Raw genomic sequence first — 72,089 nt, 5'->3', positions numbered from 1 at the left:
GGAAAAAGAAAGGGAGGGAAAAAAAAATAAATGTTGTTTCAAAACCAGAGGTAAAATTGTTCAGATTTTTTAAAATCAAAACTGCATTATAACCTAGAAGTTTACATTGGAAAAAATAGTTTCAAAACCTGCTCAGTTCCAGATGAGATAAGAATAGTTTGTTGATAAATTAAAAATAATGTTTCAGTGGTACAATTTTAAAATAAATAATTTTATTATTTCAATGAAAACAAGTTTACAGTGAATCAGGAAATTTTTCCACAATGCAGTATCAGTACAGCTTGTACAGTACAAACAAAGAGAGCTGATTGGGTTGTAGTTCTGTCCTGCAAGCGTGACTTTTTATACTTTTTATATTTTGAACTAATCCTAAGATTAGGAAGCTGCCTTTTGAACCAGGTCTTACAGGTGGGAGAAAGGTCACTTTTGCCTTGCAAAAACGTTGTGTTAATTAGTCCTGATAGTTAGGTCTAGTATTTTCACAGTGCAGTTAAGTGTATTCCCATACTATACCAAGCTGTGTAGAGATACTGAAATAATGCTTCTGAAATAAAATAAACTCAACATAATTGTGAGAACCTGAACAAGTTAATGTCTCAAAGACTGTGGTGGGGCAAGTTCTGCTTAATGGTGCACTCTGTATAACACTGAACCCTGCATAGCAGCAGACCACAGGTGGGTGAGAAGTCATGGAGGGCATGCAGTGCAGTGCTGCACCATGCCGTGCTGTGCTGTGCTGTGCTGGAGGGTGCGCAGCTCCCTGTTCTAATACGCTGAGCAGGGCAGCTCACCGTGTATGGCCAAAAGTCAAAGAACAGTCGTATCTGCAGGGAGGGAGAAGTTACTCCCCAAACGACCCCCAAGGCCACTGACCCATTTTGTGAAGGTTCTGGAAGCACAAACCACACGTGACACCTAATTAGCTGGTGAATTTGAGTGCCTGTCTGAAGGAGGGGCAAGGGGATTATAAAAGGACATGAACTGAAGCCCCACATGCACGCGCCCTCTGGAACTGGACCTCTAGGCTGGCTGGACTAACGCTGGACCCAGGACTAGTGAAATCTTTCTCTTTTCTCTCTCTGTCTCTGTCTTTTTTTTTTTTTTTTTTCTGTGATCCCTACACCTTATCCATTTAGACATAAACCATTGACCATGTCTGGGACTAGGAGTGGATCCAGCCACCCCTGGGCTCCTCACTGAGATGGAGTCTAGAAAGCAAGGGGGTCCACTCAAAACCTCGTGACTCAACAGGAAGGCTCCCCTTATTTTCTTCCCTGAACTGATCCTTAAATAGGCAAGGCTTGTAGTATGCGTTTGGTGACATACAGTTAGCACGTGTTACACAGTTTACTGATGTAGTTTCATACCAATTTTTGTTGTGGAGCAACTAAAAGTTCAGTTTTGTGAGTTAAAGGATCCCTGCTGTCATTTCACCTTAATCCTGACCTGGGAATCAGCTAACCTGAGTCATTGTCCTGAGAAACTGGGATATGACAATTGTATACAGTGCTAATATTAGCATATTATTTTCTGTACTTGTCTTTCCTGATGTCATTCATTGAGATTGTATGATTTATTTTTCCTATGTCATCCTTTTCCAGTGAACACTCTTGTGATCAGAATATCTTGATTTGATTTAGTCTGTAGCCTTCAAATTACAGAAAAATATCCTTACAGGAGAATCGGAACCCTAAAGATACATGTCAGAGAAGCCATAGATACCGCTTGGTGCTGTAATTTCAGTACCAAATGAATTTTCAGTTAAGATTTTTCCACCAAGTGTAAATTGGAAGGCAGGAAAAGAAGGAGAAAAGAGAGAAAACACAGAAGACTAGCCAAAGAAGTATTGTCTTGAAACAGAATCTATTTGAAAATGTCAGGTGAAGGAGGCTGTGAATTAATACTGTAGTAGTGGGACTTTCCTAGTGTGATTAAAGTCAGGAAGAAGAAAAGTAAGGAAAGATTTACTGGGAATAAATAAACTCTTGAGTAGTTGATGTGGATGAGCAGTGGCTGGAAATGGATAGATATATCAAGCTTGTAAAATCTTTTGTGAGAGAATTGTATGGAGACTTACTAGACTGGTGAGTAACAGAATTTTCAGATACTGATTGCTGCCAAACTCTTTAGCAAGCATTATAAGTTATACTGATGGAGAACTGATCTGTTGTTTACAATGGGGTAAACATAATTATGATTTATTTATGGTAAACAAGTGATATTTATAGACACATTATTGGAAGTTTCAGAAAGTCACCTGTATGTTAAATTTCCCAAAGATAGTAGCACTAAACTTCTGTAGTCCAATGTTTAATTTAGCAAAGGGCAGATCGATTGGCACAGTTAAAAAAACAAACAAACAAACAACTGGTAAGCCTTCTTTGCTTAATATGTAGACTTTCATACATTTAATGAATTGATATTTATGATTTTAGATGGCAGAGACTCATTTTCATTAAATTTGTTTACCATAATTATGGAAGGACTGTCACAATAACCATTAAGTTTGATCCATTTGTGTGCATTCCCACTCTCTCTGCCTCCCAGAATTTTCATTCCAGCCACGAGTGCTGGTGTTCCTTAGTTGTACATCTGGTACAGTGTTTCTGACAGCAAGATCGCTCCACAGGGACTGAATGTGCCATCTGTATGACACTCTCAGTATCTAATGGTTTAAGAGCTAGAGACTCATAACTGCCTGAAAAACTACATTTTCCAGGATTCTATGTTGTTGTCCTCTGATCCACATTTTACCAACAAAGTATGTATTACCCATTGTTAAAGCTCTGCATTTCTTTCTTTGTCAGTGTGAGAAAGGAGAGGAGGCACCTCTGACTTAGCATCTAGGATGCCCGTATTATGTTTAGCTGCAGGCAAAAGTAAAGGAAAGATTAAAAAACCCCTCACCAAATAGGACCCCAAGAAGTACTAATCTCCTCAGCAGAAGAGCTGATTCTAATAGAAATGTAGCGTGAAATCATCTTGTGAAAGGAAGAGTGTACAAACAGATGTTTAGCACTGTCTATAAAACATGCAAGTGTTGCCTTAAGCTACAGTAGTTAAAGGGATGAACCAGCATTTGCCAAATAAAAACCATTAGATTCCAAATAAAAGTATCAATAAAATATGCATTAGTAGAAATCTCTTACTCCTACAGTCAAGATTTCTGCAAGACTTTTGCACTTGCCTGAACTTCAGTGTGATTATGAAGTAGTGAAGATGTAGAACCCCATGTCAGACTGAGTCTGGTGAAACTGCATGGGAAAGATTTTCCTCATAAATCTAACTTCTTTTTTGTAGGACAAGGACAAAATTTCATTTATGATGCTGTAGTCTGATAGGGGGGAAAATGTTAGTTAGCAGACCACTTGAATTCTAGCCAAGAGAGAAAAGTGTTGCTGGAAGGTAGGAAGTTTTCAGGTGGCCTCTCAGGTTTTTTGCTTGTTTTTCTTCTCTTGAATTCCTGCGGTTCATTAAGAACCTGTTTCTATTCGTTGCTTGCATTAAGGTTATAGATAAATAATTGCTCCAGAAAAAAACATACACTCAAAGTGACCATTATTTATGACTTTTTCTTAACATTCAAGATGAAATCTTTTAAATTTAGTAATGCAGTTGACATAGACACAGTCCTGCACTATTTTATTTTTCTAATGACCCTGCCTGTGGCTTATTTTCTTCTTCAGCCTTTTTAGGCAATAAAACAAAGAATGTTTCTTTTAAAAATGTATGGTTCAGATGTTTGTGACTTTGTTCCATGGAGAGCAATTTACAAATAGTAATAGAACTGACTGACAAATGTATTTCTTTACAGAAAATGCCAGCTAGTGGAAAAGTTGAGTTGCTAGTCAATATTGTTATTATGGCACAGGTATTCCTAATGTAAAAAAAAAAAAAGAGAGAAAAAGAAAAATGTAATTAAGTTGAGCTATTCAATGTCAAAATTGTCAATCTAGGTTTTCAATATTGTAATTCAGTATAAAAATGAGGAGTTTTAGAGCTTATCCTAGATTTTGCTTACACCAAAGTAAGTCCATTTAGGGAGCTACATACTGTAACATTTGTGTAGGTAAACAAATTTGAAAATCACTACTGATGCTAGGTCTTCATTAAAATTTTGTATTAGCATAACAAGTGTAGTTACCATTCGCCAAGCTCATTTGTTTTGTTTTGCAACCTTTGTGTCAGATCACTTTTACTCCCTGGTATATCAGTTCTCTGGTATAACGATGAAATGGGTTTTCAAAATCAGTCAGTGATTCTGAGTGTCTTGCTTTTTTTGGGAACACAATTTAACACATCTTGAAGGGAGAAGAAGTTCAGTGTTCAATGTTTAGTCTGCAAATAAAGGATCATTTAAAATTTTTTATATTGTACACCTGAAAATAAATCACTGTGGCTTATGAATCAGATTTGAGAATCCTTTCTTTCTTGGTTTTGTATACACTTGGAAAACAATGAGCTCTCCAGAAGGACTACTAGAAACAAAATCATAACTAATAATCACATCAGTTTATTCTTCCTCATTTAGCAGAAACCTTGTAAAGGTGAATGCTTGAAACAGACATGTATATATGGTAAGCTGTTAGATTAGTTTCTTCATTGGCAAACATTCATATTGATGCTGTGATTCCACCTTTTTTTCTTCTTGCTCTTTTTTTTTTTCCTGTAAAATAAAGGACAAATGTGTGTTAAGCTGGTGTGGAGGGTAAATCTTTCCTACTTGGAATGAGCTAATGTTCTCATTAGAACTTTATTGTTGCTCTTCTATGTCATTTGCACTTGGACTGTCATCTGAAGGAACTGGAGACATAGAAGTATAACTGTTACCAAAGAAATGAAATTGCTGCGTTGGCTAAGCAAAGACAGACCTGTTCATTCACCCTCTTAATGTGAAGGACATCCTAGAAGTCATGGTCTGGCTGTCTTTCTGCTGCATATATAAAGTGTCAGTATGTCATAGAGCTTTTTTGCAAATGCAGAAAGGCTGGCTTTTGTAATGGCAGGAGTAGAAGGAAAATGACTTACCTTGTAATTTGATGAGGTTAATAGTAGCATGAATGCACTTTGATTAGTCTAGAATAGGATAAAATATGAAGTTATCTGACTACACACATTTTTTTTTTAAGCCTTCTAATGCAGGGTAGCCAATAGTAATGAAGTGACAGAAAGATGTGAAAGTCATGGTATAGATTGCTTCTGATCCCTGACATCATCTCAGCATCTAAAGAGAGCTTTTTCTTCAAAACAACAACAGTGATTTTGATGCAGAAGGATTACACATTATTTATCAGGGTAATAGTGCACTGTATGGCATTCTCCAGTGTAGCAGGTGGTCTAGTACTGACTGTGTTGATCGCACACCAGAAACAATATAGAAAAGGCAATGCATGCCTGAATTGGGAGAAGACCTTCAAGTGCAATGCTGTCACACTGAAGGTAAAGTGCCTCCAAGGCCTGATCCAGCACTGTTCAGAGCCAGTGAATTTTTCTATGTATGTACATTTTCTTTCTTGGATTCAGCTGTGTCATCTCTGATTCGATCCTTTGTCACTGTGCCATAGACACACCCAAGGGAATATTCGGATTGTAAAACATCAGAAAAAATCAGGATCTTTAGAAGATGATTCCAGCCATCTTGACTCACTTTGTAAGCGTGTCTTGACTTGCACTGGGAAAATAAGCTTAGAACATTTTCTATCTATGACATGTGTGGAACAGAGGTGAGGAAGTAAGTGTTTACTGTGTTTCTATGCCATTATCTTAGTGCAGAAAGTAAAAAAAATTATAGCAAATTCTAGCTGATGTTTTTATGGTCGTAATTTAGGTGCGGCTTCTAGAGGTTGGATGCTAAACAGTGAGGAAAAATCCACTATTAGATAACAGTCTCTGCAGCCTGTCCTCTCGAGTGGTTGACCAACCTAGAAGGAAGAGTAAAGGATCTCAGATGTCTGTTATTTAACATGTAAATTCTGGTTGCTTATGGGAGATGTGGGACATGACAGAAAAGTGGACTTAGCATGACTGTGTAAGAGAAACCACAAGCAACATTTTATTTCCTTGCTACTACAGACATATCCCAATTCAGATTCATCCTACTCTTTCAGTGATGCATTTTCTATGTCATTTTATCAGTCTGTCACAAAAATGGAAAGGATTCTCTATGAAATTGTTCCCCTATTTCTCCATATCGCCAGTGTTTTCTGGGATCTGTTGAAATAGCTTCCAGCAAAATTTTTGCCTCATGTTACTTGACACTGGCACTCCAGGACTTTGTTGTCAGTTAATCAAGAGTCTTCAAATGGTATTTAATGTTCAGGACCTAAGGCTCATAATAAATCCTTCTGGAACAAATATTTTAGTGCCAGCTGCCAGGTAGAAACTTCATCCTGGACTTCTTAACTTAGAAATTATTCAACATCAACTTACAAACATTATAAGTATCATGTGTATAAACAATGCCCAAGATAGAAACAAAAAGGGATACTCAAGGTCGGAGAGAACAAGTAAGAAAAAATCTGGACATTCATTCTTTGATTTCAGTATGCAATTAGTCTTATCTTGGTGGATCTGAATGTTGGTATTTTTGTTTGTTTGTCTTTTTATAGATAGGAGTCAGACTTCTTGAATTAAAAATGCACTGGTATATTTAATCTATTGGGTTTTAGTGAGTTGTTTATATATGTCTCTAAATTCAACTCCTATGTCCAATGAAGTTAATCCCAAAACTCTCATGTGGAATTGATTTCACATACATGGGTGCATGGGAGAAGGTCATACATAAAGTTTTCAGAATGAAGCCTTTATGTTTGGCTTGCTCTCTATCTCAAGCAGGCAGACCTTGGGGGACAAAATGTTTATGATCAGTGAGATCATCACTGATTTGATTTGAGATTCAATCCAAAAAAATGGAGAACGAAGAGGAACTCTTGTGCAGGTTGTACAATAGCCTGATCTGAAAGTCCAGCCTAGAACCAAATGTTGTTACGTTTGCAAAGTTTATATTTAGGGGTGGTGCATTCCTTGGTTAGTTTTTTCTATGGTAATGATGACACTATGGGAAAACACAGCCTGTACAAATTGCTGGATGTATACTAAGAACAAGTTTGGTTCTCCTCAAATTTTGTTCCTGAAGTTTTCTTCTTGTCTTGTCAATATGTAAGGTCTAGTCAAAACAACACTGAAACACACAAGGTTTCAATCAAACACTACTTCTGTGTAAGCCAGTGTGTGCCTTTGAGTATATTGTCTAGCCTACAATACGCTCTGACACCAAGAAATTGAAGAATCTGTTCTTCTAGAATTAATTCTAATCAGCACTCTTCTATACATATATACCAGCAATAGACAGTGATTTCTCTGAAAATCAATGGATCATTATTTATGTAACATTATTCTCAGAATTGCCTTACATTGTCTTATTAGGAGAAAATGACTCACAACTTTGGTTGTAGTTCTCCAGCGTGTTCTATGTCAGTTGCTGAAGTTCTTATGATGTGGTTGCTTAGCCTTACAATGGCATAAGAAGGTAGTAGGAAACAACCCCAGGCTGAGCCTTTATGAGTGGTTCCTCCTAAAGGGTGGGAGTAAGAGGTGGGAGTAAGGGTGGCCAATATGTATCTTAAAAAAGAAAGCAAGAAATGAACTCAGAGGAATTTGTAGTAGGGTTATAGAGGCAAAATATCTTTCCCTTGCTGGTTAATTTTTCTGCTCCATATAGGACTGTTGGTGTTTAACATCCAACATCCCAGTCAGACCAGGCCAGAGAGTGTTCTGAGAACAACTCCTTAGTTACTCCTGAGAAAAACCCTCTGCCAGTCTCCAGAAGTGGACACTTTCAAGAGGCCTTCCAGTGCTCTGATAAAAGAAAATGCATTAGGTAGTGTACACATCAATGTATCTAGACTAATTTTCCATTAAGTGGGAATAAATGTTGAGCTCCTACTTCCTTCAGGTTTTTATTAATAGGAATCCTAGAATCAAAGGGAGTGTTATTCTTGTAAGTGTTCATCCTCTAATGCTATTTCGCATTTGGAGTCATCTTTTAGTTGTGACATTACTATATTCTTCTACAGTAATCAGAGGTAAGGATTTCAGGTGAAGATGTACTTACATACTTAACTTCTCAGTAAAAAAACCCCTCCCAAAATGAACATACAAAAACACCCCAAACACTCTTAGGACAGAAAAAAAGGACATTGTTAGCTGTCCTTTCCATTTGCTCCCTTCTGAACTAATTTATTTTTCCCTTAAAATACTGACTAATGATGGGACATACTGAAAGTTGAAAAGTTACAACAGTTTGGAAAAAGGTGGGCTCACTAACAAGCTAGAGTAACTTTTCATTTTGTTGTTATTAAAACTATAAGTATGTGCATTAGTAAATATCATTCAATGAAATATCTGACACTGTCACTGAATTAATCTGCCAGGGAAAGATTTAAAAATCTTTTATGTTTGACTGTGGTGTGTACATATGTGAATTCTCTTTACGTGCTACTACAAACTGCAGGTGACTCAGAGGATGATTTGTTTGGGAGAATAGAGCCTAAATTTTTTATAAATTTGTTGCTGGGAAATTCACAACAAGGCTACCCCAGTTATTTCTATCCCCAGATTTGCCCCTTATGGAACAGTTTGTTTTATAATAGAAAAAGACAGATATCAAGATGACCTATCAAATTGTCATCTTGTGTGCCTGTCCCAATACTTACAGTAACATGGCCCAAAATGAAACTACAAACACAAGGTTAGCGTGTCAGAAAAGATAGCATGAAGAACAGGACTTCCCTTGTGACTGAAAAGCCAGATAGCTAATTAATTTGCTGCCTATTAACGATTATATTTTGGACACTTAGCCATGGTATGTTCTCTAAAAATATTTGAACATCTAACTGCAATGGCAAATAGTTGGAAACTACCTTTTACCTTTACAGTTCAATGTACAGAGAATTGCTCTGTGAAGTGCAGTCCCTACCAACACAGTGTGCTATATATTTAGCTTTAATTCCTAAAGCATTTTTTACTCAAGCTTTCCACAGGAATGTTGATTACCTATAAATGATCACCAGAGCATAGAAAAACCTGGCTCAACAGTGCTACAGTTGTATATAATGCAAGCAATTCAGGTTAATGAGTTTCATTTTCTTATTACTTTGTTTTTATTGGCTTGCTTTATGAAATTTTGTAAATAATAATAAAAATAAAATCAATGAAGAAAATTTCTTTCCAATGTCCAATAGTTTTTGTACAGCATTTCAGTTTTTGAAAAAAAAAAATTACTTAGACCTCATTTTAAACACTCTTTCTTTTTTCATGTCTAGGCCAATAAATTAATCTTTGCTATTGTTTTGTGGCTCTTAAGGATAATTGGAATGACAGTGTACAGTACAAAGAGGTCTGTCAGACCTGTATTGAAACAGACTTTTACAATGGCATATGGAAGAAGAAGACAATGAACAAAGAATCCTTTCCTTAAACAAGAACAATTTTAATACTGGGTTAACAACTCTTCAGTGGCAAGGCATTTTTTATTTTATTTTACCAGAACAGAAAATTCTTATTGTATTTAATTTAGAAAAGAAATTAACACTTTACTGTTCCTACTCTTGGGTTTCTGAATGAGAATACATCTGCAGTACCAGTTGCAACAAAGAACAAGAGGCAAGCTAATATACTTAGATAAGATCCATGGCATAATTAATTTCACTGATAATATCATATCGCAAATAACAGCACATAACCACAGACTACTGCCTATAACAGAATATGCACAAAATGATTGACACTGTTGTGTCCCAGATCCTCTGCTTGTAATAGCTTTATATCATAATTTTCATGCAGTTTTGTAGAGAAAATAGAGTTGAGGTTTGTCTAATAGCCACATGTATTTTCATCCTCTTTCATCTTATAAAAGACCTGTTAGTCCAATGCTGTTTGGTGTGGATGCAAGTTTGCAGCACGGAGTCAGTATACTTTGGAGGACTGTGATGCAGCTGTGATTCATCAGAAACATAACAAGTGATCTAGGGAAGAGGAACAGCAAGATGCAGTGTCTGTCATACCTTCCCTGTATCAATGGGGAGTTTCTATTTGTCAATGAAAAACAGAGGTGTCTAGTCAAGATAGTTTGGCTTTTTGGTGTTCAGTCAGGTCTTCACAAAGCCTGTTCTAGAGGCCTGCACATCTGGAAGTGAAGGCATCCCAAGCTTTGCACTGTTCTCCTACTTCAGCATTAGTCGTTAGGTCACTGAAATGAGGCAGAGAAGCAGAGAATGGAAAACAGTGATCTTGGTCTTGAGAACACTGATGTTTTATGTCAAGATTTCAGTTTAAGTACATATGTTAACTTCAATGGACAGGATGCTTACATAAACACATGCAGGCTGGTAGGGTGGTGGTCTTTCTTGGAGATTAAAATTATAGTGCTTATTTTTATTAAATCCAATGAAAAATCAAATGCATATTAAATTGTTTAATTAAAGGAAGTCAAAATGGTCTTGTACTTGTCCAATGTTCCCACAATTCCAGTTGCTAATCTATCAATAACAGAAGCTGTCAGTAGTGGGGTACTTACAGTACATAAAACAACAAGAAAACAGAAAAACTGTATTATAAAACCAGAAAAACAGAGGAAAAAGAGTTAGAAAGAACAAACTTTTTTTTTTTGTGGAAAGGGCAGATGTAAACAAAATTAATATCAGATATTAACAGCCATGTTTTTGGTAGTGAACAGCAACCTTAAATGCAGAGGGTGATTTCTTTTTGGTCCTTTAGAAGGTCATGTTGGTCACCTACACAACAGGAGGGGCAAGGCAGGAGGGAAATGAACTCCAAGTGCCTCTCTGAGATAGTGTCAGGTAGGAAAACAGCATTCAGCAATAATCACAGCATGGTTCCCCCTTTTCCTGTGGTGAACCTGTTCCCCTTCTATGCTGGAGCTCCAGAGGTGGCAAGCAGGTGAAATTCTGGAATTGCCTTCTGCTGCTGATGCTACTGTCAGTCATCTGTGGTCCCTAACGAATTTGTTGCCTGGAGAAGCCTTGTTTATCCTATGCTTTTTCAGGTGTTCATGCTGAAGACTTCTTGTAGCATCTCTACTTGCATGTTGTGGCTGTGTATGTGGGGATATGGATGGATACGTGGAGGTTTGTTACATGCTTATAATTTATATACCAACACTTTTGTTGTTAATAAAACATCAACCAACAGCTATGAATGTGTCAAGAAGTCTAAGAGATACATATTTGCTTATCCCTTTTATAAATAGATAAGGCATGGTAATGCAAAATGTGATCCATCACAGACACCTATCTAAACTTACAGGTCAGAAATAGACTACTATAAAATTGCAGTGATAGCAATAACGTGATGTTTATTGAAAAATATCTGTTGATGATACACAGTGGACATAGGACTTTGCTAGTATTCTGCTGTGGAAGAGTTGACTTTATTTCTGAAATTAAAATAAACAAATGAAATGACTAAAGCAGGATTAAAAAAATAATATTCATGTTATCATACCAGCTTTACAAAGGTAGAAATCATATCAAGTTCAGAAATTATCTTGAATAAGAATTTTTCATGTTTGCTTAATCATCTTTCAAAACAAAGCCATTCTGAACAGCATGACCTACTAACAGTGAGTTACAGCTCTAGGGCTTCATTTTCAGAAATGAACCTTCACCTGGCTGTAATGCCAAATAAAAGGCAAATTTTGTTTGTGTATGACTTTTTTAAACTAAGCTGAATGTACAGCTTCCTCTGTAGATTTGCACACTGAAAACAAAAGCAGGACAGGAAAGGAGACATTTACCCTAGAGGCACTGTTACAGTGAGAGATTTTAGAGTAATAGAAAAAACACAGCTCTTCAGAACATCTATGTCCTGTTCAAAAGGACAGTATTACATTAATGTTTGGTTGAATACCATGTGAGCAAGTGTTTGGGGATAAAGCAGCTAACCAAGCTAATAGTGAACAGATGTACACAATTCTCTGGTGATAGCTGACTGCTTAAAGCAAAAGGTGAAAACAACTTTTGCACAACAGATTCAGAATGCATGAAAGTGCTTGACTTTTGATTTTGCTCATTCTCTAACTCCATTTATTCCATGGCTTCGATCTATCGGTATTCACTTTGGGAACATGAAAGGAATCAATGTTAGTTCCCTTGAAGTTAGCATTTTCATTTGGAGCAGTAGTGCAGTTTGAAGTGAACCTCTCAATCATTTCCAGTTACTGAGAGTCAGTTCAATTCACAGAACTTTGGTGTGGGTGAAGTAGTTTTCTTTTTTAAAAAAATGAAACTGCAGACTTCACTCCAGGTGTGCACCAGATGTGTTCCAATTTTTAACTGGAATTTGAGTGTTAGGCTGTTTTTTTGGACAACATTGCTACACTTATATGGTGTGCTGTACCAGGAGGCCAGACTAAATGTGTCTGAAGAAAAGGCCCTGAGCTGCAAATAATGTAGTTGTGGGGCCAAGCACCAGCTGCTTCAACCTACTGATCAGCTCCTATTTCACTGAATTAATGTAGACATAACATAGACATACCCTAGCATTACTCAGGATGGTTCTAGGCAATCAAACAAACCAGGAAATGAACTGTAGGTTGAGGTACAGTTAAAATTTCTGCTGTCAATAATATCCAAAGTATTCTGGTATTTGAGACTATATGTCTAGGATGGGCAGATTTGATCCTTGTAATTGCAAAATGAATTTGGAGATGACAGATCAGAAATATACGAATGGAATAAAGTCTCAGTGAGTGTCTGGAGAATATGTTTAAAATGTAAGCATCATTACTTCATAGATTACTCTATGATATATTCACCATCACTTTTTAGGTAGTATTTCAGTTTTAGAGTTGTGGTCCTGGAGAATAAAAGACTATTTTCACCACCAAAAGCCTCAGTTTAGCGAGTGATTTTGCAAGCTTCCAATGGACAATCCATGCCTGAATTTGGTACTTTCAGGAGTGAGAAGTTAATTTGGTTGTTTAAATAGTCAAGATTTGGCTCTTTTGTCATCCTGTGACAAATGCAGTTATGTTTTGTGGAGTGGATTAGCGTCTCCTGAAAAGAGAACTGAGACCACCAATCCGTTTTATGTCAAATGGGAAGCAGTCATCAGGTGGTAACAATTTTGACAACTGCCAATGAATATGAAAAGATTTCTGTGTGCTAAACTGTCTGATATTATTCATCTTTTGAGCAATTCAGTCTCAGAAGTGGCTTCATTTTAGTTTTAACAATAATAGTTCTGCACCAAGCTAGAGATCTGTATTTTTGTTAGCTTAGATCATCTACATTTAATTTTCATTTGAATGGTCCTTTTTTTTAAAAAACGGGTTGAAGTACAACTATGAAAGAAACAGTGTCATGAAAAAGAATAGATTATTTTCCTAAATGCAAGAGTTAACATCCTTCTAATAGGTGTGATGAAGGATATTATTATTTTCTGTGTAAATTTTTTCTATGTTTTCAAGATATGGCTTTAAGTTAGGGATAGAGGCTGGGAGGACTGAGAGGTCTACCTTATGAACTCGTTATCAACAGCAGAAATAATAGTTGAGTCTTTCTGAAATCAAAAATGTTGTACTTTGTTCACAGTAATGGGGAGAATTGTAAGATATGATTATGACACAGTCTTCACAGATTTAATTAGTGACAGGTTAATGGACAGAAAAAGAAATGAATTGTGGGAATCATGAACCCATGACAGCTATGTCATCCTTTTTGGGAAACTCACAAATGAAGTCTCCCTATGAGACTAGAATAAGAGTGTGATTAGCTCAGCATTGCTTTTTTCTCCTACTCTAGACTTCAGTTTTAATAATAATTAAAGAATAATGCCTGAATCCCATCTGAATGGCTTTTAAGGTTTAACTTGCTGAAGCTATTCACAGAGCTGCACTTGTAAAGGAGACTGAACAGATCTGCACAACTGATTGTGGAGTATTACACTGATACTTCTCCTAAATCAATACCAATTAAGTCTGCTCAGAGTACATCCCATATAATTTTAATAGGGACAGAATTTTTAATCTGGTCAGGTGTTTCTCTGTGTGTATGAATGCACTTTTTCCAGTAAGACTTAGAGGTTTGTTCAGGATCCTGACTGACAAAGATTTCCACAGATGTTGTTTAGCCATGAGAACACTGAATATTCTGTTCTTTGCTAGAGTGATTTTGTTTCATTAGCATAAAAAAACCCTAAGCATAATAAGATGATGTTGCTTAATGTGTGTGTATAGAAATACTATTATAGGCATCTGCCAATTGGTGGGAGATGGTGAGAAAAGAACAGTGAATGACAGCTGTGTAGATAAGTATCAGATTCCTTTTTTTGATGGGAGCTTCAGTGAAGCCAATTTTCCCACTGTGGCTTAGTACTTTGCATTCTAGATCTAAGGAGATTTTTTACACACTACTCTTCAGACCAGTGCCCAAACAAGTATCAGGATATTTTTTGTACTTTTATTTAGATGCTGGCAAGACAAAAAATTTGTTCATCTAAAGGTGAAAGAAAATGCCTACTGTAGGGACTTTGGAAGTAGACGTGTAAGATATGGGACTGAAATACTCTATGTTTGCAAATTCTAACCAACTAGCCCCCCAATATTCTTGGATAATTTCAGTTAACTGCTGAAATGCTGCAAGGTTACTGCACTGTTTTAGCATTTGCCATTCCTACCACATAGAGACACTAACACAGCTGAGAGAAAGATATGCTCTCTGCATCAAGTTCATTTTTGTATCCCATCGTGATATGGCCAATAAGGCTGACAAAGAGTGTCAAGATTTTATGCTTTTATTTGAAGTTGTTGCTTGTCTAGTAGGAGCTGGAGAGAAAATAATTCAAACTTTAGAGTGTTCCCTGCACATCTGCAGCAGAAAGCAGTGAAATTGTCCTCAATATCCAGAATTCACACACAGCCAAAGTATTAATTAATAGTAATTTTTGTACCTGCACCATCTACAAATAATGTTAGCCTATGTTATTAGATAACCTGTTTTGCATGACACTTCATTATTCTGATGGCAACAGTGATGGAAACTGACTGATATGTGGCAGTATGTCATGCTGACTCTTCTCAGAACACTGGACATGCATGATTTTTAAAGCATATATTGTTTTCATAAAGAACAAATCTTTATTTGTGTGGTAGAAATTCTAAATTTTCCTTCCAATCAGAGGTGGAAATTCTTTAGAACTAGGTTATTACAGACTGCATAATTGTATTGTATATAAAAGTAGCAGGTATGTTTTATTTGATGACTTTTACAAACAATGCTGAAAACTTCTGGTGAGTCTCAATTAAAGCCCACTAGCAGCTGAGCCCCAGGTTTTAGAAATCTTGCTGTGTTTAGAAATTAAAGCCTGTGTTGTATTTTTAGAGAACAGTGCTCATCAGCAGTGGTAACATGTTAATATTAGCTTGAACTAACTCTGCATTAATAATAATGTAAAAGTATTTTTGTAATTGCTGTGAAGTTTTATCTAGTTATTAGGCAATGTTCCACTTAGAAAATCTTTAGATAATTTACAAATTATGCTCAAACAGTATTCTGACAAAGAATTGACTGTTCAAACCATCCTAGATGTTGTAGTATGAAATTTTGGACCACCTTAAACATTCAAGATAGTCGAAGCACTTAAATTGTTTTATGACGGAGTAAGTGTTTAAATTGCCTAAAATCCTCAGAGTAGTGTATGGTTTTAAGGCACATTAAGTCCTCTGGTGCCATAATCGCCTAAACCACCTCAGATTTTTCAAATGACATAAAGTTTCAAATAATCTTACATAATATTTGGGGTGGCATAAGGGCTTCAACTGCTCTATGGAGGTATAAATGCTGAAATTACTAGTAGACTACTTTGAAAAGTGTTTGCTTTTGAATTTATGTATTTTCTTAGAGACTGCTTGGTCATGAAGAGAATGCTAAGGTTCTAATCCTGATAATGCATTATATATAGTGCTGCCTTCAGATCTCACCTAGAAATTCTTTGGTCATATTGCAAGATGCTGCAGACACTTGCTGAATTGCATCCCTAAAAAAACATCCTACAGAAATGCACATTATATGTCCCGTGTTTGCCTCTTACTGCAGCTGCCACTCTTCACTGAACAGCTAAAATCAAATAAAGTCATGATGCCTGACCTTATGCATGACCATATCTGTTTCTCCTGCTGTAAGATCACTTTCTGTTCCCATGTGCAGGGAAGAAAACCTTACACGTGCTCCCAGAACCCACAGGTTAGCGCAGAGATGAGCAGAGGTTTGTGGCAAATGAAGAAAGAAGGGTGATGGATCTTGTGCTCCCTTTCCACAAGGTGTCAGGTAGGCTTCCCACTTCTCTGCTAGTTCGTGTGAGTTATGGGTGGTGCCATGGCTCCTCAAAATGTGGCTGCAGTGGTGTTAGCTGCTAATCCTCCCTTGACTTGGCAAGACTCCATGACTGCTCTTGTGTTCTCTCATTGCAGAAGAGTTGTACACAAAGGGAAATGAACCCCTGATGCCCTCTTTCTTCTCTCAGCAATTTTTCTTGTAACAAAGCACAGCTTGTCAGAAGCAGTCTCTAAGTGCTGTAATAAAAATAATGAATATGCATGTTCTTTGCAAGAGTGCGCTGTGAAAGACCTAATAAGTCAACAGGACATACCTGTTTAGTTTGTCTGCAGGGTTTCTTCCATTCCATGATTTTGGGCTCAACTATGAGCTCGTAAACGAGCAATCAGACCTTTTGTCTTTAAACAGGGACAAAGAAACCATTTATAGTAATAGCTTTAAACTTTATAAATATCAATCCACAGTATAAACTCCAACATGACTTCGAGTAAAAACACTTAGCCTAAGTCTAGAAAAGGTTACCGGAATCAGCCTAAGAGAATGATCCTAAGACTCCCATGTAACCCTTAAATCAACTGAGGTTTCTGCTGCAAAGTACCAGAATAATTTACTCTTTCCTAAGTCAGAATCTTTCCATGGCTGGCCTTGCCAGCACCGAACGTGCACCTAAGTTTGATCAAGTTTTAAAGTAAGCCTTTTTCTACCTTCCATGTCCAATCTAAGAGGCCACTGTGGAAAAGTTTAGCCACCCGGGAAGCCATATGCAAATCCTAGTGGTTGTCCCACATACATTCTAAACCAGGCAAGAGATAGGATCTTGCATATAAACACAACTGTTTCATAAAAGTGGGCACAGCACTAGTTTTATCAGTGTTGTTTGAAGGAAACAGATTAGAAAGACAAGTTCAATTGGAAGTACAAGGCATGAACCCAAATTCACTGAAAGAATACAGGTTATGATCCTTCCTTCCTAAAGATCTCTGTTAAGATCTTATAAAAAAAAAGAATTCAAACAGCTCTATTCTCTGTGATGCAATTTTGAGGTGTCACTCTCTGTTATTTCTGAAACCTAGATTTGGACCAAAAGGCAGCTACCCAGAAGTAAGACATTGTGATCTGGAGGATTGCTCTACCTATATCTCCTTTTGGATGTTATCTCTCTAGGCATCTGTTCTGCCCTGCTGGGTCAGGTTTTAACCTATGTCTCAAGCATCTTTTCCTTAATGATCCCTACTTCCTGCTATTAGCTGTATTCTAGCTCCAGTTTGCCAGAGGTTAGTTCCAGGCAGAAAACTGGGGTTTGCAGGAAATGAAATAAAGCAGGACAAAAAATGACAGAACTCAAAATACATCCTACAGATATTTTAGGGTGGCTGGCTGAACCATACTCAGATAAAGCTGACCAAGATGACATAGGAAATATACCTCTATTCATGTAAAATGGAGCTAGTGATGTCTTCCTGCCTCAGAGAAATATAAAGACAGAAACAGGGAATAGTCTAGATTTTGATACTACAGTGTGTGGGGAGCTCCTATATGTACTGTCATATATATACAGATGGAGCTTTTTCTTATTAAAGAGCACTTACTTCCATATGAGCTGAGTAACAAAGCAACTTCCACTGGCATCATGTATGCTAGTGCACAGTTTCTAAATACGTGTTTATATACTAGCAACTGTATTTTGTATGTGTGTAACTTTGAAGCTGGTAGAATTAAGAGCCTACGTCAGGGAATCAGACCGATTATGACTTAAACAGTTCCTTGATTTTTAACAGCAGTTGCTCTGGGTCATTTGTTACATTTGCCTTTGTTGAAGGATTCAGGACTTCATTATTTGTCCTTGGTTCTGTTACCAAATGCAAATGATTTTGAAGTAAGTGAGATGTCCTTGGTTATGATTGTTACAGCACACCACTAGGTATTAAAGTTCCTTTCCTGCACATATGCCACATGGATGACTTTGTCTCCAAAATGATAAGCTTGATTCAGTAAAGTAACAATCCCAGCCGTTGCTAATCAGCATGTTTAATCTGGAGGTGACTTTTAACTTCTGTAAAAAAAGCCTGAAAACTTATTTGGATTCCAAGCTCTTATCTGGGGCTGGATTCTGCTAGGCTGTATTGTTACTGATAGTGAAGTAGGATGAAAGTATCTTGGCTCATAAAGAGGTACTACTTTTAAGCTGTATTTTGATCATTTCATAAAATGTAAACTTATAGCAGTATGAAGCTGTATAAAGACCAGTTGATTTCTATTTTGTGAACAACTAGGGTTATTCTAAGTGAGTGTGGCACAGGTCTGAGGAAGTAGTGGCCCTTAATTGCTCCTCTTCAGGAGCAGCTTGGATAGGTATTGCAACTCAGAACAACCAAACTGTACTAGTATCTAATGATTACCAGCCCCTGCCAGCTCATTACAAGCCAGTTCTGGTTGGTAAATGGAAGTTGAAAGGCAAAGTAGTGAGGCTATCACATGTAGTTGGCAAAACAACCATGTTCCTTTTTCAGTCCTATTACTGGTCTGCTGTCTATAGATTTGGGAGAGGAGGAATATTTTTCTCCAGGTACTTACATCACTTTTGGATTTTTCTTCTTCTTCATTTTAGGTTTTCAAATTGGTATCTTGGCAGACCACCTTAGCGTTACACTGACTTAGTAACAGCCAATGTAATTCTATAAATACATTATTATGGATTAATCACGAACCTGCACTACAGCATTAGCTGTACCAGAAACTTGCAGATATAACAGTGAATACACCAGTTAGATAACAGTGCTGTTCAGATTTTCCTCATGTATTATTTTACTTTGTTTGTTCTATTAGAAAAAACATGTGAAAAAGTATATAGGACAATTTTTTAACACTGGAGAATCAAGGAAGCTGGCTTTTATTTTAAACAATGAGTGCCAGTACCTTAGCAATGATTTAGGGGGTTAAACATATGTCATTCATATTTTTGATGAGTGGGTGTTATTCAATGCCTTTCAGCTAAACTAAAGAGAACCTACTTGAATCATTGATTTTCCAGTTGGCTGAAGAACTAAAGTAGTTTCAGATTAAACAAATTCAACTTGTTGAGAAATTTTAGCTGAAGAAAATAATGAGTTTTGGTTGAAATAAACTTTTCTTTTTGTCTGTTAGCATTTCTAAAAATAAGACAATGAAGTGCCACTCTTAAAATCAATGACTGTGTAGTCAGTTCAGGGAGACCACCCTAACTTTCATCCAAGTGAATTTAATGAAAACACTGTGATCTTTTCAAGGGATGCTCAGTTTCTTTGAGATTATAATCAGTCTTTTCCTACCAGAAGAGTTTTGAAAGTGGTGATATGAATGGTTTAAACAAGTAAGTAATATTTTTCCTGGATTAAAATATCGCTGACTTTAACCCTTATTTATAATCCCCAAAATGTCAGGTCAACCAAAAGTTTAATTTTTCTGGTGAGGAAAACACTTGTAAAAAATATTTCTTTCCTTATCTCAGTAAATTGTTACCCATACAAACTCATTAGAAAAACTGAAGTTTCGTCAGTTGCTGAAATTTCTGAAAATGAATTTCTGAAATTATAATTGCCTAAAACTGAAATTCTGATTGACCTTAGTGTCCTGGTTTCAGCTGGGATAGAGTTAACTGTCTTCCTAGTAGCTGGTACAGTGCTATGTTTTGAGTTCAGTATGTGAAGAATGTTGATAACACTGATGTTTTCAGTTGTTGCACAGTAGTGTTTAGACTATAGTCAAGGATTTTTCAGCTTCTCATGCCCAGCCAGGGCACAAGAAGTTGGCACAGGACACAACCAGGGCACCTGACCCAAACTGGCCAACGGTGTACTCCATACCATGGGACGTCCCATCTAGTATAGGAACTGGGAAGGGGGGGCGGGGAGTCGCCGCTCAGGGACTGGCTGGGTGTCGGTGGGTGGGTGGTGAGCAATTGCCCTGCACATCATTTGTACATTCCAATCCTTTTATTACTACTGTTGTCATTTTATTAGTGTTATCATTATCATTATTAGTTTCTTCTTTTCTGTTCTATTAAACTGTTCTTATCTCAACCCATGAGTTTTACTTCTTTTTTCCTGATTTTCTCCCCCATCCCACTGGATGGGGGGGAGTGAGTGAGCGGCTGCGTGGTGCTCAGTTGCTGGCTGGGGTTAAACCACGACAGTCCATTTTGGCGCCCAACGTGGGGCACGAAAGGTTGAGATAACGACAAACCTGACCAGAGCTTGTTAAAACAAATTTGTTCTAAGCATTCATTATGTTGATTTATGTGTTCTTAGAGTTGTTGCTCTGGATTTTAAAGCTCTGTTATGTATCACCTCGCTTGCTGTATGTAGTTCCTCTTCTGCTGCTTATCATCCATGGGAGGTGGATTAAGATTTTCGCTTTGATGTATGGTATAACACTGGTTTATGGTATGATAAAGTCATCGGCTGTGGGATTAATCCAGTATTTGCACTTAGCATTGTCACCTTTATACTGCGGGAGCCATCTGTGGGAAACTATTAATAATTATACCATTTACCTTTCCCCCATGGAAAACCAGTATATGGGTGGGGTACCTTTCTTTCCCTCTCCTTTCTCCTTCAGTCCAGTTACAATGGTGTTTGAGAATTTTGAGAAATTTGAATACTCCTGGGATGTTGGGACTAGCACGGTCCTAGCCCTACTGCTGGGAATTAGCATACTTCTGAATGTGGTTCAGCTCTTGTTTAAGGTTAAACAACTATTTAAGAAGATCACCCAGAGATCTGCCCCAAGGCTGGATAATTATGAGTGGCAGGGTGTGTGGGGTAGTATGGGCAAGTACCTAGAAAAGTGGGCACCTCCAGTGTTTTGGAAATTCACCCCTGAACAAGTGCAGGATCCAGAAGAACTAGTAAAATATTTGGAAAAGGTATGCTGTCATCCCGGCAGCTCCAGAGAGATACAAATCACTGCAACGTGCTGGGGCCTGGCCCATGCCTATCGAGCCCTGTTTGGCACCACTCAGTACCCTCAAGGGGAAGAGAAAGTCTCTAGACCTAACAACAAAACAATGAGCACTGCGGCCACCCAAACCACAGCAACGGGCGCTGTGGTCCCTCCAGGCCCTGCAAGGAGCATTGCAGGCACCCAGACCTTGGTGACAGGCACTGTGACCCCTCCAGCCCCAGCGACGAGAACTCGGGCTACCCAAACCTCAGCTACAGGCACTGCAGCCCCTCCAGCCCCGGCAATGAGCACAGTAGCTACCCAAACCTTGGCAATGGGCACTGCGGTCCCTCCAGCCCCAGCGATGAGCACTGCTGCTACCCAAACCTTGGTGACAGACACTGCGGTTATCCAAAACCCGGCAAGCGATACTGCAACTGAACGAGTGGACCAACCTGCACCAGTATCAGTTGCCCCTGTACATAAAAAGAAATATACAAAAAAATCAGTTCGCTTAGCGAAGTCCATGAACCAGGGTCATCACGGGAACAGGAGGAAAAGGCAGAACCAGAGGTAATAACCTGGTCCCTATCCTTGAGCGAGCTGTGGGATATGTGAAAAGATTTTGGCCGCCGTATAGGTGAGCTTATTATCACCTGGCTCCTCCGATGCTGGGACAATGGAGCTAATAGCTTGGAATTAGAAGGTAGGGAAGCCAAGCAGCTGGGATCGCTTGCCAGGGAAGGTGGCATTCACAAGACAATTGGAAGAGGGACACAAGCAATCAGCCTCTGGAGGCGACTCCTGTCAAGTGTGAAGGAAAGGTACCCATTTAAGGAAGATGTTATATGTCAATCAAGCAAGTGGACCACCATGGAGAGAAGTATCCAATATCTGAGGGAATTAGCTGTGCTGGAGACGATCATCATGACCTGGACAACCCACAATTACCCAAAGATCCAGATGAAGTCCAATGCACACGACCCATGTGGCGGAAGTTTGTACAGAGCACACCATCGTCCTATGCCAACTCACTGGCAATAATGACCTGGAAAGATGAAGAGGCACCGACAGTGGATGAAGGGGCTTGCCAACTCTGTCAATACGAAGAAAATCTCTCCTCCTCCCTAAAAGCCTGCATTGCAGCTGTGGAGAAGCTGTCCAAGGATTTCCAGCAATTCAAAGATGATATGTCCTATTCCCCACCTGTAAGGACCAATGTCTCAGCTATTAGGAGTGAGCGCTTCTCTGCCCAAGAGAGAGAATATAGAAGGTACACACCACGAGCTGCCCGGTGGTTTTACCTATGTGATCATGGAGAGGACATGAAGAAATGGGATGGAAAACCTACCTCAGTCCTAAATGCACGGGTACGTGAGCTGTGAGGAAAGACCACCACAAAAGGGGATTCTGCCAGGAAAAATGCCGCTCCAGTTTCCAAACAGAGTAGAAGGGCTGATCTTATTTCTGATCCTCTTGAAGGGAATTCTGAGCCAATTTTATGAGAAGTGAATACTGGATACTCTGACCAGAATTATTAGAGGGGCCCTGCCTCCAGGCAGGTGGAGGAAAGGCATAACTGGGTCTATTGGACAGTGTGGATTTGATGGCCTGGCACGTCAGACCCACAGGAGTATAAGGCTCTAGTAGACACTGGTGCACAGTGCACTCTAATGCCATCAAGTTATAAAGGGGTAGAACCCATCTGTATTTCTGGTGTGACAGGGGGATCCCAAGAGTTAACTGTATTGGAAGCTGAAGTAGGTCTAACTGGAAATGAATGGCAGAAACACCCCACTGTGACTGGTCCAGAGGCTCTGTGTATCCTTGGCATAGACTATCTCAGGAGGGGGTATTTTAAGGACCCGAAGGGGTATTGATGGCCTCTTACTATAGCTGCCTTGGAGATGGAGGGCACTGAACAGCTGTCTACCCTGCCTGGTCTCTCTCAAGACCCTTCGGTTGTGGGGTTGCTGAAGGTTGAAGAACAACAGGTGTCAATTGCTACCATGATGGTGCACCAGTGGCAATATAGCACCAACCGAGATTCTGATTCCCATCCACAAGTTGATTCGCCAACTGGAGAGCCAAGGAGTGATCAGCAAAACTTGCTCACCCTTTAATAGTCCCATATGGCCAGGGCGAAAATCTAATGGGGAGTGGAGACCAACAGTTGACTATCGTGGCCTGAATGAAGTTAGGCCACCGCTGAGCGCTGCTGTTCCCGATATGCTAGAACTTCAATACGAACTAGAGTCAAAGGCAGCCAAGTGGTATGCCACAATTGACATTGCTAATGTGTTTTTCTCAATCCCTCTGGCAGCAGTGTCGTCCACAATTTGCCTTTACTTGGAGGGGTGTCCAGTACGCTTGAAATCGATTGCCCCAGGGGTGGAAACACAGCCCCACCATTTGTCATGGACTAATCCAGACTGCACTGGAAAAAGGTGAAGCTCCGGAACACCTGCAATACATTGATGACATCATCGTATGGGGCAACACGGCAGAAGAAGTCTTTGAGAAAGGGAAGAAAATAATCCAAATCCTTCTGAAAGACGGTTTTGTCATAAAAGAAAGTAAGGTCAAGGGACCTGCACAGAAGATCCAGTTTTTAGGAATAAAATGGCAAGATGGACGTCGTCAGATCCCAATGGATGTGATTAACAAAATAGCAGCTATGTCTCCACCAACTAATAAAAAGGAAACACAGGCCTTCTTAGGTGTCGTGGGGTTTTGGAGAATGCATATTCCAAATTACAGTCTGATTGTAAGCCCTCTCTATCAAGTGACCTGGAAGAAGAATGATTTTAAATGGGGCCCTGAGCAACAGCAAGCCTTTGAACAAATTAAACGGGAGATTGTTCATGCCGTAGCCCTTGGACCAGTCCGGACAGGACAAGATGTTAAAAATGTGGTCTACACCGCAGCTGTGGAGAATGGCCCTACCTGGAGCCTCTGGCAGAAGGCACCTGGGGAGACCCAAGGCCAACCCCTGGGGTTTTGGAGTTGAGGATATTGAGGATCCGAGGCTCGCTATACTCCAACTGAAAAAGAGATATTGGCAGCATATGAAGGAGTTCGAGCTGCCTCAGAAGTGGTTGGTACTGAGACACAGCTCCTCTTAGCACCCCGACTGCCAGTGCTGGGATGGATGTTCAAAGGGAGGGTCTCCTCTACACATCACGTGACTGATGACACGTGGAGTAAGTGGGTCGCACTGATCACACAACGGGCTCGCATAGGAAACCCCAGTCACCCAGGAATTTTAGAAGTGATCACGGACTGGCCAGAAGGCAAAGATTTTGGAATGTCGCCAAAGGAGGTGGAGGTGGCACGTGCTGAAGAGGCATCGCTGTATAATAAACTGCCAGAAAATGAGAGGCAATATGCCCTGTTCACTGACGGATCCTGTCGCATTGTGGGAAAGCATCGCAAGTGGAAAGCTGCTGTATGGAGTCCTACATGACAAGTTGCAGAAACTGCTGAAGGAGAAGGTGAATCAAGTCAGTTTGCACAGGTGAAAGCCATCCAGCTAGCGTTAGACATTGCTGAAGGAGAAAAGCTGCCAGTGCTCGATGTCTATACTGACTCATGGATGGTGGCAAATGCCCTGTGGGGGTGGTTATAGCAATGGAAGCAGAGCAACTGGCAGCGCAGAGGTAAACCCATTTGGGCTGCCACACTGTGGCAAGATATTGCGTCCCGGCTAGAGAATCTGGTTGTAAAAGTATATCACGTAGATGCTCAGGTACCCAAGGGTCAGGCCACTGAAGAACATCGAAACAACCAACAGGTGGATCGGGCTGCCAAGATTGAAGTGGCTCAGGTGGACCTGGACTAGCAACATAAGGGTGAGCTATTTATGGCTCGGTGGGCCCATGATACTTCAGGCCATCAGGGAAGAGATGCAACATATAGATGGGCTTGTGATCGAGGGGTGGACCTGACCATGGACACTATCACACAGGTTATCCATGAATGTGAAACATGTGCTGCAATTAAGCAAGCCAAGCGGTTAAAGCCCCTGTGATATGGAGGGCGATGGCTGAAATATAAATATGGGGAAGCCTGGCAGATTGACTATATCACACTCCCACAAACTCACCAAGGCAAGTGCCATGTGCTTACAATGGTGGAAGCAACCACTGGATGGCTGGAAACATATTCTGTACCCCATGCCACTGCCCAAAACACTATCCTGGGCCTTGAGAAGCAGGTCTTGTGGCGACATGGCACCCCAGAAAGAACTGAGTCAGACAACGGGACTCATTTCCAAAACAACCTCGTAGACACCTGGGCCAAAGAGCATGGCATTGAGTGGGTGTATCATATCCCCTATCATGCACCAGCCTCTGGGAAAATTAAGCGATACAATGGACTGTTAAAAGCTACATTGAAAGAAATGGGGGGTGGAACTTTCAAACATTGGGATACACATTTAGCAAAAGCCACCTGGTTAGTCAACACCAGAGGATCTGCCAATCGGAGTGGCCCTGTCCAGTCAGAATTTTTACATACTGTAGAAGGGGACAAAGTCCCTGTAGTGCACATGAAAAATATGTTAGGGAAAACAGTCTGGGTTACTCCTGCCTCAGGCAAAGGTAAACCCATTCGTGGGATTGCTTTTGCTCAAGGGCCTGGGTGCATGTGATGGGTGATGCTAAAAGATGGAGTAGTCCGATGTGTGCCTCAAGGGGATTTGATTTTAGGTGAGAATAGCCAGAATTAAACTGTATGACATTAGTTGCTATATAACCCTGCTACTGTATGTTATCATTACTATAATTGTTATATGCTATATCCATAGTACTATTAGTAAGAATCACTTGGATCAAGCAAGAAAGAACTGTGATAAAACTGAGCAAAGCGCAGTAGTGATGGAACCAGAACTGACTCCAGCATGCAACAATCCAACAGTGCACACCATCCTCCTGCTCCTGCTGTGTCAAATGTCATCTGCTCGTCACACCGCACTGAAGCCCAATTCTGCTCTACCGACTGAGAGGACTTTGCACCATCCCTCCTGCCCAGACAGACTGGTATGACAGATGGAGCCCAGAGTCGGAAACTAAATGAACTCAACAAATGTTTTATGAACATAACCCATCAACTAAAGGAATGATATCCCTGTGTGTGTATACACATACATATATATATCATTGTTCATATGTCTCAAAGGGATGGAAAGGTGATGATGATTGATCAGGATGTAACTAAAGGTAAGGGAACTGAGCATGACGTCAATGGTATAGAATAAGGGGTGGATACTGCCCTGGTTTCAGCTGGGATAGAGTTAATTTTCTTCCTAGTAGCTGGTACAGTGCTATGTTTTGAGTTCAGTATGAGAAGAATGTTGGTAACACTGATGTTTTCAGTTGTTGCTCAGTAGTGTTTAGACTATAGTCAAGGATTTTTCAGCTTCTCATGCCCAGCCAGGGCACAAGAAGTTGGCACAGGACACAACCAGGGCACCTGACCCAAACTGGCCAACGGTGTATTCCATACCATGGGACGTCCCATCTAGTATAGGAACTGGGAAGGGGGGGTGGGGAGTTGCCGCTTGGGGACTGGCTGGGTGTCGGTGGGTGGGTGGTGAGCAATTGCCCTGCACATCATTTGTACATTCCAATCCTTTTATTACTACTGTTGTCATTTTATTAGTGTTATCATTATCATTATTAGTTTCTTCTTTTCTGTTCTATTAAACTGTTCTTATCTCAACCCATGAGTTTTACTTCTTTTTTCCCGATTTTCTCCCCCATCCCACTGGATGGGGGGGAGTGAGTGAGCGGCTGCGTGGTGCTCAGTTGCTGGCTGGGGTTAAACCACGACACTTAGCAAAAATACCCCAAAAGTACAATTTTCTGTACAAAAGGTGAACAATAGCTGCTCAGCAGCATGAGGGACTAGTTAGAAGCTAAACTAAACAGTCATGAAAGAGGAAACCCCATGGTACCACCCCAGTGAACTCCAGCCTTGGAGCACAGGGGAAAGCCAAGTCCACAGCAAGAAGGAAGCTGTGCTAACACCAGTGTTGTTTTAACACCTGTGAACAAGTCCTGTCGTGAAGAAGGAGATGTGGTAAGGCCTCATGCTCTTGCTGTTTGCCTGTCTGTAAATATGTGGGAATAAAATGTTCCCCTGTGGTTAGCTCCTTTGATCACCTGGTGTTCAGGGTGTTTGGGTGTTGCTCCAAGCAGCTCACTTATGCAGATCAGAAAAATAATGAGGGAAACAGGAGCATGGCAGAAGGACAAACCAACTGTAGCTAAAATTTATACTGTGGATTAGTTACTCTGCTGACCTTCATTATAAGGCTAAGAAAATGTGTGCACAGTCTAACAGCTACATAATTGAGGTCTAGTACAAATGGTGTTATCTGCAGGAGCTGTACTACTTACGAAAGTGGCTGCTTCATTAAAATTAGTGAAAAGTTTGAGAGTGGGAGTTGTCATTTTTGTAAAACTTGTGAGTAATACCCCAAGCAGACATGAAAGTTAAGCATACTTTTATGAAACTGATCACACAATCTAGGGAATGCAGTAGGAAAATCTCTGCCAAATGCAATAGAAATTGTATGAGAATGGCCAAAGAACATCTCTAGACAGTTTAGTCAGACTTCAGGAGCAGTCTCCAAACTGTCTGAGCTTCTTTCTGTAAAGTCATGATTAGAATGGGGCTTTCTGCAAACTGCGACAAAAGGTCATTTAAAATTTCAGATGAAGTTGCAGATTCCCTGGAGGAGTATCTGTCAATCAGGATGGCCTCCTCTGTTTCTTAAGTTTTCTTTTTTTTCTTTTGACTAGCCATTTAAATTTGCACATGAATGTGAGTTGTAACATTATATATGTTACAGATAAATGCTATGGTTACAAAGTGTTCTTTGCATTCATCACTGCAAGGGAGAGGCAGCATCTGCCAACCAAGAGGGATTTAAAACCTCTATAAACAACCTTATTAATCTTATTGTTTTCATACATCTGTTAAGTCAATGCAGAGGAGGAAACTATTATTGGAATAGTTCTCTCGTTCTGGGGAACATGTCCCCAAGGAGTCATCTTCTCAACATGGGATAGAGAGCTTCTCCCAAAGTAGCAAAAGCAACAAAGAGAAAGGAACAGCAGAGAAAGCAGATGTTTTACACTGAATTTAAACTGCAGTGTCACCAAAACCAGGACCTTTAAGTGCACTGCAGGAACACCCTGTTTATTTTTTATGTCTCCAAGATTCATAAGAGTCTCTTAAGCATAATTAGTATCCCTTTTCTGAAGTCCAGTACAATCTCCACAGGAGCTTGCAGTGTGTTAATTTTAGATCTGCATGTCTTGCTGTTTTATAAACTTGTCCTCCATATGTTATAACATTCACATTCACAGTACATTGCTAGTGTCATTTTCCCATTTTCTTTTGAGTTTTATGGTATATTGGGGTTTGCATTTAATAACTAGTTATATACTGAGGGGGATTGATGTGGTTTATGTTTTATGAGTTTCAGTGGATTATTAAGGATGAATTCATATGGGGGTGGATGAGTTCCTCCATCTATATATATTTAATTTTTCTTACTTGAGGGCTCTTTACAGACTGATGCAGTTGTAAAACCTGGGAAGAATTCATCACAGCTTCACTGATGTGGTGAATTTGGCTCACAGTTTCTGTCTGCATTTTCTAACTCTGCTCAGATGTGCAAATCTTAAAATATAATGTATTAATCTTCTGAACATAGGCCTTTATTAATCTGGTGTCTTCTCAGTTACCTTCCTTTGGTTTTACTTTTGATTTTGTTTTTCCTTATTTTAGGAATATTTCTCTTTTCTTTGTATTGTGCTGTAGCTCTACAAGGAATGCTGCTGCCACACCAGAGGGTCTGCAAGCAATCTCACCAGTACTTCCAGTAACACTAGGGTCACTTTTAAGTCCATAATAGTTGTAGTGACACTAAATAAAGACTTGTTACATTTTCAGGAAATATATTTACAGGATGTGCTGTACAACTACTTGTATTGATGAGACTGATGCAGTGACACCTGTCCTCTCTGTTGTGAAAGAAAACAAGAACACTGTGCAAATAATATGATTCATTGGCATTTAAAGTCTAATTAATTTTAAGTTTTACATGGTTGACAGTCTAAGGCACATATTTAAGGCCTTCCCTCTTCTGAGGCATCAGAGAGAAATGCAGGTAGGATTAAGTAAACCTTTACACAAAGCTAAGCCCCTCTAAGGTCCTGGGCCACATTTTCAAGGGAACTTCCTTCCTAGCAGTAGGAAGGTATGAACAGCGCATTTGTGCCAGCTTTCTCTAGCTGGCAGGAACATCAACTAAAATGAAGAAGAATCAGCAAGGTGCCACTATGCACCTGCAAGCAGAGTATGGAGCCAGGGACCCTGGAGGAATTAGTTTCCTGAATACCAGTACACACAGAAACACACCACAGCACTTCACTGTGTTAAACCAGCAGTGCTGTGCTACAGTGACACATTCATTTTGCTGTATGGACTTTATATGACAAGTCAAGAGACGAAGGATTGATACTGCCAACAGCAGACACATTCTTTCACTGTTCACCAGCCCTGAAGTAGAATTTTCTTGCTCCAGCCCTTTTTGTAGTCTGTTACCTTAATACAGCTAGACAAGCTGGGCTGTGGCTTTACCCTTTGAAGACTAATTTCAACAGATGGATCCCCATGTGGCCAGTGAACCTAGACGAAAATTGTTACTAATAAAACAAACCCTGTAAAATTAACCCTTTTCCCATTTCAATACAATGCTATAAGTTCACTTTCCACCACATACATTTAGTGAAATATTGCGACAAACCAATGCATTGCAGCTTATTATATTATTGAAAAGCCCATTGAAAAAAGCTGTTAGATGCAGTCCAAACCATTACAAAAAGCTACTGAATCATTCTTTTAAATTGGAGCAGGCTCACAGTACATTTTATTGCAGAGGATACACTAACTTGTAAGAGCACGTGCCACCAACATTTTCCTTTTACATTAGCACTATTATAGATTTTTTTTTTTAAATGAATAAAGGAGAATTGGAGAAAAGTTTCAAGAAATTGGAGACAAAAACTGTGTTTGAACACATATGATAATTAACATACTTGAAGCCTCATAAACAGGATTATTTTTTCAAGCTGTATGATGTACTTAATAGCTTGTTTTTATTTTTCCCTACTCTACAAATAAAAATTTAACCAAAAATATTTTGCCCAACAGGACTTGATACAATGAAAATCACTTTGCATGAGAATTTCACTAATATTAAAGGAGTCTCAATTATTACTTTAGTGTGCATAATTTGAACTATTTCACAGTTATAAATGAATTTGTTTCCATAGTAATTAAAGTTTCCAGCTTCTACAGACCATTTTCTATCTGCATGACTTTTCATGAATCTCTGGTCATTTTACCTCGGGATGGACAATCAGATTTCTTAAATGGAGAGGGCAAGTCCCTTTAGCATTATCTGCCATTACGAGCTTTTCACAAGCTTCTTCTGGAATCCTCTCTTACCAAATAAAGGGTGAAAAGAAAGAATAGAAAAGGTAAAGAAGAGATAACAATCAAAATCTCAGAAGACAGCAATGATACTGACTACCATATGACTAAGAATTTTTTATTTCTGTAATGCATCATGAGATGATCTGTGATAGAAAGCACATCCACAATAATATATTTCACCTGTTTCCTCCAGTGTATTTGCTTTCACATTTAAAATAATGATTCTATGGCTTACTAGCAACAATTCAATATTTGCCAGCAACTGCCACATCAGAGCAACTGAGATTATTTAAATTTTCTCTTATGATTAAATAGGAGATATCTGTGGCATCTTTGTGGTAATGAGGATGTCACATGGTGCCTCAATTATTACATGGAAAAAAAGCAAAGTATCATCCTTCATTGTACTGCTGCAGAAAGTTTTCATTCATGAACGTGTGATACTGTTGAAATAAGGAGAAAGTCTGGACATGTCAACATGCATTTCTTTGCTCATGATAATGCTGTTCACACATAATAAGTAACTAAGCTTCGTGGACTTCTTCCACAATTATCGTGGTTTTAGGTACTATCGGTGTGAGTTTGCTGTATTTCTTTCAAATCCTCTTCCCATTATACTTCTGGTGAACATTAACATATTACTCTTTGAACTCTAATATTTCCTTAGTTAACCACACTCTGTCTCAGAACCAGACCAAAAAGGCTTTTTTCAATTTAATTTCTTTGCAAGCTAATTTCCATGGAGCTTCATGTGTATTCCCAGTACTTCACAGAGGTCTGTTCTTTTTTGCAGAGAATGGGAGGTTCCTCCAGTTCTAACCACTAATTATGTTGTTTACAAGACTATCCGTCATCCCAGATGTCAGAAGTATGGGGCATACACAAAAACATGAGGAGTGCCTAAATGAACTGATATAGACTGTATACAAACAGTAATGCAATACTGGATTGATGATATGTCCATGCTGTCAATTAGTGCTATGAAAAGGTTTGACAGATAGATTAAATGTGCCTTGATTTTTAAACAGGGTTTCTTTTATAACAAGTAGAACAAGAATCTTTCAAAACAACGAAGCTTTCAACAATCAGTTATCCCCAGATTGATTACCAGCTAAAGGATTTCTGTGGATATTTTACATCTTGTTGCCTGAAATATTAATTAAGTGTATTTACTTAGGGCTCTGCATGGCCTTGACAGCAATTAAAATATTATAGAAGGGAATGCACAATGCAATTGCTAACTCTTAAGTACTAGTGGATTTTTTAGCAATAGTGTGGGAAGAAAACGAGCAATTTTTCCTACTAGCTTGACAGTTGATGTCAATGACATTTCTGAAACTTTTCTTATTTTGCTGTTTATGTATCAATATTTTTCATAAATTATTAAAATTCCTTATAAATTTTTCTTTATATTTGGCTTTTGCATCCCTTGGCTGGGTTCCCAAATGCTCACCAACTGAGTTAGTACTTATGTACAAATGAAAAATAACAATACGCAACTTCAAAAATGAAATGTAAAAAATTAAAGCTTATTTGAGTGAGTAGCTTTCAAAAAGGAGACCTTTCTGATCTTAGTCTCTGGAAGGATCCACTAACAGTCTTGAGAATTACATGATCAAGGAAATTTAATGATGTTCAAATTCAGATTTCTGTTGTCGTAGTTTAGAATTCTGTTTCACCTACAGGGAAGTTGCACAGTTTCTGAATCTACCTTTATGTCTGAAGTACCCCAGGCCTTAACTAAAAATTTTCAAAGGTGAATGTAGTAATCCCATCCACTTCTTGGCACAAGGCAGCCAAATTAGCAAAATTAGGTATGTCTGAGATTAGGAAAAAAAAAAAAAAATCATTGTTACATTATTTTTGCCATGACTTGTTCTCTTGAAAACGTGGTTTTATTTTGTGGGTAAATCATAGTCTCTTAGAAAATGGTGGCAGTTAGGGGATAAGTTGATGGGAAGTTTAGCGAAACCTCTTTCTCTGAGGAAATATATTAAATCAAGATTTTAAACATTGAACTATTTATGCTCTCTCAATATCTCTAGTGCTTGCATCTCATTGGTTCTTGATCTCCTTATAATTATATTTGTTTCCTCTAAAAATTATGACTTTTGCGTACCATTAAAAAGGATTTTTCATAACTAATAATTTAGAACTGTTAAGCCATAACCTACCACAATTACAGATAATAAGATTTTTAGAGCTCAGAAGTTGAGCTTTTTAATTACATTGGTTTAGCAAAAAGCCAGCTTCTGGAAATGTTTGCTTTTAAAGCAGACAAGTTATTTTAGTTTCAGGAGCTAAGATTCAATTTTCATTAGTATGATAGGGAACTTAATATGTTTATAGAAAAACATTTGAATTCTTCTAGTGTAGTTTTATGCTACTATTATTTCTTTGGACGTGAAGTATTTAGATATCTTAACAAAAAGAAAGGAATGAGTCCATCATTCTTACATGTGTGCTGACCTGGCAAGCAAGTGTACCTGTGTATGTATACATATATACATATAGATACAAAAAGGAGTATGAACTACTGTCATTTTGAGTTTGTAGAACTGCATATGAATCTGGGGTCATTACAGCAGACAAAAAGAACTACTTAGGTCAAACTGTAGTTTGGATTGGTTGTTTCATTGTCATAGTGAGTGGGCAGTTTAATCCAAAAGAACCTCAAGTCTCAGCTGGAACTGCTGTTAAACATTCTGAACTGCAAGTTTAAATTTTACAAACAAGGAAAATACATACTTGGCTTATACTATAAAGAATCCTTATTTCCTTGCAATGGCAAAAAAAGGTTATTTTAGGATATGTGGTTGTCATAAAATTGTTACAGTCCTGGATGTCATGGACTCAGAGTATTCCAATTCATGACAACCACTCCCTTATTCTAAATCTTTTATTGCCTGGATAATGAAAACCATATTAAGCTGGATATAATTGACAAAGAAACTAACCTCTTGCTTAAACATTTTAAATTATTTTCCTCTTCTTTTGTTTTCTCTTTACCTTCTGTTTCTAATTTTTATTGATAGATTTCTGTCTGCACAATGAAAACATTGTTCAGAGGAAAAAAAATCCAAACCCTTGCCTGACTTAGTGGTGCAATTTTTCCCTTTGCTGTCATGAGATAAACTAAGAAAGTAACATTATCATGTGCAGATGTTTTGGGAAATTTGAGACTCCTGAGTTGCCCAGTTTCTTTCTTCTATTTTGTAGACACTTAGTTGGTGTGTCATTACACCTGAGTTAATGTCCAACTCTGTAAATTCCACAAATCCTTAATTTTTCTTCTAACATTACCATGATTTCAATGAATTTGAAGACTTCATCAGGAGATTTTATTACCTACTGTGGAAGATTGGGGCTCATTTCCATAGCAGATATGTATGTACATGAGACAGAAAATACATAAGCCCTGCAGCAATCTGATTCTGGGGCCAGATTTCCTTAGGGTACCATGAAAGAAAAGAAATAGGAAGGAAGAAGGGGCATAATATTTGGAGAGTTTGTTCTCAGGATCCCCAACAGAGGCCTTGGCCAAATGAAATTCCTAATAGTGAATCAAATCATAGGCTATATCAACATTTTGTCTATTTTGCTTTCATATTATTGGATAATAAGAGTATTTTTCATATGCTCTTTTCAGGCCTAAACCAGTGCACTAAATCTAGAAGAGAACTATGCCTGAACAAAAAAACAGGATTAGGCTTCTTCACTTCAGTATTTATGTGAGGTTATTATACAGGATATCTGAAAATATGTTGGCTTTATTCTTTAGCAATTGAACTAACTCAATAATTTTTTTCCATACTGGGATGTAGGGTAAGGTACTAGTTCTGTGCCCATTTATGGTATGCATGACTGAAGCAGAGTTCTTATCTCAAAAGTAACTTGGCAAAAAATGGTAATTTCTTTAGTAAACCACATTCATTAATCAATTACAAGAAGGTGATTTCTTAATCACTTTTAGACAGTCATTCTGCACAAAATACGCTAATTAACAATGAAATACATACCTTTATGCTTGTCAGCACGGAGAATTCTCTGTCAGATCTGAGTGTGACTTTCATACTGAAGAAAATCCTAAATTCAGAGTTCACTGCCATGAACCTCGTCCAGGGTCTTAAAGTTATGACTCAGCTGTACAGTGTAACTAAGAAAACACTTGCGATTCTGTAGGCCAGGGATAGTAGTGAAGTAGGAACAGAAGCTGAAATGAGAAATATGAACTAGTGCTGAGAAGATTGAAGTCAGAAACAAGAATGAGAATTTAGGCCTCAGCAGGTGCTGAAGCACACAAAGTCAGAGCTGTGCCAAGAACTTAGAATCATAGAATCACAAAATGGTTTGTGTTGGAAAGGACCTTAAAGATTATCTAGTTCCCACCCCCCGGCCATGGGCAGGGGAACCTTCCACTAGACCAGGTTGCTCAAAGCCCCATCCAACCTGGCCATGAACACTTCCAGGGATGGGGCATCCACGTCCTCTCTGGGCAACCTGTTCCAGTGTCTCATCACACTCAAAGTAAAGAATTTCTTCCTAATATCTAATCAAAATCTACCCTCTTTCAGTTTAAAACTGTTACCGCTCGTCCTATCACTACACTCCCTGATAAAGAGTCCCTCCCCATCTTTTCTGTAGGCCCTGTTTAAGTACTGAAAGGCCACTATAAGGTCTCCCTGGAACCTTCTCTTCCCCAGGCTAAAAAACCTCAACCCTCTCAGCCTGTCTTCATAGAGGAGGTGCTCGAGCCCCCTGATCATCAAAAATTTTGAGGGACAATCGTCAAACTCCCTGCTGGGTATATGGCGCAAGGCTAGCAGCACCACAACCACAAATTTCTTCTTCACACAGAAGAAAGGATCTCCACGCACTTCAATGGATCACATAGCCTGGACCAGGGAGGAGGATCAGTTACCTGGATATATGCCTGTAACCCCGTTTGAGGCAGGGGGGCATTCCAGCCAGGCCCAATTCTCCTTCAGCTGTGTGTGCTCCTGTTGTCTCTGCCCATCCTGTGCAGATGACTTGGTAATTTAGAGCATCTCAAGAGCTGGTAGATACCTACGTTTAGGCAGTCTGGATCCTGTCCCTCTGGCATTAGTTCCCTCCACATGAAGGAAGAAAAGAAGGAGGCAAAGAAATACTCGCCCCTTTGTGAGAATCAGTGAAGGTGGTGTCTTTGATCACAGTAACTGGTAACCTGTGGCTGACTCCCATGTAGTCAGTATAGTGGTATGCTCTAATGTTTTGTAAAGATAATGAACTGATTAAATCCATTGATACAGTAAATCATACAGTGGGGCAGATCACTTCTAGAGAAGCTCAATGCCAAATGGCTAGACTGCTTCTTATAAAACTGAACTTGCACAGTCTTACATTTCTCTGAACTACAAAGCCTTGCATGGCTAGACATGCCCTTAAACTTTGTAGAGGTTATGTAAATTTAACTGAGGATAACAGCAGCTGAAGATTAATTGGCAGCCCTGTTGAGACTAGACTAGACTTCATCTCACCTTCCCATTGAGGGTTCAACAATGCTCAAAAAGAAAAAAAAATATGTACAGATTTTCCCTTATTTGTCAGGAAAATTAATAGACTATAAATCAGAATATGTGCAAAGAAGTATTAAGCTGCAGAGAGGATTTTTTATAAGGTTGACATTACTCAAGAAATCAGTCTTCTGAGTTAGAAAATTTTGTGGTTATTTCATAGAAGAATTACTGTATTGGCTCTTATGTTGTACTTGGTAGAACGAAATTCTGTTAATTAATCTATTTTTATCTCAGAAAGATGCCTCGGATGTTTAAAACTTTTTTCTTTTCTTCTTTTTTTTTTCCCTTTCCTTAAATGCCACCTTTTCTTGAGAAGTTTCAAACCCTACCTCCTGGATATGAAAATCTAATTAGCAGCTCAGGCTGTAAATTTTGAGTTTAGAATATGACCAATTGGTTGTGAACAAGCATTGTATAATGGCCCAAAACAGACACAAAAGAAAACTTAAGAAAACAAAACCCTGGAAACAATTTATGGGAAAGTTTTAGATGAGTAACTAGGTGAGTAACTATTATCACTACGAACTGTAGTAATTCCCACAGATGCTAATAGGCATCTGTCTGCAAGAAAAACCCCACCTAAATCTTGATTAAATAACTTTGATACATTATTCCTTTTCTTCTAAAATTTATATAAGCTAGTTATTTAGCTAATATATACTAAATAATGTTCTTTATTTTCAATTGTTCATATAGTTGGCAGCCTGGAAAACAGAAGTATTCTAAGTGTCCTACACATGAAGTCTACATAAATTTCTTTACAAAGGGAAAGCATTTTTCATTTGTGTGTCTTGAAATTTTTAACAAATGAGACTATCCCTATGAGACCACAGACCATTTACCATCACTAGATTGATTTGTTTCTGTGCTGAAGTCTCGATGATTCTTTTCAACACAGTTCATTGTAAGTAGAATGATACCTCAAATATACACTCACTAAAGAGTCTTTGGAGGCTGTATTAAAGAGATGAAAGTCTGGGCAGCAAGGGACTAGTAGTGTTTAATAAGTAAAGAAGCAAAACAGTATCTTGATACATTCAGAATAAATAAAAACAAACTTTTCAATGCACGCAAAAGCCAAATGTAAATAAACTTGTTTCACACTACACAGATATCTGAAGGCATTTATCTCCTGATCAATGAAATACAGATTAATAATTGTCAACAAAGCATTAATTTTCCATATCTGCTGCTTCAATTTCTGCTCTTTTTCTATATATTTGTTGTGATTTTTCAAAGGTATTTCTCAATATGTGGAAATGTCTCTCCAAATAAGCTACATCGGTTATGAGGTTCCATAGGGGATACACCACAGAAGAACAGAGAGGCTTTCAGGCTGAAAAGAGGCAGAAATTCTTAGGCTACCAGAGTACTGAAGCACTAAACTTTGGTTTCTACAGAATGGCATATAGAATATTTCATCTGACAAACTCCTTATCATTGCAAATTAAAGGACAGGCATGTCCACAGTTTTTCTGGATCTTGTTCTGAACTATCTTCTTGTTTATTAGGCTCTTGGCCATTTATGTTGATCTTACAGAGACTGGAAGATGTTTTCAGGCTGAAGATGGGGGGAGGAGTGAGGAACCATGTTCCACTGATTTTAAGCATGAGAAGTTCTTTCTTTTCCTTCAGTTCACCAGTTTATTAACTGTACATTTTCCAGCTTTTGTAATAAATGAGACACTAATGTGCCTGTTGAAGTGTTCAGAAATGGGGGATAGGTTAATTTACAAGCAGATGCAAGGCCTCCTAAGACACGATATTCATCCCAAATGCTTTCTGTTGTCTTAGGAGCCAAGAATGAGTAAGGTAGCAGTTATCCTGTGTTCATGGGGTTCAGGCAATATGATTTGTTGTATTGGTTTTACCTTGCAAGCTTCTGATAGCAAAGGGATTACAGGGATGGCTTCTGTGAGAAGATGCCGGAACCTTCCTCCATGTCCAACAGAGCCAGCGGCAGCCAGCTGCAAGATGGACCCGCTGCTGGCCTACGCTGAGCCCATCAGTGATGCTGGTGGTGCTTCTGTGATATTGTGTTTAAGAAGGGGAAAAAAACTGCTGTGCAACAGCAGTTGAAAGAGTGATGTTAAAGAAACAACTCTGCAGACCCCCAGGTCAGTGAAGAAGGAGCAGGAGGCAGTGTTCCAGGCTCTTGTGCAGAGGTTCTCCTGCAGCTTGTGGGGAAGACCATGGTGAGGCAGGCTGTCCCCCTGCAGCCCAGGGAGGTCTATGGTGGAGCAGATATCCACCTGCAGCCTGTGGAGGACCCCACGCTGGAGCAGGTGGATGCCTGAAGCAGGCTGTGACCCTGTGGAGAGCCCATGCTGGAGTAGGTTTTCTGGCAGGACCTGTAGCCCCTTGGGGGACCAACACTGGAGCAGTCTGTTCCTGAAGGACTGCACCCTGTGGAAAGAACCCAGGCTGGAGCAGTTCATGAAGAGCTGTAGCCTGTGGGAAGGACCCACACCAGAGTAGTTTGTGAAGGACTGTGTCCTGTGAGAGGGACGGCATGCTGGAGCAGGGGATGAGTGTGGGGAGGAAGGACTGGCAGAGACAACATGTGATGAACTGACTGCCACCTCCATTCCTCATCCTGCTGTGACACTCAGAGGGAGGACGTAGAACAGATGGGAGTGAAGTTGAGCCTGGGAGGAAGGGAGGGGTGGGGGGAGAAGGTGTTTTAAGGTTGTTTTTATATTTCTCATTATTCTACTCTCACTTTTGATTGGCAATAAATTAAATTAATTTCCCCAAGTTGAGTCTGTTTTGCCCGTGACACTAACTGGTGAGTAATCTTTCTGTCCTTATCTTGACCCCCGAGCCTTTCATCATATTTTCTCTCCCTTTTCCAATCGAGGAAGGGAAGCAATAAAGTGGATTCATGGCCACCTGACCACTAGCCAAGGTAAACCCACTACATCCATAGATGGCCATTTAATCCATGTCTATCTGTGATAGTATGAAAGTGGATGCAGCAACTGGGTCATCATTTTAAACATAGCTTTGAAACTTCCCAAGACAGTTCCTCTTTATGGCATAGACTTAGCCTTTCACACTACATTTCAGAGCAGGTGCTTGTTTGTATCCTGTCCCCCTATAGTACAACACAGCACTTTTATTGCCAACTGGGATCTTCAAAGTCTTCAAGCAAAATGAGAGTAAGTTAGATATTACTGCTCCCCTTAAAGAAACATTTTGACTGAGGGTCTAAATAACCTGCCATATTTAATCAATGCAGATTAGACTTTAAGAAGTGTTACAGGTATTAGTGTGTAGCAGGAGGATTTGGAAAATTGGTCTGCTATAGAGCACCTGAAGAAGGAAATAGGGATGTAAGGAAGAAAATAGGTATGGTCTTAACAACAAGAAAACGCTACTCTGGAAAACAATACTCAAGTTGTAAACATATAAATATTCTGCAAAAGTAATAATGCAGAAAAGTTTTCCTTCATTTTACTGCTATATCCTGTGGCAAGTACAAAAGAGAAAATGCTCTATAAATTGTCATTTTACCAGCTTCCTTTGAACAACACTGCATAAAACTTAGCTTTGCTTCGATGTCATTTGCATTAAATTTTCATGAAGGTAATTCACTTCATGTTGCATTCTGCTTTGTGGTAATAGTTCCTCCCTGCCCCCCCCCCCCTTTCTTACAGGCCTAACAAGGATTTGTTTACCAGCATCATATTTTCTGAACTGCTTCCAAACTTGCAAGTTCTTTTTGCCTCAACCACAGGAGAGTCTTCCTAGGAGCTTGACACTGAATATCCAGAGATTATTAATTGTATTCAGACCAGCATTTAGTGTAGGGCTGCTATAGGATTACCATGTGGAATTTCCCATACTTAAATTATGTTGAAATATCCAATTAGTATATTGTAGTCAAGCATGAATTTCATTGTAGTTAAACATTTGCTGACAGGCTGGCCTTTCAGTTTAGCTTTTTGCATTGAGAGAAGAAATCTGATCTCATCTGGCTTTCTTTAGACCAAATTCTCAAAATGCTTTCCCATTAGATCCACTCCCTCTCTAAGTAGCCTTTATGGGCCAACAAGAAGAATCCTTTATATGCTTCAATGTTATTGTTTGCAAATACTGTATTTGAAAAGAATGTATATTATTGGTATTCACCATTCAAAGAGAAAAACTGATGAAAGGAAAATGGAAGATGTGGTTCAAATTGAATACATACATATTTTGAAATGAAGGTTATGTGATGGTATTATGCTAAATTAAGTCTTGAGGGAATAATACTACAACACATTTTCTTTTTTTTTTTATCATGTATTAAATATTTTAATGTCTGAATTATAAATATTTTACCATCTATACAATGTAAGTCTAAGTGTTTTCCTGAGAAAGGTTTGCCATGTAAAATTAAAAGAAAGCTGCAGAACTTTTCCCTGTTTTCTTTAGGCTTTTTTTTTTTTTTTTTGTCAGTGTGGCTGATCATCAGGAAAGTAGTTATATTCTTGCTTTGGAATATAAGTTACCAAATATTGGTTAGACAGCAAGAGGTATATCACAGCTGACATCTTCTCTCTCTTATATTTCTGGAAGCAACTATCTCAGACACATTTATATAGTGAAGAGTCTAACCGTGTGGTTGGCATTTTTTTTAACTTTGTTAATTGAAGTTAGTTTCTTTACGTTATTAAAGATGGACTTTGGACTGAAATAATTCAGTGCAACAGCTTCTCTGTGAAGAGATTGGCGAAAAGTCTGTTCAGTGAGTGTAAGCAGGTCAATAGAGTGAAATCTCTTCTTGTCTAGGGTTTGAGAAACAACCAAACAGCAACAGCTCAGATAAGTCTATGCTTTCCATTTTCAATTTTAAAGAACACTAAAATATTTTTGACTGATATAAATTTTCTCTCATGTCCTATTTAGCCTGGAAACTATATAAATCAATGGATTTGACTTTATTTTCATAATTACTTTATGAATACGTATGTTTTAAAGGATCGTAGTAGCTTGTGGATGTGTATGTTTCAACAGGCTGTATCCTTGACAGGAAATGTTATGCTTATGAACATGAATAGGTTTTATAGAGAGACCTGATGTTCACTAAATCTAACATAACACAAGGCTTTTTTTTTTTTTTTTTTAAATAGAGCTAAATGTTGCAGGCCTTTTATTTTATGTTATTCTTCTTTAGTGATATAGTTTTACTCTAGCTCTGTTCTTGGCTCTCTGGGATATTGTAAACAAATTTCAGTTCTTGCCTTTCCTATTGCTGAAAACTCTTCAGACATGATGGAATTTTATTTTTTTTCATTGTTCAGTGAATGAGAATATTGAATTATTCTAGTTTCCAGACTGACCAAAAAAATCCTTTGTTCAGTACATGTTCTGTTATCTGTAATCAGATTTAGATCAGATTTGAAGTTAAATACACCAAACTACATGGTAAGAGATTTCAATTTTAGTTCCTGCTAACTCCAGCATATGTCAATGACAGCAGAATATAATGGGTAATGATACTTTTGCAAGTCACTCACCTCCCTAGAGAATTAATGTGCAAGTATGGTCACTGCTAGGAGAAGTCTTAGGCATAATCCTTTGCATTTAATTGTGAGTTTATTTTATTCCTAAGTTTTTGTTGTTAACAAATTGACAACCTTGGCAACAGCACTGAGGGTTTATTTTATTACACAGAGTTTACATTAAATTGCCTATGTTGTTTATATTTTTATATGCCAGTGTGGGGAAAGAGAGGAATTGCATGTTTTTAAAGACCTTCCCTATTCTCAGACACATTATTGCTGGTCTTATTGACTTAAAGTAACTAGGAGGACAGCTGGGCACAATATTGCTGCTTCATACTTCCCCCTCTGAGGATACTGGTCTTTTATTTTGGAGGAATTGCCTTAGTTTATATTTTATTGATTACTCAGGATGATTGTTAAAATGCTGCAGCAGCACCCATTTACAATATCTATTAATAGTCAGTGAGCTCTGAGCTTTTCAGTGTTGTTTTTTGTTAGATCAAGAATGCAGACCCAGACTAAGCAACCTCTCTGGCTCCAGCAGATGGATAACACAAAACTCTGTACTATCTGAGATCTTCCTAATCCTTCAGATTTTTTTCAGAGAATGCTTTGTGTGTAGGGAAGAAGTATTACACCCATTTTATAGGGAGACAGCTGATATTCAGAGGGCCAAATCTGTGAGAGGTGAAAGGGAGATAATGAACCCCCTATTGAGGAACCAGCGAAGATATTCCAACCTTTCATTTAACCTGAATGCTTATGTTTCAATGCCAGAAATAAAATTTCTACTGCTGACTTGTACAAGGTCAGACCACTGTTGAGCAGTAAAAATTTCAGCTGACTCCATACTCCCAGCCCTGTCAGAATCTCCAGCAAAATACAGTAGAACAGAAAATGCATCACCTGTTTTACCCAGGAGTGCAGTTAGATTGGCTTGAAGTGAAGTTCTAATCTCTTCTGATGTGAAACAAAATTTGACTGTTTTCCTGGTAGGTCAGAAAGCTAGGTTCATCTCCTGGTCCAAGTCTAAAGGATGTGTCTTCCATCTCAGACTGAATAATGCAACCATCAGAGCATTCAGTAGAACAGACCAGGTTCGTAAATCATACGCAGGAGGGGATGTATACAGTAACAGTTCAAGCAGATGTGCTGTGACGCTATTTACTAAGTAGACCCCTGAAATCCAAGTGATACCTCATTTAATCATCCTCCAGGGACAGAAATGGAAGACAGGGCTGCAGAGCATTAGGATTTAGGTGGCTTTTGTCAATGGTCCCCTTCAGAAACTTAAATGACATGAGAGTTGACATGCTGCAGAACTGTATGCATCTGCAGATTTAGATGTTGCTTGAGCAGTACTTAAAGAAACTCAGTGGCACCTCAATGGTTCTGTTCAGCACCTAAGTAAGACTGTGAATTTAGCTGTAGGTCTCTTGCCGCAATAGGAAGGAACTCATTTTTCTATACTGTTCTCACTAGCAAGTTTTCTGGTTTCTCTCATTTTTATAGCTATTGCACCTTAAGAAGTTGTAGGCCTACTAGCTACAGTAGCCAATAAGGCCTATTCACCTATACATTTATACTTGCAGGAGGGATGATTATCTAAACAACATTTTTACATCATATTTTCAAATATGGTTTCTTACACCTTTTTGTACTCTATTAATTCAGAGCTAAAAATGTAAATACTTATGCTAACAAGTTTCAGAGCTATTAACCCAGACTGTTCTTGGTTTATTCATCTTAAAATTTTAATAATTTTACCACTACTTATTGACAAAGTGCCTGTTACAGTACATAGAAAAACATGATACTGAACCAGGGACTGAAATCCTGAGCTGACAGTTTAATACATTTAAAAATAACATAACTACTTGCTTTATTGCATATTTATTCTGTGTCAAGTCATCTTCTATATGGACTAATTCCTAAGGAAAAAAATATTTGGTTTTTCCCCTATGCCATTTGTCATAGGCAGCCCTGACAACCAGTCCCTCTGATGATAGGGTATATTGGGCCTTTGATTGCTACCAGCTGCGCACAGTGTCCTTTGTTGCAATTTTTGTGTAGATGCTCTCTGATTTTTCAGGGGTGTGGTGTGTAAAAATCTGTGCTTACTGGTATTTGCTTTTAGAGAAGATAATTTCAATGAAAACCTGAAAAGAAAATCACATTTTTCTACTGCACTTTAAAGAAAATAAACATAACATTATAAATATAAGCCATTTGTATCACTGATACCCCCTGAGACGAAAGGGACTCATATCATGCTTTATAGTGTGACAAATGATGTTAAGGTTGGGATTCCCCTGTGGGGAGAGACAGAGGGCTGCAGGAGCATTCAGAGAAGGCTTGATGTAGAGCAGTTCTGCACCCTGTACAATATATGTGTGCCCTGAAAAATTTCTAGCTGTATAGGTACCTAATGCATATGGCATTATTGCATTTTTAATTAGATACTTTTTACCTTTGTGATTTTTATCATGATTGTGTTCATTTATACTTTGTTCTTGAGGGTCCCTATTAAAAAAAAAGTTTGACTTCTAGCAATTCTCCTGAGACAACTGAAATTTTGGCATGCTTATGTCTCAAGCAGAAATTTAGGACTTAGTAGTATATCAGATCTAGAACAGTCACTTGAATTTTGGTGAGCTGGAGAAAGAAACGTGAGAGAAAGATATGCCTCCTCTTTGCATCAAAGACACCCTAACAGTATTCATTTAAAAAAAAAAAAATCAATCTTTTCTTGGATTAACTAATTTCTTTTTAAAGTAAATGATTTAGGATGGGCAAAAGGTGATCATCTCTTTGCTATTATTACCAATTGATCTCATGATGAGGGAATTACCAGTACCTCAGCCAGGATTCAGCTTACTGTGACCCACAAGGTATAAAAATGAGTGTAAAAAAAAGGAGCTTAAAAATGTCAGTCACTATTCAGAAGATATTGTAAACTATATAGGCAGGTTTCCTAAGAGCAGTGAAAGAAAAAGATGATGTTGTTCTTGTGAGGAAAAATCTCTTGACTCAAAATTCTGATAAGCACAAAGAGCAAGCTAAAAGCATGGAAATTATGAAAGTATTTATTGGAATCCTTTCTTGCGAGACTATTGTGTACAGATCATTCTGCTGAATGTCCTTCACTCTCATTACAGGTTACTATTTCTTACTACTGACTTTTCTGAGAAAGTTTGTTTTCTCAGTACGTATTTTGTAAGACATAAAAGTGGTACTGTTTCAGGAAAATAGAATATTAGCTCCTCCAGATGTGATTAAAGTGATGCCTCATAGGAAAAGAGTCCATGCTTTTGAGGAAAATGTGAAACATGAATGGGAAAAACTCTTTCTTGCATATCTTTGCCATTGTCAAATGAATAGGAGCAATGGATTTATTACACAACATAGACAAACACTTCTGTGTGATAAAAAGACTATTAAACAGAACATGCATTTGTGTTCTTTTGGCAGACCTTTTGAGTTTTGAAGTAGGAAGGCTGGAAGTACAGACCAGAGAATTAGTCACACTGCATCTACTTTGATAATAACAGCTATATAATAGATAAATGTGTTTATTTTGATAAATTTATTGAATCTATTTGACAAAGCTAGTTGCCCCCTTTCATATGTTGTTCTTAGAGAGTTTACATTTTTTTAATTGATTCATAACTAGGTATTATTTTCTTAAAAGTTTCAACAATCATATTTGTTCTGTACATAGTTTTTAATAATCAGAACAGAAATTACAAAATCAAGCTATGAAGGCTAGTATTAGCTTGACATATTCCCATAGATTATTCTTTCTATTCCTTCAGCAGACATCAGGTTTGAAAATACTCTTTTAATGCAAATAGTTGTATTTATAAGGTTATCCCTCAAAACTTTAAACAATTATTACTTCCACATATGTTTCTGCCAGCTTACTGATTTGCTAGAATTTTGACAAAAAAATGTATGTATTTGGCCTGAGTTTAACTGTGGATTAAAAAGAAGAGGCTTCAGAATTCTTGCCTTTATAAGGCTCAGTTGTTTCTTATTTAGTAGGCTTCAATTTGAAATTGTATAGATGAAATAGATTTAATGTCATACTTTGATTCTGTTATTGTTTAGCTAGGAGATTTTTTCCCCTTATATTTAATAGGGAAAAGGTAGTCTTCCTGTAATTATGGATAATTATATCCTTTGTTAACTATTTCTTTATTCCTCATTTTAGTGGAACATTTTCTTTGAACTTTATTAGATTGTCTGCTTTTAATAAATATTTTGCAGTTCACTATAACAGTGCCAGACTAGACTGAAGTCTCTGATAGTTTTGATGCTATACATGATATGAATACTATAATTCTTAAGAAATTAAAATGCTGAAGGCAACAATTATATACTCATTTAACTATGAAACAATTTTTAACTCCTGATGAACTGAAAAAAGGTAGGTTCTAAAGGCATATTTTGTTTTCACTTACAAAACAAAATATGGAATGTAACTTGTTTACGCTATGACTTTCTGGTGTCACAGCACTGTAAGTAGAAATAGGTTACAGTATTAGAAGAGTTACTGAAAAATAAACCAACAAGGCACATATTTCTTCTGCCATGGTGTCTATAATGTCCCAGATAGGAATTACTCCAGTGCTCCAAGGAGTGATATTAGTCAGTTAGGGAAAAAGCAAAAACTGTTTTTTCTAAGACAACGTAAAAGTAGGAGAAGGAGGATACTCTTGCTATGAGCAGAAATTCCCTGAAATTTGTGTTACATTTCCTCTTTCAAAATACGCACAAGTAATAAATGAAATTTATGAAATTCAATGTTCAAATTAAGAGCAGAAGAGTGCAAATCTGACTTTGAATTTGGCAAGGCTCCTACTCATGCTGAACAAGACTGATCATACTTACAGAACAATACTGTGTCTGTATAGAGTATCCTGGGTTTCTTCATTAGTGGGGCAAAAGGTTTTCTTACATCAGACTTTCACCTCTGTATCAAAAAAAATGCCCACTTAGTTGCATCTTCCTCAATGATTTTGCAAGGTCTCCCTTAAACTGAATATGGTCGTCTTTATTTTAGGGAGAAAAAGGAGGACAATTAGGTTTCCTTCCCTTCACACACAGATATTACATGTTTGATATAAGTATTAAATAATTATGGGTAGAAGTACCTTCTGGCAAAAGAATGGGTCTTGCATATTCTGTGTGAGTGGTATAGCAATTACCCAACTATATAACACACAAAAATTATCAAAGATTTTTCCTCTGCTGTGTTTTGAATGAGCTTCAGTTTCCTGAATGGTCTCTGGGAATGTGCCTGCTGTTGATGGAGATGCTGATGGAGAAATACTTAGTACATTTAATGTAATATGTTATGTCATGAGCTAGACACCTAGCTACTCAACACTGAAATGATTCCAACAGTCTCCGCATAGAAGCAAAGAGTTAGTTTTAGAGAACCTCTCTGAGAAAGCTTATATTCCTAGAGACTTCAGGTAGCAAGTTAGTGGAGGACCTAAGGATCAAAACTGACATGGAGAATATGCCTAAAATGGAGAATCAAAGGCAAACAGGAGATGATGGCAATGTTAAGAGAAGTATCAGTCACCATGTGCATTAACAGATAACTTCACAGTACTGCACCTTGGTTTGTATTAATAGACATGTCTGCCCTTTAGCAATCATCTTAGTTGTTTTGGGAAGAAAATTTCCATACATACCCTAGAAAATGTATAGTATTCTTGTAGCTGAGTCTAGAGGTATTTTTGTAGTATTGACAAAGTGTGTAAGGCTGTAAAAAGATTTGTTGGAACTTCAGGAAATAGCCTATGATTATAATTATGCCAACAATGTTATTAACTTCAATACCATTATCTACAAAGAAGCTTGTATTGCAATATTCTGTTGCAAAACAAAGTCTCTCGGCAGAATGATTCATTCTTCATTTCCCACCCTCCCTTCCTCCCTTCCCCCTCCCCCAAACGTGATACCTCATTATAGGATGCACAGAATGCAATTTGAATGCAATCTGTAGTGACTCCCTGGCTTCCGCTCATAGAATTTCTGGTAAATACTTTCTAAGGTCTGTCCTGCCCTTGCAAAAGTAGTAGATGAGTATGACTGTCTTTCCCTAGTGGCTGATCCAGATTAGATTTTACCAAGTCTCTCAAGTCTTTCAACTAAACAGTTAAACAGGAAAAGCTGATATTTGTAGCTAAAATGATGCTAAACTCAGTTTTGAAGGCTTTCCAGGCAGACAGGGAACTCCTTCCACACAGCGGGGATGTAGATTGCCAGAAACCGTATGGTTTCTTCCTCTAAATCTCATTCAGTGTGAAAACAGCAAGAATTTTTATCCTTTGGCTGTCAGATATGTTTATGTGCACATACTGTAATAACCAAAAATGCTATCCTTGAGGTTTCTCCATTGTTTGTTGTTATTTTTGTCTTATGTGTGAATTTCTATACTTGCACGTGCATTGCATTTTTATTTTCCATCTTCCCCGTATAAATGATGCCATTGTAGTTGTTATAAATAACAGTCATACTTTGAAAGCTGCTTGATATATGTGTTGATTATTAGCAATTAAGCATTTGATTGTTACTCAGCAGCAGTACAGGATTTGGTTGGTTTAATCCTTTATAGTGTAATTATTGTTTGAAAATTCAATAAAATATTAGTATAGAAAGGTAATAATACTAAAGAAATTCTGATGGATATTCAACACTACATAACTGTAGTGTTAAGGCTGAGAAACAATTCAGCAGTGTTGATTATCTGATTTATAATGAAAGACAGCTTGTGGAGTTAATCTTAGGTCTATGAAACAAGAGATTAGCAAAACAACTCAATTGTTTTACCTGTGGATTATACATTTCATTTTGACAAAAATGGTCTGCACTAAGGGAGTCATGATTCAGCTCTGGCATTTTACCTGAAAGGGGAAAAGTAGCATACAGAACAATCATGGATTTTTGCTCCTTTGTAGAGGAGAAATGGATAATTCAGCATTGAGATGAACACAGCTGTTTTTTTCAGCAACAGTGTCACAAGAAAAGTGAAAGATTACTTTTAAAGGGTAAATGTAATTTGCACAGAAGTCAAAGTAGCTAATGTATTTATACTCTTTATAAAGAAAAAATAATCTTTTTTTCTCAGATAAATATTCCTGTAATGACTACTGTACTTTTACAGTGTGTAATTGTAAGAGCACTACTTGCATTGTCATTTGTAAGCACAAATTCAGCCTCTCCTTTGGTCACCATGGAGAGCCACTTTGTAGTAGTACAAAGCAACTCTATTGTGTGAGATATGGGGGATGGAAGTAGGACAGAATACAAGCAAGCAGTTTATTTATAGGTCTTGCTGCTGCTGCTATTCCACGTACCACATGATCCATGTACGATCTTTCTCCTACTTTACCCATATGACATATAAGTATTGATGCATTTGAAGATTCCAGCAATACGGAGGAAAACTTGCTTAAGAAATGAAAATTTTTTTCCTGATCAAGGAGGTAGTTTACTGCAAACTTTTCTCTGCATAGTGTACTTTTCCTTCATCAAGCTGGTCACCTCCTGTTTACTTGTGGGTGATCATAGGAGATATATTAATCTCTGATGAGCTCTAGCAAATGAGTGTGCATGGCATGGGACCCAATCTGCTGTGATATTATGAAAACACAGAAAAGTGGAGTGGAATCTACTTTAGCGCCTTTCATGCCACTGAACCTCAGATATTTTCCTCAAATTGATATGTCCTGCATTACTCAGCTGTATGAGTCCCATCTACAGCCCAGCTTCACATTGTAACACCACCCTTTGTTCTTTTAGTGGTTTCTTTTCAGAGAGGAAGAAGTGCTAGCGTGCACCAAGTCCTTGGGGTCTTTGAAATACTATGTTGGTATAAAACACACACTTATTAAGAAGTCTGTCAGCAAACATAATTTTAAGGTTTGAAATGTTCTAGCTTGCATTCTGACAAAGGACATCAGAAACCTGCCTATCTTCACGTTGTTACAATATTACCTCTTTTCCTCTGCGTAGTGGGAAAACTTGCATTGAGTATCTGTGTACATATAGTACCTTTCTTGTATATAAATAAAATAGCTTCACCTTTTATGCCCTCTGCTTTCTTGTGTGGCATATTAATAACTTCAAAATGTTCCAAAATCTGATTTGTCTTCATATATAGGGGAAAAAAATCAGACCAAGGTGTACCAACAGGCTTTGTCTTATTTTCTCTGGTAGGGCCTCACACTTTGATGGCCTCTTAACAGCTGTAGAAAGGCAAATTCTTTGAAAATCTCATGCTGTAGGCAGTTTTACATAAGTTGAGGCTAAGTTTGAGATAAAAAGTCAATTGATCTGCTAACTAGAAACACCATTTTGTACTGGGGTTTCGTATACCTGAGGAAAAATACAAATGTAGCAAGATTTTCACATGCAGTTAAAGGTTGTGTTAGCACTTTTATTTTTTAAAGGTTTCTAACAGCTATAAAAGAAAAATTTCTTCAGGACAACATTTGTTGTTCACAATTAAAATTAAATATAGTGACATATTGAGTAAAAGGGTGAGCGTGGGAGCAAAGAGGGGGGAAGCATTGAGGGGAAATAATTTTTTCCTGCAGTCACATTTTTTTGCTCCTTAATAGCTGAAAAAGAGCTGTAATTTTTAAAACAATGAAAAAATGCTTATTTATACAATGGTTTCATTACAGCATTCTGGAAAACAAAAACAAATTTCACACTGATAAATAAACACATGCAGTAGCTGATTTCTGCAGCCTATGTTTTATTCTTAAAAAAGGATTATCTTTAGTCTTGCCATTGTGCATGCAGTAGTTGAATGGAAGGTTGCATTTATGGAAAGAGATTGAAAAAGAAGTGAGAGAATTGGGTGGAAAGGCCGAAGAAAGTTGAGAAAGCATGAAAATGAGAGAAACTAGGAAAAATAAAATGTAAACATTAATTGAGAGAGAATAATAAAAATTAAAAGAACCTTAATCTGTGTTGTAAAAAAGGGTAAACCCATTATGAAACAGTGAGTGACAGCTGGAGAATTTAATGGAAAACTAAACAAAAGCAGACAAATATCCAGATAGAAATATCCAAATATGATGAAGTCATATATAAAAACCATAAAAAAGCTGCAAGAAAAAAAGTGTATGATGTGAAAGCCAGAAACAAAATAAAGACTATATTGTGTATTCAATTTTAATACTCTCTCTAGAAAGCATTAGAGCTCTCATAGTTATTGCTAGAGTAACACATGCATTGATTATTCCAGAACTAACCAGAATCTTTGCTTAGACTGGATCTGGGACCTGGAGAAAAAGATCAGAAGTTTTTGGGTTTACCTGATACCAAGCTCCTACTAGACAGATTTCAGTTTCCACAAGTCCCTATGTGTAGTGCAGTGCTGCTTATTCACCAGGACAGTTACAAGTCTAGTTGTCATTCTGCCCTTTAGAAAATACAGAATTTTTGCTTCTCTATCTCTATTACATAGATGCTACAACCCCTCATCTTCAAGTGATATTAATGTGGACCCCTCTGGCAAAAGATGAGGGGACTACATATTCTATAAAAGAATACAGTCCCTTCTAGTTGAGTCAGAGAGTACTGCTAGATCAGAGCATGACATTTGTGAGGCTTAACAGGTTGAGGTGCATTTAGGCTATATCAGCAGAAGACGAAATTCAAAAGAGTGAGAATAGAAAGGACAAGGGAGATGTTTAAAGAAAATACCAGCTCGAACTTCGAAAAAGTTGTTTATCAGATTAATAGTGTGAAATCAAATTATATATCAAATCTTAAGTGTAAGAAATTTTAAAGTAAAATTGTATTATTATAGAAAGTTTTTTAAAATTTTTTTTTTACAAAATGCGGTACAATAAATACAAAAGAACTTAGTTTGATTGACCATAATACATTGTATACCTTTCTGTAGGAAGAAAAGCTTGTAACATGCAAAGATTTTTTTTCCTGAAAAAGTGAGTGACATGCTTGTAAATACTAGTGTAATGTATGAATAAATGTGATTAATTATACTTGATATTCTTCAGGTTACTTACAAGATGACCATTCAGTCAGATCATTTTCTCTGCTGTCAGCTTCAAGGTCTCATTTTATCTAATTTAATTAGAGTATCATCTGTATTATTATAATATTCATTCTGGTTGAACTTAGTGGTCATGTATAGTACTAGATACTGCACAAAGTGGTGGTTCAGTAGTGAAATTCACAGAGTCATCGTATTTATATTGTGAATTACCCACTCCTATTACAATTAAATTTGCCATTTCCAGACAATCATGCAATGGTTTCTTTAAATAACACTGCCCAATAATCTTTATTCCTGATTTAAACATATGTCCTAGCAACATGGCATCATGCATGCATATATTCGGGTATAGCAGTATAGCAGTGCAGACTAAGAGTATAGATCTTGAAACAGCACCAATACAGGCTTTATTACTTTACCATTATTATACTCAATCTTTCTCCTGCAAATCCTTAGGCATCAAAACAATTTTGGGACCAAAATGAAAGTAACTAGATGCAACAGATGAAATTCTTCACGTAACTAAAGGTTTGTAGGAGTGGATCCAAGTGGAAAGTTATTATTTATTCCAAATGCACCTCTTGCTTTGTATCCCTCTGTATCCCTCGCTTTGAATTTAAATGACTATTATTTACCTTGTTTTAATTAAATTATAAATAAAGTAATCATGATTGAAGTAAAGGGTTCTGATTTCTGCACTAAGTATTTAATCTGAAATTTTAAGATGCTGAAGACATTAAATGGTAAATGAAAAAAGCTTTAGCTGCTCATCCCTAATATCTGAAGAGCCTGACACCATACAGCAGAAATGCTATACGTTCTTATTCTACCAAAATTAAGAGGAAACTTTTAGACTGCTAGACTGAGCAGAAGATGAAATTAAAAAGAATATATGAAGTAAAATATTATATTACTTTGCATAGAAAGGTAACAAAGCATTTGGCATTGGGTTTCATTTTGATCATCCAACAAGGCCATGTTTATAGCTCTTAAGCCAGATAACTAAAAGATTTGGCAAGACTGTGAGAAAAGTTAGTATTTGTGTTGAAAATTTGTTTGTACGCAAGACAGATGAGAAAGACTGGTTTCATTATGTTTGCAGAGAAAATTGGTTCTTCTGTTTGAGAAACTTGAAAACATGCTTTGGATATTCATACAAATAAGTAAGTAAGAAGAAAGGGGTTCATTTTATCATGTCTCTTTAAATCTGTACTGTTGCTCTTGCCTTGTCTTTTCACTGGAAACCTAGTGTTAGTAATGCGGGCAGCCTGCTGTGGCCAGAACAGTAGTTTCATAAAACAGGGCAGTGGTAATGATGTCTGTGAACCCCATGGAGATAGCTTGAAACTTCTGTCAGTTTCTTAATGAAATTAGAACTTTCTTTTTTGCTCAGAAATCTTTTTATTTCACTAATTGGTCTGTATTTTACAGGGATGTAACACATGGTTAAAACTTACATCTGTGTCGTGTCATTTTTAGTTTCAATCTGTATGTTCTTGATCTGTTTATTTACGGAGAACAATTACCCTTTTAGATAGTGTTATATATTCTCACTAGCTGAAATGGCCCTTGGAAGTTAAAATAATTAAGTATTCTATCATATTGACAACAGGCCTTACCTGATAAAAATCTAAGCATTAACTAAAAGGTAGGGTTTGTTCTACAGGAAAGGTTGGTACATGTCACTGAGTACCACAAATGGTTTTACAAGTAGCTAATTGTTCCATTTGTCTTAACTCAAATAATTAGAAGACCTGGTCACTAGGTCTGCCCACTGTGCAGTATCTTTTTGTCTACTGCAAGCTGCAGTGTAACAAGAAATGAGATTTGGAGCTGATCTTCATCCCACAAATAAAGTTAGTGCATCCAGATTCAGAAAATGACAGCAGTAATATTCCCTTAGTAAAGCTGGAGCTTAGCCCTGTTATACTTATTAAAAAGCCTATTCATACAAATTAAATCCATTCCATATCCTGGCCTCTGATGACAGCTCCATTTTTTTTCTTGTCTGGCTTGAATTACCTCAAGTCTGTACCCAGAAAGTATTCATCCCTTTTGAGAGACTTCTCCTAGCCTGTAATAAATTCACATGGGTTGTCCCATCAATGTGGTGAATTTGCATTATTATTTCATTATGAGAAGGAAAGAAAGAGGATTAGATCTCTTGCAGCATTGGCAGCGCCTAATTCAACCTGAACACATGATTAAAACTGGCATTTATGACTTTAACTGTCAAAGAAAACTAATTGTAAACTGAGAGCTGTGGATAATTATGGCCTTTGCTATTAAACCATTTTTCTCCTATTTATCACAGGATAAACTACAGACAATATTACTGTTTGCATTTAGCTTTCTGTTACTCGGAGCCTATTTATGCAAACAAAAATTGATCTAGATTCTCAAATTGATGGTATTATGTAAACTAGTTTCAATCATGCTGTAAAAACTATGAAGAAAGGTGGCACTTATGCTGCAATATCCGTGACACTGCATTTTGTATTGTCTCACTTATAAGTACCCTTCATTTTTAGTGTCTGCTTGGTTAATTTGTTTCACATGAATGCTACTAAATAAATAAGTTACTTAAACTACCTTCTCACAGGAGATCTTTTCCTTTGTCTTTTATTATCACTCATATGTTGCTTGCATGAATTTGTTATCTTGTAGAGCTGTATACATCACAGTTTAATAAACTCCTTGTACATTTATAAAGAAAGGAATCCCCGAGACTTTGGAATAAAAGTGATAATAATAACAGGTTTCATGTGTTTTGTTGGAAAACAACTACAGGAGTAGATTAGGTTTTTTGTCTTCACATTGCTTTTTTTTGTTTGTTTGTTTTTGTTCCCCCTTGGAATGTATTCCACATAGGAAGGATTAGACATGTGGAGAGCAGGAAAATCTGGATATTGCAAGTGATGAAAGCTACAATTTTTGAGCTCTTCTTGAGTTAGTGTTAACTGAAAACCAGAGTACATCAGCTGGGGCTTCTGACATTTCAAAAGAGATATTAAAACAAAAGGGGACATGAATAAGAAATATAAAATCTATGAAAAAGTATATAAAGAATAACTTTATGATGTATCACAGTAAAAGAGTTATGATCAACTAGCAGCTGTCTACAAGACAGAAAAAAATGCTTTTTCATAGCAATGTGTAATTATTCTTTGCCCCAAAATACTGTTGTGACAAGATATAACTGGTTTACAAAACAGCTTCATTAGTGATTTCTAACATGACAGTCCTGGGTGTAATCCTTGGGCCAGGAATTCCTACATCTCTAGTTAGTGGAGCTGGAAGAGCTTTTGTCACTGTTTCCTGTGTTCTCCCCCCTAAATACCTGCTGATTATTGTGAGACACAGGAGTCTTGAAAACAGGTTTTTGGTGTGACAGTTTAATGTAATAGTCACAGTTCCCAGAAGGGGGAAAATAGTGACAGGGGGCTTAGTAGGCCTGATAATGCAACAGAAGCAATTATTTGGGGTGCAGTAATTAGGAAATCTTTTTGAGCTTTATTAGCCAATGAACTAAAAAGTAGTTGATGGCAACAGGCAAAACAGAACAAAAGTGTAGACATAAAAATAGCTTTAGGATGTAAGCTATGGTAAGATACAGACCTACTGGGCATTGTGACTCAGATCCTAATCTAACTGATTTTATTAATCTAATGACCATTGTTTTCAGGTTTTCGCTCAGTTACCTTCAAGGATCTGGGCCTTAGATAACATTTTTCTGTGTGTGAAGACCAATTTTCTGATGGAATGGTTTTTGACTGTGACCAAACTGGAAAGGCAAACCCAAAACGACCCACAATAAACTTCTTGGAATACAAAAAAATGTGTTCTTTAGCTACTGAACAAAATACTAAATGATTCAGCCTTTGCCCCGGACAAACTTCCACTGCGTTTTTAACAACAGACAAAATACATATCCATACTTTTGTATGGTGGCTAAATCAAGAGAATGCCCATTTTGATGCACTTGGAGAATGTAGCTCCAGATGTGTTGAATTAGAACAGTTCACGTAAACATTTTACCTGTTTTATATTCATTCCAGGCTTTGTTTTTTCTGAATTTTACTTACAAATTCTGATTTGTGTGTGTGTCTCTGCTCTCTGCACCTAATTGCAGCCACAGTTAATTTAGGCCGTAACAGCAATAATCTGTGTTTGCTGGATGTTATCTGTTTCTTGTGAAATGGTGTGTGCTATTTCTAATCAACTGGGCTGATGACTGAATCCATTTATATGCCAAACTAGTTGTAAGCATTCCCAGATCAGTTTTTAGGTATTTAAATGGGTATAATACCCAGATCAGTTAGATTAATCCAATTTAATTCAGGTACAAATTTGCATTGACAGGATGCAATTGGTGACAGAATAACTTACACTGAAAAAGAAATAGATTTCTGGTGTAGTACACAATTAAGAAAGTTTTAACTGTTATTACTGTTTAATAGATTGATGTCCCTCTCTAGGAGCTTGTGATGGAGAAACCTGGTAACTCCAATGATCACAGGTATTCTGAAGAAACAACAGTCTGATTCAAAGTGTTACACTTGTGAAAATAATAAAGATGGAGTCATAAAGCAGTAACATGTTTGTAAAACCAAGTCAAAACAGAAAGTCAGACCCATTAAGGTATTTTGATACTATGCTGATATCTACAAACCTACTGATTTCAGAGTCACTTGCATGCTTAAAATTTCTGCTAATATGATTTCCAATATTTGTCAGCTTTTTATGACACAGTCTTCAAGAACTTGGACTGGAGAAAAAAAGCATTGAAGAAAATATTAAAAATATTAAAATGAATTGAGAGCTTGAAGTACAGCTGAGATAATAATGGCTTTATCTGCAAAGAGAGACTACCAGCAAAACTTAACAGAAGCAATAGATCTGAATATAATAAATTCTTAAGACAGTGTTTGCTGTAAGGAGACAAAACTTGAGGAAAGAAATAAAGGTCAAAAAGAAACATTTATTTTTTTTTATAAACTGTATCACCTGTGAAATAAAGACATATTGTGCAATTGGTATCTCACCAGAAATAATAAAAAAATTGAGGAGGACCTTGAAGAAGCAGTATCTATAGTAGAATTCTAGAAAATGTAACAGAACCATAGCAAATCATTGAAAAAAAAATATTTAAGACCCAAAGAAAAGTCAAATGAGGCTATATTCTTTGAATACATGAGAAAAGGTAAAACAATGTTAGTGCAATGCCTTTGAAAGGCAATCTGGCAAAGACCTAGGATATGGTAAATCTCTAAACTTAACTGTCTGAGTAGGGAAAGAGGTAAGGTAAAAATGAAAAAGAAAATTTGGCTTTTAATTAGAAAAATCAGTTCACCAGAAATAGATAACACTTACCAAATACACAAATGAACTTCTTGAATATTTTAAAGACAATTGAATATTCAGCCAAAGAGAAAAACAATCCTGGATTTTGAAATTAATTTTGGTGACGTCCAAGGTCTCTAAATGCATGACTAAGGTGAAAGAAAGGCTGTAGGAATCATTAACAGGATAGATTTGCTCACTCTGTAGATCAGTGACCTGCAGGAAGGAATACGGGACTTTGTTTTTCAGCCAGATCTGGTTTCTAAAGAAAGCTGAAGCTATGTGTTATGACGATTCACATGAACTGGAGGAATGAATAGATAAGGATGAAATTTTTCAGTTCAACACTAATAGAATAGGAACTAAAAGAACCAAAATATAACAAAGCATTTTCTAGTGGTGATACATTAAAAATGTTCATCAGCAGAGTCTAGAACAGAACTATTTAACAGAAAACTGCAAAATGCTTGACATAAGATTTTAGATAAACCAGAGAAGGTTTTAAGTAATTATTCTGGTATGACATCAGTAAAAGCTGAGACTATATTTTGTATTGCAGCACACGTAATACCATGGAAAAAAGCATACAGCTGAGATGAAAATAATACAACTAAGGACAAACAGAGCCGCGAGAATTTTAGCTATACAAAGGTCATCAAAAGAACAGTTGCAAGGGAAAGTTTTGAGCTGTGACAAGAAAAAATGAATATATAGACTTTGTCAATACAGTGATAGAACTTGGAAAGGTAGGACATGACAGCAAGCGTAACTAGACATGACTAATTAGGTAAGTAGTTTTGTTCTAAACAACAGTTTGCAAATTTGAAGTGATAAAAGGAAACACTACAATGTGGTGAGGCTGTGGTTAGATTTCAGAGATTTGTTAGCTCTCAAAATTTAGGAAGATAATTACATTTATTCTGGTAACATTTATGCTGGTAACAAGCATACGGAGGATTATTGTAGCAAGATGATTATGTGTTTAATTAAGGAGAAGGAAATTCATGTTTTAGGGCTTTATTTTTACTTCTCAGAAATTGGCATAAGTTCTAGTGGGTGAAAACCTTTCAACATCTATCCACTAAGTGATTCATATACTTTGTTTCATCTGCTGAGTACTATTTCACTTTTGATTTAGTGAGATAATACCTATGATTCAGAGCCTTTTTTTGGTCTGTGGAAAGGCTTGTCCTGACTTTCATAGAGTCTGGATCTGGGCCATATGGCTGTTTACATGAATGGATGTAGAATGAGAAGGAGATAGTCATACTAAATTCTGACGTACTTCTGTCCTCAGGACAGAGTGCCCTTAAACACTATCAAAGGTCATATGGTGAGAACATTCTTTGCCATGAGAAATATAGCTATTTAAATTATAGTCTTAAAAGCTTTCAAAGAACAAACACGGTTTTTTCCTTTTCTTTTTTTTTTCCTTTTTCTTAAAATCCACTAGTTTAAAAAAAACAACAAAAAACAACTATGCCACAGAACCATTTGTGGTATTCTTTTTTTTAACGAATTTTCATTTTCATTTCCATTTCTCTCTGGGAAGATTTTCTTCAACTACTTTGTCAGAAACCACAATTTCTCCAGGAAGTCAGACACTCTGATGATTTCATTTTGAGGTAGCAAACTGTTGTAAAACTACTTCAGCTCAATTAAAAGATTCAGTTTTTCCCAGAGAATATACTTCAGCACTTTATAATGCCAATCTGGTAATTGAAGCCTGTTAAATGAACTTTCTTGCCCTGTATGTATTTATCAAGAAATATACATATGTCTTTTTCCAGTGGAAAGGACTAGTAACACCAATAATAAACCTTCTTTTCCAGATTTTTCCCTAAACCACTAAATACATGTTTTCTTAACTCCAGTAGAACCCATTAAGGGTGTGTCAGCAAAACAAAACAAGATTTGGGTCTCAATTTGTCTGCAAGATAAATACATTAAAAATTATGATCACAGGTGAATATCAACAGAAGAAAAATTGCTTATGCTTTAGAAGCCTGTAGAGTTCTAACAATAAATTACAGAGACATTTTGACATAAAAAATATATCTTAGAGCTATTTAAATGACAGAATATCAAGACTTCTGATCTTCTTGAGGCATTTACATTCCTAATATGAAATTGTCCAAGTATACCGTTTGAATGTTTCATTTTGTAAAATACAGACAACTCAGTGAAAAAGAGTGAATGCCATAGTGACTAAGAATTTAGTCTGACTTAAGAGTTATTGTATGAGTTCTATGTTACTGACTGAGACACATGCAAGAGTAGCATGAACTCATTCCCTAGAGAAAATGCCAGGTATGTCCAAACAGCCATATTGACAGCAGGTTTTTTGGATCCATTCTCTGATTGCTGTGCTCCATAGGTGTTTGTGATGGATGCCCAGTGGCTGTGTACAGCATATTACTCTGGCAGTGCTTACCTTTGTGGGATTTATGAGCTAGTGTAGCTTTTATGTTGTCTGCAAAAGGCATTTCATTTTTCAGCCCATAAACCTTCTGTTAGGAGATCTGATAAGAACCAAAACCATGTTTCAGGGGAGTATTAGATGGTTGGTGTTAATTATTGCTTTCCTTTAAAGACAAGTTGATTAGACTTTCAGTACAACATAAAAAAATCCATCTTGGACAACAAAGAATTCATTAAAAGAAAAATAAAAATGTGGCAGGGGGCTCATTTCCTAGTTCAAAATACAGTTAGCAGTACAGCATTGAGGATAGGTATCTACCAACTCCTTGCATAGCTACCACTGTAAATCATCTCACTGTTTAGTGGGACTTGACATAGCTTGTCACTTTGTACACCACTAATGAATATAATGTATAAACATTTGTAGAAAACCTTCAGTGTTGCCTGTAATACACCACAGAACTAAACAGAATATGAGATTACAATGAACTATTTGGAAGTTGTCTTTTACTATTGTTGTATTTTACTAGACTCTGTTCCTACTTTCTTCTTTCTAAAAAACATAGCAGTGGAGGAATTTTAGAAGGCAGAACTTAAATAATAAAAAAAATTAATTAATTTATTTACATTCCCTGGAAGCATATTACACTGACTTACCTTAGTCACTGCAACATATCAGAGGGTGTGTACACAACATCTCAGATAACAGCACCTGAAATTCACCCTGAAGAGCAACGGCCAGCCGTTATGAACTGTAGAGGATCTTTGGGTTGCAGCTGGTGTAACTGAAAGCAGCCATGAACAGACTCTGCTTTCTCTGCCAGCCTGAGTTTCTGAACCAGGAACAGAAGATAGTATCACAGAAATGTATTTTAATAATTGTGTCTTGAACAGATCATGGTTTCTAAGTTTATATTGAAAAGAACTGTTCTCTGATAGGGTCTACAAACATGACACTCTTTCTTTGTTCTTTTCTGTCTGCTTTAGTTGAAAAGACCTGGGAATCCTTACTTCTGTTCCCTTTGTCTTTAGAGGAAAACATCCCTAGAAACTGAGAATATTTGTGAGGAGAGTGTCATGAGTGTTATATGATGTATATTTGTGCTACATGGCAAAGGCTAACAATTTCTAGAGTTACCTATTTCTGAGGCCATTTTTCATGCTCTATTCTAATGAGAGCATAGCCACTAGCTGGAGACACCTGTTTGCTGATCTGAAATCCAATCAGAGAGTGATGAGAAGCACTTCTCTGAAGTTCTTTCTGTTCAGCCCTTTGAGAGATTAGTTTAAAGTCTCTAGCTATGAAAGGAACTTTATTACTGCTCCAACTTCTGGATACTAAGGCAGGGACACCCATTGTGCTTCCTAAAATAAGCTGTTCTCTGACTTTCCCTCAAGCCAAAAGAGTAGAATTACCAAAGCTTTTCCTCTAAGAAGTCTGCAAGCTCCTTGTTTGTTCCTGGGAGATTAAACCTGTCACTCCCAAAGAATTTTTAAGAAAATGTGACAAAGCAGTGTCTGGCTGTTTGTAAAGCTCAGGAAGTTTTAATTAGCACAGTGCTGAGTTGGCATGATGCTAAAAGTCTTGACACCACCAAGAAGATACTCAGGATTTGCATAGGCTAAAATTAATCATTTCTCTCTTTGGTTTCCTGGTATGATGCTTTAGAGCACTTTTACAAGATTTTGATGGTCATTTCAGGCATTCCAGAAGCTTTCTTAACTAGTCTGCTTGATTTTGGTGGTAGTACATTCAGGACTTGCTTTTCCATTTGCAGTATTTGCAAATTCTTTCTTTACTTCAACCACACTCATTGCCATAGTGAAACAAATATTCTGAAGACACTGAAATTATTTTACTGTATGACTTGTGGATGACTGACAGCTTTCAAATTTGTAGAACAAAATCCACAGAAAGGAACAAAAATAAATTTGTAATGAGTTTCTGGTGACTGGAAATTGCAGTCTCCCTGCAGGTGCCAAAATATTCTGGTCCTACTGTCACCTTCAAGATGAAACTATAAATATACTTTCAGCTGTCACACAGGAAAGCAATATCAGAATGAGAACTTTGTGAACTTGTACATGACCAATGTTCTCTGCTCTTTGCTCCACTAGAGATATGCCCATGATACAACCTAAGAAGCCTCCGGGACTTGGCTGTGAGTTGTGAAATTAAATTAATTCTATGACAGAGCAGACACTGCAAAGTTGGCAGTGATAGATTCCACTGGAATGCAGGTCAGAAGTCTTGAAACTTGATCATTGTCTTTGTTGTGTGTTTCCCTGTTAGCCTCCAGCAGTCTTGTTTCTGACACTGCACAGTCCAACAGTCTTTGGCATTGCCTGGACTGAGACACTTTTGAAGCACTGTAACAGGAGAAGACAGCCTGTTGTTTGCAGAAAATTCAAGTACCCAAGTGGCTGAGGAATTTCCTATGTTTTCTTCTTTTTCTCTTTGATGAGATTATAGGTGATTTTGGTTCATATGGAAACCCAGTGCCATAGACATACAGTTAACTCATCATGCTTGCAATTCAGAAAGAAAATTTTGTTTCCCTTTTTAAAATCCCAAAATAATCAATATAAATTACTTACTTTATATACAGACAATTAAGAAAACAGACCTTTTCCTCCAGCAGAAATCAAGTGATTGAGGTTTTGGTTGCTAGTTATAGCTGCTGTTATAAAAACAACTTTAATTGTTCTTTTTTTTTCAGGCCTTTTTTATATTTCAATATACATGACACAAAATCAGTAAACAGATCTTTCAAGATGCAGATTCGAATAGCCACAACCTTTCTGCTACAAAGTCTATGGTATCTGTGTCTGTTTATGAAAATAAGGCACTAAAGGCCCTAGTTCACAAAGATATTTCCATGTCCAGCTGTCATTGATTTCAGTGGGAATTAGAGCCATAAGTAAGAATTAGGAACTGAATACTTTGGCTGAACTGGACCTGTTGTTTCTCTTGTCTTCTTTTAATAGCAAAAGACATGCTTAGTCACTTCCATTCTGAAAACTGAGCATGAGAATGGCTTGAACTTTCTGCTGTAACAAACTCCAGGAAACTCAAATATAAGTATGGTGGAAACTATCTGAAAATGTTAGTACTAGTGGGTATTTTTCATGCTGTGGCTGCTTCTGAAAGAGGGCAAAACCCAACAAAATATGAAGAATTAAGATGAAAATGAGAACTAAATTATTAATATAAAAAAGTACTGCTGCTTTCTCTGTGCACATTTCAAGATCTATTGGATTTTCTCTCATTGTTCTGCATAAATTGCTTCTGACTATACAATGGACTTCACCAGGGCCATAACTTTCAGGTTCTTGATTTTTCATAATTCACTCAAATGCCAGCTCAATGACATTAAGTGGAAAAATAGAAAAAAAATGCCTTCATTTTTCCACAGAAACAATTTTGAAAATCCATTTACATGGAAAATAAAGAGGCATTAAACCCAGTGCAAATCTGCAGCTGAATACAAAAATCTGAAAGCATAATATTTTATTTTTCCACATAACACAAAGCAAACTGTTATTTACTGCCTGAAAGGGCTGAAGAGTTCTGAGTTCCATGGAAGGGGGCTGTTTTTCTAATCTACAGTGTGGTAAAATAACTGTCTAAAACCACTTTTTTTTTTTTCTTTTCTTTTTAAGAAAATAAACCTTAAACAGAGGCCTTCATGGAAGAGTTTTAAAAAGTAAAGTATTAGTGTTTGTTAAATAGCCTTTCATTTTTATTCATTTGCGCTAATGCTTCTCAAATTGTTCAGTCCTTTAAACGGAGTTGTAAGATTTTCACTCCTACAAACCGTTTACTACTTGCCAAGCTGCAGTGCTCAAGTGAGTGTTCTGTAAGACGTTTTGCTGAATCATGTTATCAACAACACAGTTAAGGCAGGAAGATAGAAATTCTATACTAAGAAGAAAACAGCTAATCCATGTCAGCTGAGTAAAAGAAAGTAGAAAAGACGTTTAATAATACTGCAAGTATTTAATAAAACTGTGCATAGTGTCTTACCAGGAGATCTTAAATGTTGCAACATGAGAGTACAAACCTGTCTGACTGGCACTACTGAAGGTATATTTTAGTGGTTTAGCTATGTCCTCCAACTGCCCAAGCACAACAGACCATAAAAAAGTTAAAGAGTCTGTAGATTTCCTTGAAGGTCAAAAAAAGTTAGGGCTTATTTTATTACTCTTCTGCCAGAAGGACATTTTTGCTACAAGATTATTTACATATATTGCTATGAAAACTGAATTTGTACACCTGCAACACCAGAAGAGTACAGCCATGGTATTTACTAAGGAACCTTGAGGTAATGCCAAAAGACCTGATAGATAAAAGAGCTCTGTCTTCTTTGAGTTCCTGTATCTTTTCCTTGAAGAACCTGGCAAAGGTGACCTTGTCCTCCCCAGGTTCTAAAATCAGCCTTGTGTGTTGAAGAAGTTTTGTCAATAGGTCACATGAAGCATAAGGAATACTGCTTTCAAAGATACACCAAAAATCAGTGTCTGCACCCTGATGAAATACCTCAAAATTTCAGCTTCACATGTTCACAAAATTAATTTATCTTGGCGTAAAAATTCTATGTGTATACCAGATGAATTAAATCCCTGAGTAAGAAGATAATTGCCAAAATCTGAGAGAAAGAAAAAAAAAACGCCCACAAAAAAAGTTGGCATCCATACAAGTGTTCTGGCCAAAAAGTTAGCCATTAATATTCAAATCAACAAAATATGGAATTGTCTCCTAATGGAAAATAAAAAGTACTTATAACACTAAGGAATAAAATATTCTATGTGCCTTGCAGGGATATTGCTTCAACCAGCTGAGAAATGGCCATATCCCAGCGTGGTACATACATAATAATATCTGTTGTTGTGATTATAGAGTGGTATCACGCTAATAGTAGAAAACTGAAAACTTAAAGTGAAAAGTGTGTTTTCTATCAAAAACAAGAGATAGAATATAAAATGGAATAAGTTGATGAAGAACATCTTGTTTTGATGATTGTCTTAATATTGTTTTCCTCCTGGAAAACAGTGACCCCAATATGGTTTCAAAATTTCTTTTCTGTTATTCTTTCATACCAAATAATTTTCAGAGACAATGTTTATTTCAGTTCATCCTCCTAGTCCCTTATGATCTTCTGAATTATAATAAAATCTGTGTTTTTTAAAAAAATAACCTAACTTCCATATACAAAGAGAAGCCTCCAGATTCTGATGTGTATTTCATACCAGCTAGACTGTCAGAATCCAGCAGTTTGGTATGTTTTCTTTCATATTTAAGCTGTTTCTCCAGCAGTCATCCCCACTTGAGTTGAATTGTATTCCTGCCTTCGTATTTGTTCTCCCTTAGGAGATCAGTTTGTGTCCTTTCTAGAGATGACAATGAAATACGCATGGTGATCGTTATTTATCTGAACATTGCTACGGGCAGGTATCAAGTACATTGTTTCTTACATTCAGTAGAAATCCGGAAATTAAGTTGTTTTCAGGCAGCACATATAAAAGTTCATCAGGGCTTTCATCTGGCTCCATCCAGATACATATAATAACTATATGCAGGTGTCAATATGAATCAGGAAGCAGAAAATTCCTCCTGTGGTTCAATGTCAGCAGCAGGAAACAACCCTCAATAGCTCATGATTTTCATGTAGAGTTGCTTAAAGTTGTGAGCAGCTCTTTTAATACTTTGCAAAATAATATATTTAAAATATTTCAACAGTTTGGGTGTAATGGCAGTTGGTCTGCATAAGACATAATCTTTAGAAAGATTCTTCAGTTCTGTTGAAAGACCTAACTGTCATCATTGACAAATGGATGCTGCTAAGCCTTCCTAAACTACTTCAGCCAAGGATGTGATCTATAATACTAAAAAACCTGGCTAAGTCAAGTTTTTCTAACTTCTCTGTTTTCCAACTTATTTTCCTTCTGTCTCAGAAAATTACAGTGAAAGCTACCACCCCTGCAAATTTTTATTGAGATATAAAGATCTTCTCACACTGGGACAGTGGAACACTAACAAAGCCCCAGGGGCCGCAAGTCCTGTGTAACATTGAAAAAAAGACATGATGGGCTGGGTTAGCGTGGGTCTCCTGGCTTATAAAAGCACAGAAAATTGGCATGACAGCAGCTTCCGCTCAATCATATATAGCACAGGTGGCAGCTGCTCCAACAGTTTCCACTTCTTGCTCTGCTTAGCTTTTCCCAGTAGTGGCAATGGCAGAAGTACCGTGATTCAAGCTTTCAAAAAGCATGAACCTCTGGAGAAATCTGGCACAAAATGCTATTGCACCAATTCGGCTAAAGGCAAAGCAATTGCTGCCTGCAGTGGTGCATTTCTACCTTGATGAGCTACTTAGAGAAATCGGAAACTGTCCATCTGAAAACCTGTAATAAAAACTTTCGGCTGGTCTGATCTTGCCAGTTTAGCCTGTTGGATTGCTCACTTGCACATCAACAAGCATATAGATGTTTAGCATGAATGGGTATGTTTAGGATGGCAGGAAATATCATAACAGACAAGAGATTCAGGTCGCTACTGCAAAATGCAGAGCATCTGGCGGATATGAAAGTGAACTTGCCAAGAATGAATTAGAAATATGCGTATAGTTTTGAAATTGCTTTGTTGCTGGCTTATAAATCAGAAGGTGACCAAGATATATTCCACTGTATGGTAGCAATTAGAAACTCAGGCCTTCTCTTCCATCTTTGCACCATTTGATGCTCAATTTATTATGTTTTTCCCTATTATAATTTTATGGGCTGGATTAGCCACCAATCTCTCATTGTTACATTAGGTTAAACACTAATGTTGCTTGCTTATTTATTTTTTATTAAACTTGAAGAGTCACACTGAAAAAGAGTTTTTATGATACCTACATTTTGAAATTTTCAGCTTTGTTTTGAACAACCAAACAGTATTTGTTAAACAAAGGGAGGTGTGCATTTCATCTTGAATTTGATCAGCAATTTTAACCAGTTCTCATAACAACTTCTTCCACAACTGCAGCTTTGGACGATCCTAGATCCATTGTAAAAGCAGCAATAATAACAAAGGAAAGAGGTGTTTTTTTAGAAGGACTTGATTAACCACAATATATGGACTAGCAAAATATCATCGCAGTAATAACGAGATAGTGTGCCTGCTGTTGGTTTAAGTTGGGTGAATTCCATTATGATATTGAATCCATGATTTAATGCAGTTTGCAGCACAGTCTGAGATGCACTTTATATTTTGTGCATTGTACTGCCCAATCTATCATCAGAATTTATAAATATCTGTAAGTTTAAGATGGTCTACCACAGAGAAGCCAAATTAATCTACAATACAAAGAATATAAATTATAGATCTGTCATTAAAGCAATGAGCAAAGGACATAAATAAACAAGGTGTTTAAAAGAAGGTCTCACAATCCTGGGTTTTGATCTGTGACAGCCTGTTTGACTGTAATGCCAATTATATACCCCAGCCATTCAGTGTGATGAGAAGAAAGAGTGCATCAAAGGAAGGTTGTAGCCATGGTAATCTAGAGGAAACAAATTTTCTGAGTATATTGATCAACAAAAGAGATTATGGGTTCAGGACAACTAAACTCTAACCTCTCTTGAGACAACATAGAAGGAATTTAAGTAATTCAATTTTTATTCAGTACAATGAAGTATTTCAGATGTCAAAAAATACCCCTACCCAAAACCCTGAAAGATTGTTCACTGCAAAATTCATTTTATTTATCATCTCACCAAAGGAGGAAGAGGAAAAGAATACAGAAGAGAATGATGACAGCAGTATTATCTGCCTGCTAGCTGAAGCATATGCCCACTGCAAAGGTTTAATTACTGCTTATTTATCAATGGGACTAATTGTTTCTTCTTTCTGTTCTTATGAGCAACAAAGCATAAATGAGATTTTAGAGTAGATTTGGAGAAGGCAAAAACAGTGGCTTAATGAACAAGCTTAGTCATAATACAAAAGACGTAAGAGAATCATGAAAGAAACCGTGAGATTAGTGTCTGTGTGGGAAATGCATGAAGTATTAATTTCATTGAATTATCACTCTTGGTAGAGCATAAGGTCTAGAGGACAACATGAAAACAGATGAAGAAGTATATAAAGAGTTTTTGTGATATAGTGGCTTGAAGGCCAGGATGAACAGATTTTGATCCACAGCCCAGGAGTTTTGGGCTTCTTGTGTTGACATTTTTGAGGGCTCAATGATAGTACAGAACAATATCTTTTCTGTGATTATTTTTCCCTTTATTTTGATATATACCCCTTCACTATAACAATAATTGATTGATACTCTTTTGAAAATAAAATGAAAAAAGACTAAAGAATAATTTTGCAAATCTAGGTGGATTTCTCACACAAAATGTTTTATCAGGTTTGTTTAGCTCACAACCCCCCCAAATTCCATGGGATTTATTCTCTCCAAACTATACAAAGTACTGATATTAATGAAAATACTATCACATAATAAATCAGTATATCTTTTACTCAAACACAGTCCTTTCAGGGTAGATAATATTCCTAGGTGTGACAGTGTAAATCAGGAACTTTATTAGAATAATTGGAAATGTATGTTGAGAAAATAATGCAAATAAGGTCTTTGGAATGCAAATCTCCATACCCATGTGCATAGCCATTTTTTTCTCTGCAATATGTTTTATCAAAATAGTCTACTTATCTGTGAAGCAGAGTCAGCTTTAACTTACAAGATTACATGAAAACTTTGTATTTTACTCTCATGTGGATAATAGTAACTACATTCCTAAGCACACTAACATGATATATGTCCCTCTCCTTTGAGTTTCTGTCTCTACCATGAACGCTCAGAGGAACCTTACAGGAAACCATATGGAGCAATCATCTTTGTATTTCTTACAATGATGTGTGTAGAAGAGGAAGAAATACAAAAGCTGGCAGGAGGCACCCCTGTCCCCCATCAAAGAAAAGACTGGTTGGAAGGAGGTGAGATTTATTGTGTCTGTTTTTCTCCTTGAAAGTGGTTTTTCAGGCTCTTTTCAGATGCTAGTAGGAATCACTCTTTCAATTGGAGTTAGTCTTGACTTTCACAGAGAAATCAACAATTTTTCTGTTTTCACATGTCTCCAGGGTCTAAGATGCTAGAATTGATGCCCAAATTAAATGATCACTACACTTATGTTTTATTATTTTTTTCTTTTTTTTCTTCATATAACAGTGCCCTGTTCAAAGTTCAGGTATTCCATCAAGTCTAAAATTTTCATCTAATGAACAAAAACATGCTTGCTCTGTTTCATACGGCAATATTTGTTCAGTGTTTCTGTTTGAAGACTGTGTATTAAAATGGGATATTTCTTGAATAACAGCTGCTAAATAATTTTACTTGTTCAGCTATATCAGGAATACTGGCCACTAAGATATCCAGTATAAATTCTAATTTAATCCAAAATTCCACAGAAGTTTTCCAGAGAAATACACAAAGCAGCACTTCCAAGGTGCAGTTACCAAGTCATGTTTGTTCAAACAGAAGTGAGCTCTGACATGGGCAGGCAGGACTGCCAACTTAAATCCTCTTTGTTAGGGCTGGACAGTTCTAGTTTGCAGCCATCTGACCCAGCCTCCTGTTTATGATAGATCTGAGGTTACAGCTATAAGTTGCTGGGACCAGAAGAGGCAGAAAGCCACCTACTAAAAGAGAAATATTCTTGGAGGAAGGGTCCAAGAAACATCCCTATAGAACTTGCCAAAGCAAAGGAATCACAGTTTTTTAGACATATGAGAATCACAAAGGAAATCACAATTTAGTAATTTTCTCACTGCCAGAATCATCTGTTCTCATTAAAATACTCATCTGTTCTCATTAAAAGAACATGTAACATACACACACACATATATTTATTGACATGTACACATATATGAAATTTTCATGCTTGCCACTCTGACAGTACGTCAACGTACAATAATGTAACTATTTTACATATTACTGTTAGGCTAGAAAAAATATCCTAATAGCTTTCCCCAGCTTTTGTCAATTCCAAGGTTCAAAAAAATCTGAGAGAGTTTATTATTTATTTATTTAATGCTAGATTCTGCTCCATCCTTCATGCAAGCATAGGAGAAAAGAGAAAGACATATACCTATGTTCATGCTTTGTTCTCCATCAGAAGGAAGCTGCCGTGTCCTCACCTTTATGGAAATGAAGTAGCCCAATGCTGTCTTTCCTTCCTTATCACATGCTTTGCAGTGCAACTCTAGGTGTGCATTTGGGAGTGTACACAGTGACAGAAACAGATCTGTTTCAATTTAATTGCTTTTCGAGGCAGTGAAAGGGACCTGTTCCAATGGCATTATAATGATGCAAAGTGAATTCTCTGCCTTTTCTTTTCCTCAATTCTTCCAGCTGTCTGCACATGGTCTGCAGCAAGAATTACAGGTAATAGTATTCTAGTGAATGCCTTCTGGAGACAAACTGAGTTGTTTGAGGGAAAAATGATCACTAGCCCATCCTCCATGCTATTTAAAAGATGTATATGGAGCAGGACAGGACAGAGAAGCAATGTAAGAGGGAAGAAAGAATATGTTAGAAAAGTTTTTAAAAGTTGTCTGATTGGCAAGGGAGTGCAGCTGAATAAACTAAACATTTGCTGAATTGATCTTTTGCTCTTCACCATTTTTTATTTTTAGTTTTTGTGAAATTTCTACAAACAGCACTCTCATTCTGTTTGAGCTCAAATGTTTGCTTACTGTACAAACCTCAAACCATTATGCAGTTGTGTAAAACTATTTTGGATAAGCAGCCTAAATCTGTTTAAATCCTATTTGCGTCATAATGATACATAATACATGGTTATGACATTGTGTCCACTTTCTCTCAGTTTCATTTCACTATATAAAGGCTTTATTGTGTTGTTTGTTTGTTTTGGTGTGGTTTTTTTTTTTTGTTTTTTTTTTTTTTTAAGTACAGCAGGGGTCTAAACAGACCTTTTGCTTAAAGAAAATTGGACAATGAACTTCTTAAGCTAACTTTTTCATAAAACTGTCTTAAGCAGAAATAGTTTAAATCTATTCAAATCAACAGTGGCAAGAAAATAAATGGGTTTTTTTGTGACCATTAAGGTTATTTTTCACCTTCAGCTTGGCCATGTGTCAACACAAAAACACTGCAGCTGCTTTTCAAAGATTTTGGTCCCATTGTAATCTCGAGTACTTACAAGTACATATCTTGTTTTTCTCACTGATCCTTTGTGGAGTTCAATGAGTATGTATACTGTGTGACATTCACGCTTTTGTTGGCACCATAGCAACAGTATTGAGAGACCTAGACAAATACAGAATATATTTTGAACTTTGAATATGGCAGCTAGGATCCTTGGTGTTCTCACCAAATATGGGAATAGGACAACACCTAGGAGGAGATTTTCTTCAGAACATACTGAAAAGGTGACAGCCTTCACCCTAATGAAGCACCGAAGTGCTTTAATTTCTAGAAAGTAGATAATACGTCTTAGTGCATTCTACTTATTGTTAGTGCTCCCATTTCTTACAACCCTGAAAAAGCTACTTATTGTCTCTTGTGGTCTCAGTGCTTCAAACTAAGGACACAAAGGAAGCTGCAGGGGCTCAAGCCCTTGGTTCTTCGTACAAAGCTGATTCCAGTAAGGTTGAACACCATGACTGCAGCAATTTATTTTTTACTACTCCAGATGACTGCCAAGCTGATAAGCAACAGGCTACCTTTTTTTCAGGTTCCAGTCTGACCAAGATTTAAAGAAAAGTCTAAATTGAGGTCCTAAATATTAGTTTAAATTCTTAGTAACTAGTCCTATACAAAAATATGCCCTACAATATTGTTAATTCTTTGCCTTTGCAAGAGTTGTACTGAATTGTGTTGTAGCTTTTTTGACAAAACTTTCACCACCTAGGCATCCTCATCTTTTAGGAACTGAGTATTCAGATAGCCATACAATATGACATTGATGTAGATATTTCAATTCTGCACTTCAGATACTTTAGCAGAGTATATTTACAAGTATTTAGGAGGAATCCAAAATTATATCAAATAGGCTGCCATGCAGTTGGTTTAGCTATCCTTCACATACAGATTTGTCTTCCAGTATATTATTCATAAAACAGAGTGGGCATGAATTCATGTTGGACACTTTACTGATTAATAAGGGAAAATGCTGCTATACTTTACCAAGAGGCTAGTGGTCAAGACCAAAATGTTTTTCATTAAACTTCTGCACAGCAAAGCAGGCTTAGGGCACCTTTCCTTAGGATTAGGCAACTTGTTCAAGAGAAGGTCTTAGTTTTCCCTTTGTAGCCCTTGTTGGGAACACCTGCTCTTAGAGTGTAGAAAGTCCTTACATTTAGTGGCATACACTCCTTTCCTTCGTTCTTTGATGTTTTTGGTTTTAATCTTTCTCTTCATCATTT

Source organism: Buteo buteo, chromosome Z, assembly GCF_964188355.1.
Source record: "Buteo buteo chromosome Z, bButBut1.hap1.1, whole genome shotgun sequence".
NCBI lineage: Eukaryota > Metazoa > Chordata > Aves > Accipitriformes > Accipitridae > Buteo > Buteo buteo.
The sequence above is the reverse complement of the archived record's forward strand: the minus strand, read 5'-3'. Positions refer to the sequence as shown.